This window comes from Salmo salar, chromosome 15 (genome assembly GCF_965601325.2).
Source record: "Salmo salar chromosome 15, fSalSal1, whole genome shotgun sequence".
NCBI lineage: Eukaryota > Metazoa > Chordata > Actinopteri > Salmoniformes > Salmonidae > Salmo > Salmo salar.
In genome coordinates this window covers 68,219,708-68,291,796 of record NC_138305.1, presented here as the reverse complement: position 1 = coordinate 68,291,796, position 72,089 = coordinate 68,219,708, and the positions used below count along the sequence as shown (strand labels likewise).

The 72,089-nt window shown below is 42.6% G+C and overlaps 1 protein-coding gene across 1 annotated transcript; it reads left to right on the top strand.

The window, feature by feature from the left end:
- The first annotated feature begins 20,240 nt into the window (after positions 1–20,240).
- Positions 20,241–65,452, top strand: LOC106571900 (fibulin-2). The gene is made up of 16 exons (XM_082961992.1): positions 20,241–20,355; positions 23,094–24,619; positions 48,138–48,252; positions 48,938–49,067; positions 52,222–52,441; positions 52,790–53,014; positions 54,122–54,226; positions 54,976–55,077; positions 57,340–57,474; positions 60,172–60,309; positions 61,353–61,496; positions 61,621–61,749; positions 62,572–62,697; positions 62,942–63,187; positions 63,296–63,419; positions 64,020–65,452. Exons 2-16 carry the CDS (start codon positions 23,221–23,223, stop codon positions 64,375–64,377), a joined length of 3,696 nt encoding a protein of 1,231 aa, XP_082818118.1. The 5' UTR covers positions 20,241–20,355; positions 23,094–23,220; the 3' UTR covers positions 64,378–65,452.
- The last annotated feature ends 6,637 nt before the right edge of the window (positions 65,453–72,089 follow it).

Genomic DNA, 72,089 nt, shown 5'->3' with positions numbered 1-72,089 from the left:
AAACACAACACGAACAACGCCAACACAAACGGCGTGGAAAAAATGCCAAGTGCCCAAAACAGGTGCACAGCCAGCCTACAATCTCACAGTAGTAAATCGCCAGCACATCCAATGAAAAAACACAACCTGACGCTAAAATAATCCCGCACAACACTGGGCGGGCTAACCAGGCTTAAATAACCAAAATCAAAAGACAAATGAGGAACAGGTGCAAACAATAAGACAAACCAAACGAAAAGGAAAAAAGGATCAGCGGCGGCTAGTAGGTCGGTGACGACGACCGCCGAGCTCCGCCCGAGCAGGCAGGGGAGCCACCTTCGGTGGGATTCGTGACAGGGAGAACTGTACCGATCAAGCAGAGCTGGGGTACAGTACCCTCTGGCACTTGACCAGACTTGAGTTCTAAGTCTTTGTTCAACTGAAGAAAAAATACTGGTCTTGGTATGGCTTGGAATGGTCTCCAGACAGTATAGCAAGAGTTGATAGAGGTATGGTGACACCTGAGGATGGTAAAACATATTTTTTAGTTTGCACTTAGAATCTTTCGGGGTATGTGTGGGCAGTGTTGGTACAGAAGTCTGGTACAGTGCAGCTGATGTAATGGCGTAGCAAGAGGAAAACAATACCTGAAAGTCATGCATGCAGTGTGTCTGTAGGCAAGGGACTGTCTCTCACATCTAGACAACAAAAGGGCCGAGTACCAGAATGACCTCATGCAAAGAAGGTCTGTAATGTGGGGCTGGTTCTTTGCCTTGGAGAGATCGGCCTATGATCTCCTCAGTCCCAGTCTGGTTGGCAGTGGTCACAACTAAACTGCCATGAACTATATTGAACAAAAATATAAATGCAAAATGTAAAGTGTTGGTCCCATTTTTTCATGAGCTGAAATAAAATCTCCCAGAAATGTTCAATACACACAAAAAGCCTATTTATCTCAAATGTTGTGCACAAATTTGTTTGCATCCCTGTTGGTGAGCATGTACCCTTTGCCAATATAATCCATCCACCTGGACAGGTGTGGCATATCAAGAAGCTGATTAAACAGCATGATCATTACACAGGCGCAACACTCTAAAATGTGCAGTTTTGTCACACAACACAATGTCGCAGTTTTTAGGGAGAGTACAATTGAAATACTGACTGCAGGAAAGTCCAACAGAGCTGTTGCCAGAGAATTTAATGTTATTTTTTCTACCATAAGCCTCCTTCTACCATAAGGGGGGAGGTCTCAAATGTCAAGAAAAAAACACTAAAACCTTTTTAGCACTGAGTTCCCTGTGTTTTGGGGTTTAACTTCTACAAATGGCATGGTTCCTAGTTTCTGTAAAATGTATGTAGGCTGGTCTTGTAAACTCTGAGAGGTTGTCTCTCACAGAGGCGAAGGAGAGTGGGTTGGGAGCACTGTGATTATATATTTTACATTAGATTTGTTTAAATAACATGCACCGCAGAAATTCTCAAATACAGCCTCAGGGCCACCCACCCTGATATTAGACTTATTGATACTGTAACTACATGATAGATTATTTTGCTCTTTCTGGCATTTGTAGCTGGAGGGCCTATAGGACTTTGGCAGTCCATGAGAGAAAAGACCAACCGGGCACTGTGGAGAGTCTTAATCAAATCCAATTGTTTCCCATATCCCACTATCACAACAGCTGCCCTGCACTTCTTCTCTGTGTCATTTCATCCTCCGGAATGGAAAAGATTATGAGGATACTCCTGACCTGCAAACCGATGTTTAATTAGCAGAATTTATTCAAATTAGGTTTAGGTTAGGGTTAAGGTTAAGGTAAGGTCAGTTTTAGATTTGGATTAGTAATTTTGCAGGTCAGCATTGTCTTTATAGTCTCTCCCTTCTGGAATGCCTTACTGGCCACTTCCTGGTGTTAACAGGGAATTGTCATTGGTCGTCTTGCTTTGTTTACCTTGAGAAGGCATTCCCAAGACAGGAGGTTATGAGAGAGGAAAAACTGACACTTTAGGGTCGCACACAATGATAGTTTGGGATTCAACTGGAGGGCCGAGGGCCATTCCTTAGTGGGTCAAAGGAAAATGTTAAAGGCTTTAGATGGGTCGCAAAACCAAATTGTTTTGGAGTGTCCTCTAGCTGTGAGACGCAGTAAAGTGTGTGCTGTAGGTAGACATCATTAAAGGTGTTACAATACTTTGAAATCAGGCCTTGCCTTAGGGAGGCATTCTGTGTGTTCCAGGAAAAACTAAAGAGGGGAAAGAGGTGGGACTACAGTAGCAGAGGTGATCACCAACCAACCAATGGCAATGGTCAATGGAAGAGTTCTAAAATATGCCAGAATTTTGGTCAGTATTTTTTTTTCTCTGTTTACATCTTGATTGGCTCAAAACCCCTGAACATGCTGTTATAATGTGGAGCTGGATTCTCTGGGTCAAATCAAATCAAATCAAATTGTTTTAGTCACATACAGATGGTTAGCAGATGTCATTGCGAGTGTAGCGAAATGCTTGTGCTTCTAGTTCCGATAGTGCAGCAATATCTAACATGTAATCTAACAATTCCACAACAACTAGCAAATACACACAAATCTAAGTAAAGGAATGGACTAAGAATATATACGTATAAATATACTGCTCAAAAAAATAAAGGGAACACTTAAACAACACATCCTAGATCTGAATGAAAGAAATAATCTTATTAAATACTTTTTTCTTTACATAGTTGAATGTGCTGACAACAAAATCACACAAAAATAATCAATGGAAATCCAATTTATCAACCCATGGAGGTCTGGATTTGGAGTCACACTCAAAATTAAAGTGGAAAACCACACTACAGGCTGATCCAACTTTGATGTAATGTCATTAAAACACGTCAAAATGAGGCTCAGTAGTGTGTGTGGCCTCCACGTGCCTGTATGACCTCCCTACAACGCCTGGGCATGCTCCTGATGAGGTGGCGGATGGTCTCCTGAGGGATCTCCTCCCAGACCTGGACTAAAGCATCCGCCAACTCCTGGACAGTCTGTGGTGCAACGTGGCGTTGGTGGATGGAGCGAGACATGATGTCCCAGATGTGCTCAATTGGATTCAGGTCTGGGGAACGGGCGGGCCAGTCCATAGCATCAATGCCTTCCTCTTGCAGGAACTGTTGACACACTCCAGCCACATGAGGTCTAGCATTGTCTTGCATTAGGAGGAACCCAGGGCCAACCGCACTAGCATATGGTCTCACAAGGGGTCTGAGGATCTCATCTCGGTACCTAATGGCAGTCAGGCTACCTCTGGCGAGCACATGGAGGGCTGTGCGGCCCCCCAAAGAAATGCCACCCCACACCATGACTGACCCACTGCCAAACCGGTTATGCTGGAGGATGTTGCAGGCAGCAGAACGTTCTCCACGGCGTCTCCAGACTCTGTCACGTCTGTCACGTGCTCAGTGTGAACCTGCTTTCATCTGTGAAGAGCACAGGGCGCCAGTGGCGAATTTGCCAATCTTGGTGTTCTCTGGCAAATGCCAAATGTCCTGCACGGTGTTGGGCTGTAAGCACAACCCCCACCTGTGGACGTCGGGCCCTCATACCACCCTCATGGAGTCTGTTTCAGACCGTTTGAGCAGACACATGCACATTTGTGGCCTGCTGGAGGTCATTTTGCAGGGCTCTGGCAGTGCTTCTCCTGCTCCTCCTTGCACAAAGGCGGAGGTAGCGGTCCTGCTGCTGGGTTGTTGCCCTCCTACGGCCTCCTCCACATCTCCTGATGTACTGGCCTGTCTCCTGGTAGCGCCTCCATGCTCTGGACACTACGCTGACAGACACAGCAAACCTTCTTGCAACAGCTCGCATTGATGTGCCATCCTGGATGAGCTGCACTACCTGAGCCACTTGTGTGGGTTGTAGACTCCGTCTCATGCTACCACTAGAGTGAAAGCACCGCCAGCATTCAAAAGTGACCAAAACATCAGCCAGGAAGCATAGGAACTGAGAAGTGGTCTGTGGTCCCCACCTGCAGAACCACTCCTTTATTGGGGGTGTCTTGCTAATTGCCTATAATTTCCAACTGTTGTCTATTCCATTTGCACAACAGCATGTGAAATTTATTGTCAATCAGTGTTGCTTCCTAAGTGGACAGTTTGATTTCACAGAAGTGTGATTGACTTGGAGTTACATTGTGTTGTTTAAGTGTTCCCTTTATTTTTTTGAGCAGTGTATATGGATGAGCAATGACAGAGCGGCATAGGCAAGATGCAATAGATGGTATAAAATACAGGATATACATATGAGATGATTAATGCAAGATATGTAAACATTATTAAAGTGGCATTATTAAAGTGACAAGTGATCCATTTATTAAAGTGGCCATTTTTTAATTCTGTGTGTAGGCAGCAGCCTATCTGTGTTCGAGATGGCTGTTTAACAGTCTGGTGGCCTTGAGATAGAAGCTGTTTTTCAGTCTCTCGGTCCCAGATTTGATGCACCTGTACTGACCTCGCCTTCTGGATGGTAGCGGGGTGAACAGTTAGTGGCTCGGGTGGTTGTTGTCCTTGATTATCTTTTTGGCCTTCCTGTGACATCGGGTGCTGTAGGTGTCCTGGAGGGCAGGTAGTTTGCCCCTGGTGATGCATTGTGCAGACCTCACCACCCTCTGGAGAGCCTTGCGGTTGTGGGTGTTGCAGTTGCCGTACCAGGCGGTAATATAGCTCGACAGGATGCTCTCAATTGTGCATCTGTAAAAGTTTGTGAGGGTTTTAGGTGACAAGACACATTTCTTCAGCCTCCTGAGGTTGAAGAGGCGCTGTTGCAGAAAGGTGGCTTTAGAGACCTGCATTCAAGGTTTTAAATAGGCTTTGTGACCTGGATTCAAGGTGTTAAATAGATTTAGAGAGCTGCATGCAAGGTGTTAAATCCCTTTACATATACTTAGTTCCATGCTTTAAATTCCCTCGCTATTTCCATGGAGCAGGCATTAAGTGGAAAGAGCTGAAAAGCTTTGTGTTTTGCAGCTCCATGCACTCCTAATCATGGACAATAGCGGATAATCTCACTAAAGCATTTCCATGTGTTCCCAGTCTAATGCATGACTTTTGTTCATTTAACATATTTAAAACCCAGGAGATGTATTTCTTCATCTGCATCAATATAGTAGTTCACATATGGGTATCAGATGTAAACACTTGACTGAAAAAGTATTGTGATTCATATTATATGCAATGTAGAATACAGGCCTACATTTGTGTGTCTCTATGTATCTTACCCAATATGTTTTCATTCTTTTCATGACATACAGTCAAATATATTCATTGTTACTTTTACGACTGGATGAAATACCACACTTTATATTTCCTTCACTTTTGAAAGAAATAGACTGACTAATATGGACAAAGTTCAAAGATTTAAACTTTGGTAAAACCAGTGGTGTAAAGTACTTAGGTAAAAATACCTACTTAAGTTTTGGGGTATCTGTATTTTACTTTACTGTTTATATTTTTGACAACTTTTAATTCTACTTCACTACATTCCTAAAGAAAATAATATACTTTCTACTCCATACATTTTCCCTGACACCCAAAGGTACTCATTAGCAGGACAGGAAAATGGTCCAATTCATGCACTTATCAAGAGAACACTTGGTCATCCCTACTGCTTCTGATCTGGCAGACTCACTAAATACAAATGCATCGTTTGTATGTCTGAGTTTTGGAGTGTACCCCTGGCTATCCACACCTTTTAAAACAAGACAATGGTGCTGTCTGCTTTGCTTAATATTTGGAATTTGAAATGATTTATACTTTTACTTTTGATACTTAAATTTCAGCAATTACATCTACTTTTGATACTTAAGTATATTTAGAACCAAATACTTTTTGACTTTTACTCAAGTAGTATTTTACTGGGTGACTCACTTTTACTTGAGTAACTTTCTATTAAGGTATCTTAACTTTTACTCAAGTATGACAATTGGGTACTTTTTCCACCACTGGTTAAAACTATAACACCCCGTAGGGCCTGGAAACTCTTTACAAGACACAGGTGTGCTCTCACTTTCATTATATTCACCCTTAATTTCCCATTGTGTGCCCCCTGCAGTGCCACAATGCTCTGTCTTTACTAGGGCTATATTAAAGACTTCCCTCCCTCACTTCATCATTGACCTCTCTCTGATAGGAAACACATTGGGCTGCAGCTAGGGAGGAGGGCTGGCTTTTAGAACAGAGGAACTCAAACTTTTTATTGACCAATACCCTACAGCTAAAGCCACATGTTGTGGCAGGTGGCCTAGCGGTTAGAGCGTTAGGCCATTAACTGAAAGGTTGCCAGTTTCAATCCCTGAGCTGATAAAGAGAAAAATCTGTTGATCTGCCCTTAAGCAACAACTCCCCGGGTACCCAATATGATAGCCCTCTGTACCTGTACATGCTGGCTCATGTTGACTCCAATGCTTCCCAGTTGTGTTAAGTTAGCAGGATGCCCTTTGGGTGGTGGACCATTCTTGATACACACGTGAAACCGTTGAGCGGGAAACACCCAGCAGCGTTGCAGTTCTTGACAACTGGAGGGTCGAGGGCACCTACTACCATACCACGTTCAAAAGGATATTTTGTCTTGCCCATTCACCCTCTGAATGGCACACATACACAATCCATGTCTCAAGGCTTACAAATCCTTTAACTTGTCTCCTCCCCTTCATCTACACTGATTTGAAGTGGATTTAACAAGTGACATCAATAAGGGATCATAGCTTTCACCTGGATTCACCTGGTCACTCTATGTTATGGAAAGACCAGGTGTTCTTAATGTTTTGTACACTCAGTGTAAGTTGCCCATTAGTATTATGATTTATGTTTCTATATCATTTACTTCTGTTAATGTTCATGATTTGTAATGTTTTATGGATACAGTTTCTATGCATGAGTCCAATTCTGCACACTCAATAGGGCCTACCCAGTAAGCAAATGACATTGAAAAGACGAAGTTAGGTTCATTTTAGGTGCTGAATGGAAGGTGAAAAGACATATTTTCCGGACGTGGAAAATACGTATTTACCAAATGTTGAAAATATGTATTTTCCTGACATTGAAAACAGGTTCATTTTCTGTTCTGAATTAAAGTTGAAAATACGTAATTTACAGACGTTGAAAATGTGTATTTTTGGTCATTGTTATTATTATTAAATCCATTTAATATAGGAAAGAGGAGCCAACTGACAATTGCAACGGAATATTCATTATTGTTCCCATCTGTCACATGCACTTATGTTAGCTTTTTCAAAAGCTTTAAAACTGTCAGCAATGATGTTCAAAGTAGTCTAACTGTTAGGAGTGTGTATTGGAGGCGAAGTCAGGTGCAGGAGAGCAGAGTGTAGTGAACAGGCGCACTTTTATTCTGGTCAAAATGACAGCACAAAAATAACATAAAATGTGCCCAAAACACGGAACATAGATAAAAAGTAATGCGCGTAACAATATCCACAATATCAAAATACACGTAACACAAACAATCCTACACAAAGACATGATGGGGAACAGAGGAATAAATACATATGAATTGATTGGGGAATGAAAACCAGGTGTGCAGGGAACAAGACAAAACAAATGGATACATGAAAAATGGAGCGGTGATGGCTAGAAAGCCAGTGACGTCGACCGCCGAACGCTGCACGAACAAGAAGAGGAGCCGACTTCGGCGGAAGTCGTGACACTAATGTACAGAATAAACCAACAGAACAGTTAAACTACAATAACATTCTCAGTAACGGTTACAGAAATAAAAATCTTGCTATGACTGTGATATGTTGTTGTTTATCTACTTTAGTTGAATGCACTGACTGTAAAATTGCTCTGGACTAGAACGTCTGCTGAATGACCAAAATGTAAATGTAAAACAAACACTTGCAAGGCTTACTGGTATTATTCTAATGAGCTTCGCCCCCAAACAAGTACAAATTTGGTCAGTCCGGACCAGACCAAATCTGAATGAATCATAGACGTCTAGGCTATGTTTCACAAGGTTCAACAGCACAATACAGTACAGCACAGTTCAGTACAGTAGAGCACAGTTGAGGACAGTAGAGTGCAGTTCAGTATGGCACAGTATAGGAGAGTAGAGTTTTATTCAGTAGAGTAGAGTACAGTAGAGGACAGTACAGTAGAGTTTATTTCAGTAGAGTACAGTAGAGTAGAATACCTGTACTATACTCTACTGTGCTGTACTGTACTTTACTGTACTGAACTATGCTTTACTTTTCTGGACCGGACCAAATATGAACCAACCATAGAAGCCTATGTTCGGGCCAAATCAAGGCTGGTCCAAATTGGATCAAAAATCGGACCAATAATCTACGTCTGTGGATGTTGAAATCAAGGCCTGTCCCGACCGCACCAAAAAAAAGAAAAAGAAAAGACTACCGCTCCAAAAAACGATGTACAAAAGACGTCGACGTCGGTTCAGGCCCTGGTGGTAGTGGCAATAGACACACAATGAGGTAATAATGGACAACACTAAGGATGAGGAAATAGACGACATCTTACAACCCTACACTATGTGACTATTGTAGACTTGCAGCTTGGGAATCCCTCTCCACCTGTTCAAACAGATGGGAGGTCAGCACACTGTGTCACGCAACAGGAAGATAACATTAATTAACACCTGCTGCACTCAAGGGGTCCCTAGTAGTACTAGACAATGATGTCTACTTCAATGAGAAGAATGTGGATGTACAGATATCTACAACCCGGCTCTGCCCTGTACGCGGTGAGAATAGAATGAACCAACTTTGGTCAGAAGAAAGAGATGTTATAAACTGGTAATAAACCACTCCAAAAGTTATTTGAGAAATGTGTAATGGTGGAAAGTGCTGGAGAGTTTCTGGAGGGACCCCTCAGTAAATGGGCCCCATTAGGTGGATTATTAAGAGGCAGGACTGCGGGCGGTAGGGTGGGTGAATTAGTATTGGCAGAAGTCACCATTCAGACATGCATGACTGGGAAATAACAACAGAGTGGGGTGCAATTACCTTTCCCGGATCAGCTCTGAGTCATATCAGGTTACCCTGCGCTGAGAGGCATTACCGCAGTCAGGTCACCCACTAGGAGCCTCAGACAAGCACTCATAGGCCAACTAATGTGGAGCAGCCTGCCTCTCTGGCCACTGCCTGTTACATGATGACGTCTTTCACAAGTCATGTGTCAAAGGTCGTGAACTTGCTTAGTGGTAAAACTGATCAATCTATATTATGAGGATGTCAAGATTATTTGGAGGATTTGGTTAAATCACACCCTGTTGATTTAGTAACTTTAAGTTCTGCTTCGTTTAATCATATCAAAATCTGTTGAATGTAGTTGAATGTAGAAACAAATATAATACTTTTTGGTATTAGAAATGTTCTGAAATATTGTATTCAAATATGCAAAGGAGGCGATATCTCATTAAATATGCACATATTTGCATATCACACAAATCCATTTTTTAGGACACTTCTTCCGAAGTCGGTTCCTCTCCTTGTTCAGGCAGTGATCGGCGGTCGACGTCACCGGTCTTCTAGCCATCACGATCCATTTTTCATTTTCCATTTGTTTTGTCTTGTTTTCCCACACACCTGGTTTTCATTCCATCATTACGTGTTGTGTATTTAACCCTCTGTTCCCCCCATGTCTTTGTGTGGTATTGTTTGTTTGTAAGTGCTTGTGCACATGTGTACTGGTGCGTGTCGGGTTTTGTACCCATGTCGATTATTTCTTTATGCCACTGGTTTTGGAATTAAACTGCTCCGGTTATTACATAGTTCTGCTCTCCTGCATTTGACTTCACTGCCACCAGTTACGCACCCCTTACAGGAGGAAGTCAGCCTATATATTTTGGTTTCATTTTGTTAAGACACTCCAGGACCAAACTTGTCCAGAGCAGATTGTGGATAAATACTTTTTGAAAATCTTTCTAACTGTAAAATACTAAAGACGTATGCATTTTTGGCGCATTTTTCAGAAGAAAAGTTTATCTAGAATACAAAATGTGCACCATAACAACAATTCCCTCTGAGCAAGTCTGGTTAATACATCTAAGGATAACCACGCAACATTTGGTGAATGTAGATCCTTCTGAAGCTGAAAAAAGTTGTTGGTGTGTGGGATGAGTCTGACTTTTGGGAAATTGCAGTTAAAGACAAGTACGCTGAATTTAGACTACCGAAGGCAAACGCCTATTTAGACCCAATCACTATCTCCAAGTAAGTTACTACATATTTTCCTGTTTGTAACACTCTCTATGAAATGTCCTTTTAAATTATGTGTAATTTAATGTAGTGAGCTTTGAGGGGATGGCTGCCGGAGGGGATGGCTGCCGTTTTATGTGCTCCTAACCAACTGTGCTATTTTGTTCGTTTTTTCGCGTTGTTTGTAACTTGTTTTTTAACTTATTTTGTACATAATGTTGCTGCTACCGTCACTTATGACCAAAATGAACTTCTGGACATCAGAACAGTGATTACTCACCTCGAGCTAGACAAAGATTTTTTATTTAACGAGACCGACGTGAAGGATATACTGCTTTCTCGGGAATGGGCCCAAATCCCCATCATTTGCGTGAAGAAAATATGGAGATAAAGGGGGCGGAGGTCGGGCTGCCTTCTGAGAATTGGTAGGTGAGTTAATAAACCCCCTCTACCATCAGTCCTATTAGCCAACGTGCAGTCATTGGATAACAAAATGGATGAGCTTGTGCATGAAATCTAATATTAAGGAAGTCTCGAGGTTTTGCTCCCCTGAGGTAGAGTATCTCATGATAAGCTGTAGACCACACTATTTACCAAGAGAGTTTTCATCTATATTTTTCGTAGCTGTCTATTTACCACCACAAACCGATGCTGGCACTAAAACAGCACTCAACGAGCTGTATAGGTCCATAAGCAAACAGGAAAATGCTCATCCAGAGGAGGCGTTCCTGGTGGCCGGGGACTTTAATGCAGGGAAACTTTAATCCGTTTTGCCTCATTTCTACCAGCATGTTAAATGTGCAAGCAGATGAAAAAAACACTAGACTCTACTCCACACACAGAGACGCATATACAGCTCTCCCTCGCTGTCCATTTGGCAAATCTGACCATAACTCTATCCTCCTGATTCCTGCTTACAAGCAAAAACTAAAGCAGAAGTACCAATGACTCGCTCAATATGGAAGTGGTCAGAGGACTCAGATGCTAAACTACAGAACTGTTTTTCTATCACAGACTGGAACAGGTTCTGGGATTCTTTCGATGGCATTGAGGAGTACACCACATCAGTTTCTGGCTTCATCAATAAGTGCATCGATGACATCGTCCCCACAGTGACCCCAACCAGAAGCCATGGATTACAGGCAACATCCGCACTGAGCTAAAGGGCAGAGTTTCCGCTTTCAAGGAACGGGACTCTAACCTGGACGCTTAAGAAATCTCACTATGCCCTCCGCCGAACCATCAAACAGGCAAAACGTCAATACAGAACTAAGATTGAATTGTACCACACCAGCTCCGATGCTCGTCGGATGTGGCAGGGCTTGCAAACTATTACGGACTACAAAGGGAAGCACAGCCACGAGCTGCCCAGTGACACAGCCTACCAGACGAGCTAAATAACTTCCATACTCGCTTCGAGGCAAGCAACACAAGCATACATGAGAGCATCAGCTGCTCCGTGATCACGCTCTCTGTAGCCGATGTGAGTAAAACCTTTAAACAGGTCAACATTCACAAGTCCGCAGGGCCAGACGAATTACCAGGACGTTTACTTGCATGCGCTGACCAACTGGCAAGTGTCTTCACTGACATTTTCAACCTGTCCCTGACTGAGTCTGTAATACCAACATGTTTCAAGCAGACCACCATAGTCCCTGTGCCCAAGTACACCAAGGTAACCTGCCTAAATGACTACCGACCCGTAGCACTCACGTCTGTAGCCATGAAGTGCTTTGAAAGGCTGGTCATGGCTCACATCAACACCATTATCCCAGAAACCCTAGACCCACTCCAATTTGCATACCGCCCCAACAGATCCACAGATGATCTCTATTGCACTCCACACTGCCCTTTCCCACCTGGACAAAAGGAACACCTACGTGAGAATGTTATTCATTGACTACAACTCAGCGTTCAACACCATAGTGTCCTCAAAGCTCATCAGTAAGCTAAGGACCCTGGGACTAAACACTTCCCTCTGCAACTGGATCCTGGACTACCTGGCCGTCCCCAGGTGGTAAGGGTAGGTAACAACACATCTGCCATGCTGATACTCAACCCTTAGTGGTGCGTGCTAGTGATGGGCATTCCGGCTCTTTTCAGTGAGCCGGCTCGTTCGGCTCAGCTCACCAAATAGAGCCGGCTATTTTGGCTCCAAACAGCTCTTTAAAAAATATATGTTTGCGACAGTTTACGATAGTTTAACTATGATTGGTGTTAAAACAATTCTAATTCTATTATTAAATGAAATCCTACTCTGCCTTAACCACAATGTATTTAAACATGCATTGGTTTGTTATGAAAAAGAATGCTATTAAACATTTTCATTTAAAGTATAACTTTTTAATGTATATAAACAAAGTGCTGTCACGTCCTGGCCAGTATAAGGGTTAATTCTTGTTGTAGTTTGGTCAGGACGTGGCAGAGGGTATTTGTTTTATGTGGTTCAGGGTGGTGTTTTTGTAGTAAGGGCATTTGATTTAGTATTCCGGGGTTTTTGGGCACTGTTTGAGATTCATGCATTCTATGTTTAGTCTAGGTAGTCTGTTTCTATGTTGAGTTAATTGGGGTGGACTTCCAATTGAAGGCAGCTGTGTGGTGTTGCCTTTGATTGGAAGTCCTATATTAGTTGGGTGTGTTTGTCTGTGTGTTTGTGGGAGATTGTTCTGAGTTTAGCCTTGTGCCTTGCCAGACTGTTTTGTTGTTCGTGAGTTCGTTTCGTGTTGTTGTTTTGGTGTTCACTTAGTTTGTAAATAAATACACAAGATGAGCATCCACATTCCTGCTGTGTTTTGGTCCTCCTTAACCAACGACAACCGTGACAAGTGCATATAAATCTAACCATTCAAAACAAAAAATGATCTGAACAGCATAATAGAATATTGCAACATATCAAAGAAAAATAAATAACAATTTGCAAAACTGCAGCATCCCACAAATTGAAATAAATGTAAAAAATGAGGATGCTATTACACATGTACATTTAAAGTAAAACGTTTTTTATGTTTATAAACAAAGTGCATATAAATGTAACCATTCAAAATGAATACAATCTGAACAGCATAATAATAGAATATTGCACCATATAAAAAAAAAATAACAATGTGCAAAACTGCAGCATCCCACTTAAAACATTAAACTGGTCCCTCTTTTCTCTCTCTTCTTTATTGCCATGTTATAACCAGCAGCACACAGCAATGCTGACCATATTTTGCTTTTATGAGAGAGATTTGCATTCAGAAATGCATGCTGCCTCACTTTTTAGGGGCTGATGCGATTTCTTCTCTCAATAATTATTTGTTCTGCCACTATGCAAAGTCTTCCTGTCATGACTTTAGTGAGCCGTGGGTAGACAAAGGCCTTGTTCTTCCAAATAAGATCGGACCTCCATTATGGCATCTGCTGAGAGATTCCTTCGTGCTGCATCCCCAGTTGCTCTCTCGTCAAACAGCATATAAACAGCAGATGTTTGTGGCACTACTGCTGGTGCTTCTGCTCCATTTGATTCCTCTTCTTCCTGTTGCCCTGGTGCCTGAGCCAGCTGACTGCTGGGGCTGTCCCTCCCTACTGCCGAGGTTATTCTTTGAAGAGCCTCATCAATCGCTCTGGCATCACTGAAGGCTAACTTCTTAAACCTGGGGTCAAGTGCAGCGGTTTCTGATAGCACGTGATTATATTCCATTCTGTGTAACTTTCTGTCCATTGATGTACATAGGGTGTCCATCAACTCTGTCACATGTCCTGTGGTTACATTTGCTTCTCTTTGGCGGCTGGCTGTGTTTCGCTGCAGACCCTTACACGGGAATATCATTTTTGAGGCTGTCACATAGCTGAAAAGAGAGAACAGTAACTTATTAGTTCAGGTTCATGTTTTGTCTACTGATACTACATTCTCATCTACTGCTCAGGCATCCCAATCTGTCATTGTGTAGACTTTAGGTTTTCATCGCTCCTGTGGAAGTATTCCACAGCTGCTTTCACTTTGTCCACAGTGGGCTTCATTACCTTCAGAGCATCTCTTACAATTAGGTTGATTGTGTGGGCAAGACATTGATGATGGGTCCATTTAAACACTTTCATGGCAAAAATGTTTGAGTTGTGTTAGCTGCATTGTCGCCAACACAACAGACCTCTTTCCATCTACTTGCTATTTTCAACAGTTCCTCTGCCAAGTTCTCTGAGATGTGTCTGTTGCTGAACTCAAAGCAGTCCAGAAGACAGCTAGACATCAACAAATCTTCAATGAAGTGACATGTAACCGACCTGTAAGAAGTGGTTACCCTTGATGTCCAGCAGTCAGTGGTAAGGCAACCTGCAGTAGCTTTGTTGTCTCTTTCCCGAACTGAAGCCTGTGTGCTCTCATACAGTTGTGGAGTAAGTGATTTTGAAAGGGTTTTACTGCTTGGAATTGTGTACATTGGATTTGGACTATTGCTATAATTTGTAAAACCTCTGTCCTCCACGATCGAAAATGGCTGGAAATTGGTGGCAATAATTTTAGCCAATGCAATATCAATTTGGCCTTGTTTTGCTACAGACATAGACTTTGGCATAAACTGGTCCATAGAAGACTGCGTTGCTGTGGGTCGCGGAGTAGGCCTACTTGACTGAGTGGATACATCTCCACGTGTGGAGGTGCTGGCTCCACCACTATCACTATCAGGCCTGCTAGTTTCTCTAAGCTCTGCTACAGCTAGCTTCACAGTTGGGTGTACAGTTCGCATATGCCGGTGTAGGTTGTGCGTAGAACTGGCTTTATATGAGATTTTGTTTTGGAAAATTCTACACTGTGCTCTAACATTGTCTACATTATTAAAATGCATCCAAATGCTACTTTGCTTCCCACTCATTTTCCAGCTGTTGTTTTCACAGCTGTCCTTCCTCTCTCTCCTCGGCTGCTAAGTGTGTGGCTGTGAGAGAGTTGGCTCGGCCCTCCCTCACGCTGTCAAGGTTGTGCGCTACTGGTACGAAGTCAGGTGCAGGAGAGCAGTGAGTTGTGATCAGGCGCACTTTATTTTGCAGAAGCACAAAAGACAGACGCAACTGCGTCCAAAATCCTCCAGCCACAGGTAAAAGTAAATAAGTGCGAAAACACTCACAAATATACAAATGCATGACAAATACATACAATGGGTCAAAATACAATACCCGGGTGAAAAACCAGTCTGGCGCGTCACACTAAACACGTAAGAAAACAATTTCACACAAAGACATGGGGGGGAACAGAGAAATACATGCATGCAGTGTGATTAGGGAATGTAAACCAGGTGTGCAGGGAACAAGACAAAACAAATGGAACAATGAAAAGGTGAAGCGGCGATGGCTAGAAAGCTGGTGACGTCGACCGCCGAATGCCGCCCGAACAAGGAGAGGAGACGACTTCGGCAGAAGTCGTGACACACGCATCTTTGGTTCATTGGTTGACACTGCATGTCCGATTGACAGGAACAACAGGTGAGGCTGTTAGTCTAAGCAGAATGAATGTGTGTGCTCTTGAGCATTTAGGCCTATATGATTTTATTTATTTTTTCATTCTTTGAATTAGTTAATTCTATTCATTTAAATCTTTTGATTATTCATATCTTAATTTTTTTATATTTTTCTAAATTGATTAGGATTTTCTAATATGCGAGCCGGCTCCCAACGTTCACCTACAACAGCCATCACTAGTGCGTGCTCAGTCCCCTAATGTACTCCCTGTTCACCCATGACTGCATGGCCAAGCACGACTCCAACACCATCATTAAGTTTGAGGACGACACAATAGTGGTAGGCCTAATCACTAACAACGATGGGACAGCCTATAGGGAGGAGGTCAGAGACCTGGTAGTGTGGTGCCAGGATAACAACCTCTCCTTCAATGTGTTTAAGACAAAGGAGATGATTGTGGACTACAGAATAAGGAGTACCGAGCATGCCCCCATTCTCATCGACAGGGCTGTAGTGGAGCAGGTTGAGAGCTTCAAGTTCCTTGGTGTCCACATCAACAACAAACTATCATGGTCCAAATACACCAAGACAGTAGTGAAGAGGGCACGACAACACCTATTCCCCCTCAGGAGACTGAAAAGATTTGGCATGGGTCATCAGATCCTTCTACAGCTGCACCATCGAGTGCATCCTGACTGGTTGCATCACCGTCTGATATGGCAACTACTTGGCCTCTGACCGCAAGGGGCCGTACGCAGAGGGTAGTGCGTCTGGCCTAGTATATCACTGTGGCCAAGCTTCCTGCCATCCAGGACCTCTATACCAGGCGGTGTCAGAGGAAGTCCCAAAAAATTGCCAAGGACACCAGCCACCATAGTCATAGACTGTCCTCTCTGCTACTGCACGCCAAGCGGTACCAGAGTACCAAGTCTAGGTCAAAAAGGCTTCTTAACAGCTTCTACCCCCAAGCCATAAGACTCTTGAACAGTTAATCAACTGGCTACCGAGACTATTTGCATTGTCCCCACCCCACCCCCCATTTTTACACTGCTGCTACTCTCTGTTTATTATCCATGCATAGTCACTTTGCCTCTACCTACATGTACATATTACCTCAATTACCTGGAGTAACTGAAGTTTTTTTCTTCTCCCTTTTATGTTTACTTTTTGAAAATACTAATATTAAAGAACCAAAATACCAACAAATCTCCAAATTGATAGGTAGATGCAGAAATGTCACATCAGCCTTTGGTGCCTGGCCTTAAAGACGTCCTCCAGCAATTTTTTTACTTTTACTTTTGAAAAGCGATATTCAATGTGTAAATACAGTAGTCCACACACTAAATGGTAAGAAAATATGTTTTAAGCCCAACTGAAAACTTCATGGAGTAAGGCATTCAAGGAGTTGGTCTGATGGGAAACTGTGATGTCATCGGCCTTCCCCTTAATTGAGGAACAATAGATGATCAATAAAGAACAAGAAAGGCCCAGCCCCCCACTTATGCTATGTCATGTGCCTTTTGTTAAGTCAATCAGGTGTTAAATGAGGTGAAACTGCACTGCGACTTTAAAACTCAATTTCCTCCCCTGGTGTGCCTTTCCATTTGTACCATTACAACAGCTCCTACTTCTCAAATCACTCCCTTTGTGTCTCAAGTCACAACTGACTCTATTCTCAATACAGTAGTGTACTAATTTTGACCAGAACTTAATTTAGGTCCCTGGTCAAAAGTAATGGACTATATGGGGGAAAGCAAGGTATTTCAGAGGCAGTCTGGAGCAAGGAGCAGAGGTACACCATGCAGGTTCTTCTGGGCATTTGTGAGCTGAACGGACCTTCACAGCCAGTTAGCTCATGGGCTCAGGTCATTAAAGAACCAGAGACGGCCTGTCTGCCAGGCACAGCACAGCCCAGGCTGAGATCACAGTCCTGCTCTGGACCAGAGGAAAATCTATGTGTTTGTCTCCGGTGCGGTCACTATTATAGTATGTAGTCAGTCACGATACACATGAACACACTGTGGGTTGATAGACTTGACCTGCACTGGACAATATCCATGGATGCTGGAAAGCGGACAGTGGGGGCAAATGTTTTATCCAGTTACAGAATAGCACTGAACAACACATGGATTAGACTTGTATGGATTTGTACAGATTTGTCTATAACACAGTTTCTTAATCCAGTGAAGCCTGACTAAGGGGATTTCTGAAAATGAAAAATCTTGCCATATTCATTTTGTCTCTATAACCTTACAGAAAAAACAGGCTTCTGCCAATTTGCTGCACCAAATTATGCAGAGTTTTGCATACTACAGCAGATCAGTAGTTTAGAGGAAGACGTATGATCTTCCGCTTGTTTTCATTTTTCAACAATGTGCGCACAAAAACAAATGCTGGAGCCATTGACTCATCCATGTCATCGATTTATCGTGGGGGTGTTCCTAAAACAAAGCCAACAATGGCACCATATCCCCTTGTGTCTGTCATTTAACCACGGCAAGGTGACTGGGAATATGGTTGCGTACAAACAGTCCAGTTGTGCCCGTAAGGCAATCAAACAGGCAAAATGTCAGTACAGAGACAAAGTGGAGTTGCAATTCAACGGCTCAGACACAAGATGTTTATTGCAGGGACTAAGGACAATCACGGATTATAAAGGGAAAACCAGCTACTTCGCGGACAGCCTAAACACTTTCTTTGCCCGCTTCGAGGAAAACACAGCGCCGCCAATGCGGGCCACCGTCGTTTCCCAGGACTGTGAGCTCTCGTTCTCTTTGGCCGAAGTAAGTAAGACATTTAAGCGTGTTAAGCAAGGGGCCCTGAGTTTGTACCTCGCCCTGTGCAACTGGGTCCTAGACTTCCTGACAGGCCACCCCTAGGTGGGGAAGGTAGGCAACAACACCTCCACTTTGCTGATCCACAACCCCACAAGGGTGCGTGCTTAGTCCCCTCATTTATTCCCTGTTCACCCATGACTGCGTGGCCACGCACATCTCCAAATCAATCATCAAGTTAGCATACAACACAACAGTGATAGGCGAGTCAGCCTACAGGGAGGAGGTGAGGGCCCTGGCGGAATGGTGCCAGGAAAATAACCTCTCCCTCAATGTCAACAAAATGAAGGGGCTGATCGTGGACTTTAGGAGACAGCAGATGGCGCATGCCCCCATCAATATCGACGGGGCTGCAGTGGAGAAGGTGAAAAGTTCCTTGGTGTACACATCCCTGCATTCTGAAATGGTCCATCCACACAGACAGTGTGGTGAAAAAGGCGCAAGAAGGCTTCAGGAGGCCGAATTCTTTTTGCTTGACCCCTAAGACCCTCAAAAACGTTTACAGATGCACCATTGAGAGCATCTGTTTTTATTTTTTATACATTTGCAAAAAATTCTAAAAACTTGTTTTCACACTGTCATATGGGGTATTGTGTACAGATTGCTGAGGATTTGTATTTATTTAATCCATTTTAGAATGAGGCTGTAACGTCACAAAATGTCAAAACAGTCAAGGGGTTTGAACACTTTCCGAACTCCGAATATTGCTTGTCCTAATATTTCTATACTTCTTAATTCCATTCTTTTAGATTTGTGTGTGTTGTTGTGTATTGTTAGATATTACTGCACTGTTGGAGCTAGGAACACAAGAATTTCGCTACACCCGTAATAACATCTGCCAAATATGTGTATGCGACCAATAACATTTGATTTGATTTAATCAATCTATTAATTCACTGAGTGGGCTTTTGTCTCTAGGACCATTCTCACTGATGACACCCATTACCCCTAACATAATATGGACTGGACGTGTGTGTGTGTGTGTGTGTGTGTGTGTGTGTGTGTGTGTGTGTGTGTGTGTGTGTGTGTGTGTGTGTGTGTGTGTGTGTGTGTGTGTGTGTGTGTGTGTGTGTGTGTGTGTGTCAGACAGTGATTGAGTTGGTGGTTGCTGACCTCTCTTTGGGGGTTATTTCAGAGGTTAGTCCACATCACAGGAGCTTACTCTCAGATAGACAGAGATTGGACAAAATCTCATTATTACTCCAGACAGCATGTTTGTCTATTTGAGGGAGAGCAGCTAACCAACTCCATTGAATCACAGTACCTGATGTCTTCAAACAGTTACACACAGACATAGGCTATCTTCATCTCTGGGCATGAAAGACCTGAAGAGCCACAGGGATCATGTGATATTTTCTTATTGAGTGAGAAGATTTGCTGGAGAGTTTGATTATTGTGTGTAGGCTTTTTAGCCTATCCTTTATCCTTTTCAAGGTATGGACATTAGATGGGCATAACATGGGTATAATAGTTAGAGTTATTCACCAGCACAACCTACTTTTGGGTGAATCATCTGGAATTACAATATACAACGTCACAATAATGACAATATAAATGGGGAAAATGACTGCATTCGTCAAATAAACCCAAGTGCAAAGACTAATATTGGAATGTGACAGCAAGCAGCCTATTTCAATAAAGTAAAACAGCAGCGAGATACACAGATTAAAACGATTTGAATTCGTTCAAACGTGAATCAGCAGCTTAATGAAATAGAGGCGCAAAAGTATTCCTGACCTCATAACTAATTTGCCGAAGTATTCAGAGGGCAAAGAAAGTTTTTGTTCCGCCCCTATCCTCTCTCAGTTTTCAGAGAGTGCTTGCACATCCCCCTTCTCTTCAGAATGCGCTCAGCTAACTTTGGGCCAGCATACAAGATACCGGTCGCACACTGACAAAACTGAGACTTAAGGTAAGGAAAAACTTTTCAATCACTGCCTCACTCACTGCCTTTGCACACTTGTTTGTGAGAATGTGTTTATGTGCTAACCTTATAAGAGACTGCATGTAACATGTAAAAATTATGGTTTTCCTTTGCAACATTTCTACCCATCAGTTATGTGCATGGCAGGTTATATTGACGTTTAATTCTCCACATAACTAAGAACATTTCAGCATTTTATTTATCCTCTATTAAATTATGCCTATTTCACTTTCACACTTAACGTTTATTGTTAAAACACAGAGAAAAAATGTGTTTAAGTCCCGTTTCCAATTTCAAATGATGGAGTATTCTCAGCCCTGAAGTCTATTGCTTATGTCCATTTGTATGTAATGACAAAACGTAAACAGTAATATTTGTAAAAGTTATTTGGCTCTATGTGAGTTTGTGTACCTTATCAACCCTCAGGCTACTGACTTAATTACATTCAAGTCATTATTCTCAGCCTAGCAGATAGACTGACATTATCTTGTAGGATATCTTTAAATCTTTACACCAGAAAATATAGTATTTCAAAACGCTAAGACCAACATTACTGTTGAGAACTTTTCCTGTAAAATCACATGACAACAATGTTTTCTGTATCCTGGCTCAAACTCCTGGATACTAGGAGAGATACATGAGCAAGCCATGTACACAAACGTTGTTTGGAAAACTTTGGACATTTTTTTAGCTGACAGAAAAAAAAATATATCATTCGTTTCATTTAAATAAATTAATCTTTCATTGGTCAGCAAAGATACAGCGGCTAGATGTGTCTTCCATTCACTTTATCTTCTTATCACAGATTCTGATAGTAGTTGTGAGTGACACATGTTTATACAATTAGTTTGATTTTCCCAGACCAACTTTCTTTTTCTTTTTTGAATCTCACTGTCAGCTGTGGCAGACATAGGAACTCTGAGCCTCAGCCTTCGATGTAGTACATCATGCCATGTCGTTGCATGCCATGTGCTGAATTCAACATCATTAAAACACCAAACCAGTGGGGCACATGCCAGTCAAGACTGTGAGACCTGTTAAAATGATTCCTTACCCGCTGCATACAAAGCCATCATTGATTGTCTAAGTGGTGCATTCGTCTGTGCTGCAGTCCTTCTCATTCTGTGGTCTGGTATGATGAAGTGAGAGAGACGTAGCCCCAGATGTGCGAGAAGTAGCCAGAACCAATGTTTTACTTCCAATTGGATGTCTAATGGGTCTCAAAAACGTATAATTTGAAGAAACGTTGAATTTGGAAGGGGGGATTGTAATATTTCATTTAGAAAACCTCTGCAGTTAGCTGTGACTGCCGTAACCCGTGCTTGGTTGACTTTGACACTGAGGGGTTGTGTTAGTGATAGAATCCTCACTGAAAGGAAGTGCATGGTCCCCTACATAATCATCACTGAAGGGCAAATTTGCGCCAAGATAATAGGATGCCTCAACACAGAGCAGCACACCATAACTCTATATATGTAGGTTGATAAACTCAACATTCTTATTAAAATATAGTCATGGAACCAGGACATCATATGGCAGGAGTATAGTATTTTAGAATATGTTGATATAGAAAACAGAGGGACTGTATGTAGATGCAGAGTTATGAGTTGCTGCTGGGAGTTTAAAGACGTGTCAGTGCAGGCTTCTCCATACAACCAAGGTACACATGAGCGTGAAGGGTGTCTATGGAGGAAAATATACCATGTCAACACTGGGTGACTTTTGCCCTCCCAAACTGCTCCACCATATGTTGGAATCCATGCACCAGCATGCTGTTTCTAAGCACTATGGGGGGAATGAGTCTGGGCTGTTGTGCTATGTGGGTGTCTTTTGAGTCTAACACTGTTCATATTCCTCAACTGATTTAAGCTCAGTGTTAAAGATTAGTCAAATGTTAGGAATAGATCTAATGTTTGTTTTATGCACATAATGCTTCACTTAGAACTGGAATGCATTTTGAAAATAACTTGTAGAATCGTACAACATATTTCTTTGATGGAAACGTTGCAGTGTTTCTTTGGACTGGATCAAGCACATGAACAGTTGAGAAAAACAGGAAAAGTGAAATAGAAAACACCTGGTTTTCAATATGTTCTCTGATTTGTAGTCACATCACTGACTTGGATCACACACGGGTTTAGAATTGGCTGAATATGGATCACTGCGAAGATTGTTCAGTCGAAGTACAGTAGTGTAAGAAATGCATCTTATTAAAACGTACAGAACATACTTCTTAGAAAGGACACATTTTGAATTGCAGATTTAGAAAATATCTGACACTAGCAACCACATTAAGCCCACTCTAGTGCATGAGCTTTGTCCTCTCTTATCTGTGTTATTCTGTGTGTAGGAGCTGTCAGGTACAGTACCTTTCTTTTCTAACTTTGGACGGTTTGTCTAGGGTTGTCCATATTTCCCCCTATCCCTATCCGGCGTTACCTGTAGCCACATTTCCATACCAATGTAATGCAAACCACAGTATGCATCCCGAGCAGTCCTGTGACCAGAGAATGGGCATGGAAAAACATACATTAGCCCAATGGTCAATTTTAGTCTAGGCCTAATGACAGTAATGGTAGCTAGTTTAAACAGTGGAGACTAGTGGGACCCAGTTCAATGACAAACAACTTGGTGATGGTCTTGGTGATGATCTTGTGGCTCTGTCACTACAGTAACTTAACATAACATAACAGTAATGTCATGTTATTTCTCTTTCATTCTCACAGGTTAAAGGAGGCCATTTGAAATCGAACCTTCAACATCATTCTCACTCCAGGTCGACTGCAGAAGACTGTGTTATCATCAAATTCAATTTTCAACAATTGTTCTTGGGCTCTGGGACTTTTATGAAAAATGAACCAAGAAAAAGTGATGCTGTTTCAATGTGTGCTCCTGTTGTGCCTGGGCACCTGTCTAAGCCAAAGGGACTGTACAGGCGTGGATTGTCCAGTGTTGGACAACTGTATTGAGGAGGTTTTGGAGAAAGGCGCTTGCTGTGCCACCTGCATTAAAATAGGATGCTCATGTGAAGGTTACCAGTACTATGACTGCATCCATGCAGGCTTCCGGAATGGGAAAGTTCCAGAGGGAGAATCTTACTTTGTGGATTTCGGAAGCACAGAATGTTCTTGTCCACAAGGAGGCGGGAGGATCGGGTGCCATTTCATCCCATGTCCCGAGATCCCTCCCAACTGCATCACTGTTGTGGAACCTGCGGATGGGTGTCCGCAGTGTGAGAGCATCGGTTGTGTCCAAGGCAACCAGAAGTATGAAGCGGGCCACTCCTTCCAGATGGACCCGTGTCAGGTGTGTCACTGTCCTAACGATGGCGGGAGCCTGATGTGTTCTCCTATCCCTGACTGCGACCCTCGTAACATTAAGAAGCCCATGTTAGCAACAACCAGACAGAACAACAACCCTCTGAGAGACCTCAGCAAACCGCATGACAATAAACAGACAAGCCCATTAGACCCATTCGCCCCCGGTAACACCCTACCTCTTTACAAAGAGGACCCACCTGTCCTGGATGAAGATGAGGATTATGACTACACACTGCCTGACCCCTCATCTACTATACCACAAGACCCGGTCCAGCCAACAGAATCGACCATAGTGTCACCATCCTATGCTGAGACAAGCTTTCCTACTTATGAGATCTTTAATGACCTGAGGCAGGAGCTGAGAGAGAGACTGGGAACATATGATCAGGAGAGAAGAGAGGAGGTGACCGTTACCGAGGATCCACATCACATGGACCAGACCACCTCAAAAGCCCAGGGGGAGTCAACAACATCAACAACAACAACAACTAAACAGGAAGTTACTTCAGAGAGCCACAGGCGTCAACAGGAAGTTGTTGACCGGGACAGCAGGCATCACAGAAATGGTGACATAGTGATGAAGAGTGACACTTCGAAGGACGTCACACAAACTGTCCGTAGTGACAAGGGAGTGAGACACACTGGCCGCCATGAACACAGAGACAACCAAAGCAGTCACCACCATGATGGCAGTCGTTCATCCCAAAGCTACGGGCAGCATCATGAGAAGCACCTTGAGGAGCATCTTGAGGAGCAGCGTGAGGAGCCCACAAAGCCCCAGAGTAAACTTGACCAGGAGTTTCTCGCAGTGAAGTTCAGCCCGACCAGCAGAGCTCCTGTCATGAGGGAGGAAGGAGACCAGCCAGCCAGGAGACAGTCCCAGGTCCTCTTCAACTACCAGGGCCCAAACAATCAGTCTCGAAACACTGAGGGTAAGTCAGCAATACATGGCCACTCTACCAGTCCACAGTCTAAAATAATAGTGTGCTGCTGATATTTTTGTATACATTTTTTATAATTACTGTACTTGTATTTAAGGACGGTAAATCTCCTACAATGTCTTCTGAGACCTAGTTAAAGGCACTAGGGCTATACATAAAAGCAGTTCTTTCATATGCATTTCTTTTGTTCATTAAAAGATAGGAACCACATTCATCCAATGTAATGGTTTATAAATGTGTGCCTGTGAAGACAGTAGCCCAGTGTTAGAACCTCAGATGATTTACTGTCCTCCTTCTCTTACATCCAATGTTAGGTCTTGAAATTCTTAATCAGTCTATTGTAGCTGCTAGCTGACACTGGTCCAGGAAAAACTAGGCTTCATGGAAAGCATATGGTCCCTAGACAGTGAGCCTTCCATTTTGCTACTCACAACAAAGGTTGGAGATTACTATGCTTGTACTTTTTAGAAAGTTCAAGTTCATTTTATCAAATAGAAATTCCTTAGAATAACCTCTCAATAAAGGACTACAATGGAGTCATCTGGAGAATTCAAGGATCGTTTCCATGTTTGCGTTAATTCAAACCCAAAGTGACAGATAGATACAGTAATGTGACATCTTCCTTGGGGCGTCTTCATCAGGTATTCCCTCTTCCCAGTAGCCTCCTGAACACCAAAAAAATATATATTTTTAACCTGTTAGGGCTAGGGGGCAGTATTGACACGGCTGGATAAAAAAACATACCCGATTTAATCTGGTTACCACTCCTACCCAGTAACTAGAATATGCATATACTTATTACATATGGATAGAAAACACCCTAAATTTTCTAAAACTGTTTGAATGGTGTCTGTGAGTATAACAGAACTCATTTGGCAGGCAAAACCCTGAGACATTTTCTGACAGGAAGTGGATACCTGATGTGTTGTATTACCTTTAAACCTATCCCATTGAAAAACACAGGGGCTGAGGAATATTTTGGCACTTCCTATTGCTTCCACTAGATGTCACCAGCCTTTACAAAGTGTTTTGAGTCTTCTGGAGGGAGATCTGACCGAACAAGAGCCATGGAACGATGATGGCCCATTAGACACCTGGCGCGCGAGTTCATGTTGGGTACCCTCGTTCCAATACGTTATAAAAGAGTATGCATTCGTCCACCTTGAATATTATTCATGTTCTGGTTAAAAAAGGCCCTAATGATTTATGCTATACAACGTTTGACATGTTTGAACGAACGTAAATATATTTTTTCCCCTCGTTCATGACGAGAAGTCCGGCTGGCTTAGATCATGTGCTAACAAGACGGACATTTTTGGACATAAATGATGAGCTTTTTTGAACAAAACTACATTCGTTATGGACCTGTGATACCTGGAAGTGACATCTGATGAAGAGAATCAAAGGTAATGGATTATTTACATAGTATTTTCGATTTTAGATCTCCCCAACATGACGTCTAGTCTGTATCGCAACGCGTATTTTTCTGGGTGCAGTGCTCAGATTATTGCAAAGTGTGATTTCCCAGTAAGGTTATTTTTAAATCTGGCAAGTTGATTGCGTTCAAGAGATGTAAATCTATAATTCTTTAAATGACAATATAATATTTTACCAATGTTTTCTAATTTTAATTATTTAATTTGTGACGCTGACTTGACTGCCGGTTATTGGAGGGAAACGATTTCCTCAACATCAATGCCATAGTAAAACGCTGTTTTTGGATATAAATATGAACTTGATAGAACTAAAAATGCATGCATTGTCTAATATAATGTCCTAGGAGTGTCATCTGATGGAGATTGTAAAAGGTTAGTGCATCATTTTAGCTGGTTTTATGGTTTTGGTGACCCTGTCTTTGAATTGACAAAACATTACACACAACTCTTGTAAATGTACTGTCCTAACATACTCTAAATTTATGCTTTCGCCGTAAAACCTTTTTGAAATCGTAAAACGTGGTTAGATTAAGGAGATGTTTATCTTTCAAAGGGTGTAAAATAGTTGTATGTTTGAAAAATTTGAATTTTGACATTTATTTGGATTCAAATTTGCCGCTCTTGAAATGCACCTGCTGTTGATGGAGTGGACCACGGGTGGCACGCTAGCGTCCCACCTAGCCCATAGAGGTTAAAATGTATATCAGATAGCTGCAGTGAAATGTGTTGTTTTACAGGGTCAGCCGTAGTAGTACAGTGCCCCTGGAGCAAATTAGGGTTAAGTGCCTAGTTCAAGGGCACATCAGCAAATTTTTACATAGTCACCTCAGGTATTCAAACCAGCGTCCTTCGGTTACTGGCCCAACGCTCTAACAGCTAGGCTACCTGCCACCCACTCAGTTTCTGTAGATTCTGTAGCAGTGTCCCTCACGTACAATCATCAGTAGGCTCAGCATTAGCAGCCCTCCCCAAGGCATAAATACTGTACATCAAGAGGAGCTTCTGAGATGGAGAACAGATGATGAAGAGACTAGCTAAATGTCTGGAGGATGGGTTAAGAGAGTACAGTATTCATAGAGCAGGGATCATCAACAAGATTGAGGCCAGCGGGCCACCAGTTGGGGACCCCTATTACGGAGAATACCTATTTCTGCTTTGAGATTGGGGTCGTTTGTGACACATATTCATAGGTAATACCTGTGATTGTGTATGACCTCCAAATGACCACTGTATGGGGCCTCTAATATGTTGCATCATCTTCTCATAAAATCTAGGTTTGCCACTGGAAGAAAAATTCCTCAATCAGTTCATGAGATTCCAATTGGGTTTACGGGTTTACCTTTCATAATATCTACAGTACTACTATGGATTACACATAATAGGATTTCAGTGTACTGCACTAAAACTGCACTAAAATGTGATAATCTCCTTCTGATATTATCACTGCCACAGCTACTGAAATACAGTACAAACTAGGTCAGAGCTATTGGAATTCAGACTCTTGCACTGTGGATTTTCCCAGCCTTGACTAGCCACCCTTCTTTACTATACTATAACTGTTGAGACCTGTTGGGATTTTTTTCTGCTTTCAGCACTTGGCCTCCATAGGAATGTATAGTGTATGTATTAGCTGTATGGGGTGTTTCATTGGGAGTTAGCATGAGAGATACCTATCACGTACATTCCATGCAGCAAGGATTCACGAGAGCGAGAAGATTGAAATATGCCAGGTCATTATTGGCATTGGTGTTTACCATTCACACGATTTGTTTATAAAGTCAACTTCTCCAGTATGCCTTGTAAGTGCCTATGAGTTAATATCTCCCAGCTTGCCTTGGATGCAGTGCGACACATATTTGTTTTGACAGATGCCCTCAGCTGTTTTCTACGCTGCATATCTGAATATTAGAGTATCATCCAAGAATGAAATGGTAGATTACTGTTGCTTCAGAGTAGGTTGACTGGGAGAGTCTAAGTTCATTCACATAAATGTCTGTCCAGCACACTCTGAGTATCTCTGTCCCATTCGGAGCAGCTCATTCCCAGGGGCAGTGGAGACAAAGATGACTAGCCTGGCTATTGTCCAGCCCCCTGGGTCAAGCTGACATTGTTAAGGGTCAGAAGTCATGGTCACTGGGTGAAGGGAAAGAGGGTCCAGCATGGTGACATCCTTAAGGACAGGAAGAGACTCAATCGATAAGGTCCCTGAGTTATGCCTGTTATCAACCCCCATTAGGGCAGCATGCCAGAGTCGTTCGGAGAGGAAAGGAGAAAACATGCACTGCAAAAACACAAAATATGTTCACTACACATAAAGAGGCCTGGTTTCTATTGGAAAGCGGTCCAAGGTAAATTATTTTTCTTTCTGTTAGAGTCGATAACTACCCTGCTCCATCTAGAGTCTGGGCTACGTCCCTCCCTCTACCAACTACACGGTATGGGGATTTCTAGGCACTCCGTGGTGGTCATGGTCGTGGTGGTGTAGGATGTCTTGGGGGGTTGTACTTGAAAAGGGCATAATATGGAAGTGATGAATGAGACCTCTGTTGTGGCCTGGTTTCCAGACGATACTCGTTGCTCCCTCATGAGCCGCTTTGATTACAATTCTCCCAATCCAACCAGTAATCACTGGAGCTCAGCTAGACTACACCTTCACACTCACTCCTCCTGCTCATTAGGGAACCCACTTACCCTACTCAACCAAGCTGAAGCCATTTTGGGATTGATTTGTTAAAAAGGCATGGGAAAATGTTAGATGTGTACAAAAGTTCAAGTCCATTTTGGACTTTCATGCAAAACTATCATTTTCAGTGGCCACTTTGCTGTAATTGTCACCCTCAGTATTTGTGTCAGAGATAGAGCAACACTGGCTCAGTATTCAGGTAGACTTCCATACACAATCATACACCCTAGCTTATGGCTATGATGGTGACCTCAGCATAAGACAATAATAAGGACACCCCCTCAATTGGATAAAAGGAACACTATTATTGTTGCTGTTATTATTATTACAGCACATTGGACTTTGCTATTATTACATTATTTATGGTCCAAGACATTTAGCCAATGATGACACCATACCAATTAATGAACAACGGACAATATATTGAAGTGTATACAGATTGGGGCTGCTTCCTTGTGGGGCTACAGCACATTGCATCCTTAAGGACTAAATATGTCAATTTAAATTGGAAGCTATTCCCCTAATATTTGTATTTTTTCTGTTTAGGATAGAAGGCCAGTCCGATATGGGCTACCACTCAATTCAGTTCATGTTGATGGCTGTCCCCCTCCGTTTACGCGTCAAAATGTATTTCAAAGGGAGGACTCGGCCTACAAGCCACGATTAAGTATTGTGAGATCTAGATTATAGACTGCATTTATTCCACATACCATATTCTTTTATGTACATAGTATAGAGCACTTAAATGCTTAATACATATTGAGGGTCAGGTTATGTTTAAGGTCATTTAATCCATTTTACTAATAATAATGAGGATAATGGATCAATAACTATTGCTCCTACAACCTTTCTATTTGACATTTCTTCAAATATGGTGGTCAGGCTTGCATATCTGTTGTTATATTTAGCCTACTTTTTAAGATTATATTTGATATTTTTCTTCATTATTCACGCTAACACATCAAGTCTACTAACTAAACTGTAAAGGTCTGAAAATGGTTACTTGTTTTATGTTTTACATTATTTATGTTTTAATGCCTTAAAGACCCAAAAATATGCTGCTTAAGGTCCTGCTTTTACTTACACATCCATGGGCTAAAGATAACAATTATATCATTAATATAACAGTCTCTCTTGGAATTTGAAAGGCCTAAATTGTCCTATCAAATGTTCCAGCTGTCTTGATATTCTAGCAAGAAACCATATTGATATAGCAATGCTCCAAGAATCACACTTGCTCCGTAAGGACGCACATAGAATGAAGAACCATTTTGTACCATTTTGTCTGCTTTTTCATCAGCCCCAAACACAACTAAAGGTATAATCATAATGATGCATAAGATACTCAAAATTATTATGTTACTTAGACTGATGCACATTAAAAAAATTATGCAACTGCATTTGAATCTGAGTTGAATAAATCACAATTAAAGAAGATATCGAAATTGGAAATGTTCTTAACTGCGTTAGAGCGTTCTCAACACTTTTTTTCAGATCAGGTAGCTATTACTCTTTCCAAAGTCAAGAGAGAATGTTGGTAAGACAGAGAGCAGAATTTGGAAATCCATCGAGTTAGACTCAACCATTACTTCCGTGGTAATCGTACCAATCTTTTACTGGCCAACAAGCTGTGCAGAAACTACTATCAGAACCCAAATGAATCAATAAAAGATTCTCCCGCTACTATAAAGAACTAAACACCTATGATTGTTAATTCACACCAAGCCAGACAAAGTCCTTTCTTAAAGAATTAAGAACTCCTCTTCTCTCAACAGAGGAAGCCGCCTTGCTGGAAGCCCAAATCTCACTCAATGAACTCAAAAGGGCATTGGATAGCATGAATAAAGGCAAATCACTTGGATGGGACAGTATTCCTCCTGAGGTCTATTTGAAATTTGATGGTCAAGAGATGATGGTCAAGAGCCGTGCATCCTCCGAAACACGACCCAGCCAAGTTGACACGGAAGTCAGCCGCAACAATGTGTCGGAGGAAAGAACAAACCCTCCCCTAACCCAGACGATGCTGAACCTGATGGTCATGCTGACAGAGCTCTAGAGTTCCTCTGTGGATATGGGAGAACCTTCCAGAAGGACAACCATCTCTGCAGCACTCCACCAATCAGGCCTTTATGGTAGAGTGGCCAGACGGAAGCCACTCCTCAGTAAAAGGCACAGGACAGCCCGCTTGGAGTTTGCCAAAAGGCACCTAAAGACTCTCAGACAATGAGAAACAAGATTCTCTGGTCTGATGAAATCAAGATTGAACTCTTTGGCCTGAATGCCAAGCGTCATGTCTGGAGGAAACCTGGTACCATCCTTAGGGTGAAACATGGTGGTGGCAGCATCATGCTGTGGGGATGTTTTTCAGGGACTGGGTGACTAGTAAGGATCGAGGCAATGATGAATGGAGCAAACTACAGAGATATCCTTGATGAAAACCTGCTCCAGAGCGCTCAGGACCTCAGACTGGGGCGAAGGTTCACCTTTCAACAGGACAACGACCCTAAGCACACAGCCAAGTCAATGCAGGACTGGCTTCGGGACAAGTCTCTGAATGTCCTTGAGTGACCCAGCTAGAGCCCGGACTTGAACCCGATCGAACATCTCTGGAGAGCCATGAAAATAGCTGTGCAGCAACGCTCCGCATCCAACCTGACAGAGATTGAGAGGATCTGCAGAGAGGAATGGGAGAAACTCCCCAAATACAAGTGTGCCAAGCTTTTAGCGTCATACCCAAGAAGACTCAATGCTGGATTCGCTGCCAAAGACACTTCAACAAAGTACTGAGTAAAGGGTCTGAATATTTATGCAAACGTAATATTTCAGTAGTTTTTTTATACATTTGCAAAAAAATCTAAAAACCTGTTTTTGCTTTGTCATTATAGGGTATTGTGTGTAGATTGATGAGGGAAAAAAATATTTTATCAATTTTCTAATAAGGCTGTAACGTAACAAAATATGTCAAAAGTCAAGGGTCTGAATACTTTCCAAAGGCACTATACATATTTTTTTGTTATTTTTACCCAATTGCTATTATACAGTCTTGTCCAATCACTGCAACTCCCGTACTGACTCGGGAGAGGCAAAGGTCGAGGGCCATGTGTCCTCCGAAACACGACCCTGCCAAGCCGCACTGCTTGCTTAACCCGGAAGCCAGCCGCACCAAAGTATCGGACTAAACACCGTACAACTGGCGACCGAAGTCAGCGTGCGTGCACCCAGCCCTCCACAAGGAGCTGCTAGAGCACGATGGGACAAGGATATCCCGGCCGGCCAAACCTGGACAATTGTGCACTGCCTCACGGGTCTCCCAGTTGCGGCCGGCTGCAACACAGCCTGGGATCGAATCCACATCTGTAGTGACACCTCAAGCACTGCGATGCAGTGTCTTAGACCGCTGTGCCACTCGGGAGGCTCCATTGCTAGAAACTTTAACAGAATGCTCAAATCAATTCAATTTGACCTCAGGAGATGGACTAACATCCCAGTTGCTTTAACCGGCAGAACAACTTTTGTCAAAATTAATATACTGCAACGGCTGAATTTCGGTAGTTCAATGCTTCCCATATCTCCCCCTTCTGGCTAACAAACTTACTAAGAGGGAAAGACGTAGGAGGACTATGCATACCAATTGTATTTCCAGGAACTAGCATTTCACCCCATCTTAAATTGGTTAAATTGAGTATACAGAGAAATATGGTGTATCCTATTATCCTGGAAGAGGTCGTCTTCACTGATATATGCCTTAAACAATGTAAACTACCCCTTGGTTTTATTATTGTTCACACAATTCCTATTTCGCGCATAATTGAAAAACGTTGTAACTGGAAATCAAAATGGCATACTCATACTCCATTACTTCACAATAATGCCTTGCGATCTGGAGGGTTGCAATAATGCCTTTTGCATCCAACCAATGGTCCAAATGAGGAATCCGTACCCTTGCCTATATCATGGACAGTAATGGTTTAAGAACATTCCAAGATTTGAAGGACACATACACATTACCAGGCAACTCCCTTTTTCTTATATTTACAACTATGCTGGCCTATGGAGTCCCTTGGGAAACCCAACTACTGAACCCAACAACCCATAGGTAAATCCATGGGATTTATGAAAACATTATCTGGGCTCCCGAAAGGACTGATCTCTATAATATATAAACAACTTTTGGAAAGCTCATATTATGAGCTAGCCATTAAAAAGGTATGGTCCACAGACCTTAGTGAATCTGAAAAACCCTTTAACTGGAACACAATATGGAGAAATATGAACTTTGCATTTCAATGCGAGCCATTAAACTATATATTTTAAGTTTGTTCACAGACTGTATTTAACACCAAGGAAATGTTTTACGATGAAATTAGCCCCAAATTGGCCCCAACTGTGTCTCCTAAATCAGGTAGGCACATTCCTTCATAGGATGTGGTAGTTCCCTGCAGTTAAATGCTTAGATGCAGGGGGTTGGACTGAGATATGTCGGGTTGAGGGGAATGGGATGGGGAGTTGGTGGTGTAGGCCCACCTCTTTTTGTTCTTTTTCTTTATATACCAATTTTACTATTACAAAATCCGGTTTGAACAATATGATCATTTCACTATGTATTTCTTACTTTTGTTTTTCTTTTGCGTGGCAGCCCACGTGTACATGTTATATAAACCGAATATATGATTTGAAATTGATATTGTACCTGTAAACCCCCCCAACAACCACAAATGTGGTAAAAAAAAAAGAGAATAAAAAAGAGCATCATGTACTGTCCCAAAACACATACTGTAGCATCTGGGAGTGAACTAGGCAGATATGTAATTTTGGTGAGGATAAAAGGAGTGGGAATTCCAGACCTGGTTGACTCTCTATCCAATCTAGGGGGATTTCCAGGTCATTTCCAGGAATTAAGGCATATCTCATTATTGCAACATATCCTTGCCATAAACCGGCAAACGGATCTGCAAAACCACTTATAATTAAAAATACTAAGACGACAAGGCCAAATGCAGAAACCAGATCGTCAACAAGATGTATAATAAGCATGAGATTGGTTATAAATTACAACTGAATAACAGCTGCAGTCAAGACCAATGACTTCCAGCTATTTCCAACCAACCATAAATCTGTTCTCATGGCTAAAGATTAGATGATATGCTTTATTATTCTTCATCGATGTGTTATGATTTGGCAGTAAAACATTTACAATGGGCCTAATAAGATTAGAGGTTTACCTGCGTGACCACAGATGGACAGCTCCCTGAAATGCAACCCTCGAGTGTGTGTGCACACGCTTTATATTTAATAAAGTTATTGCAGTATAATTATGAAATATACATGTAATCTTCAGTATTGCAATAAAAAGGGGGCACTGTTAGCATAAAGGCAATAATGAAAAGGAAACACTCTAATACTGTACCTTTTGGAGAAAAAAAACGTTCTCTTTCTATATAGTAACATTAGACTGTTTTAACTGCAGCTTGCAAATCCAACCACGAGCAATTGGACAATTTTTGTCCCATGGTATTTGGGTGTTATGTTGTCCACAAAATGCAAAATCTGTATTTGGATGGATTTGTAAAGGCATGGTAGTGGATCATTTCCTGCCTGTTGGCTTGTGACGTCCGGCTGTGATATATTACCCATAGAACACCAACAAGAAATGGCTCCTCAAGTTAGAGTAAATTATAGGTCTGGTGAGGGTGTGCTGCATATCTTACCATTACTCTATATGTAGGGAAATAATCACATTCAACAGCTCTATCTATTTTAGTCTGTTTCAAAATAATCAAAATCAAATTAGTTGTATTTATTTACATTTTTCACATAAATATTTTACATAATTGTGAGTAAAGCATCCCCAACCAGACCCTAAACCAGACTCCTTATATAACATTGGTTGCAAACCTGTCAATTCGAACCTTATGGGGCTCCTTCAGATCACCAGAGCCAATCAGGCACACTTCGGTGTGTCTCTGTGCCGCATACTGGTCTGGTCATCCATCCAACCACATGGAAATGCAATGGGATTGGAGGTTAGAGAGGGAAACCATCAAAGACAGTGTAGTCTGGATGGCCCTTAGGTCTCCTGTCCACAAACCACAGCCAGTCAAGAGTTCAGACTCCAGAGAGACGGATGGATCACACATGTCCTGCTCTCTGTTCTACTATCACTATCAGTCTCACTGTCAGGGAGATTAGGATAAATAGCTGTCGATTCACTGTCTTCTTCAACATGCTTCAGCTGTCCATGAAAATGAAGTCATATGGGGGGAAGCCCCTCTTCCCTGTTATGTCATGGACAGCTGCTGATGGACAGGCCAAGCAGTGCAACTAGGACACAGTGATGTATTTTATTTACAAGATGGAGTCATCTCTGACTGTGATGGCAGATGTCAAAGGTGTAAAAATCATGGCTCCAATGTATCTGCTTAGCTTATGTAACATGTTGGCTTATTCGCTCACACATGTGCATACGATCATCCCAATATAGTTTACCTGGATGGAGCATGTTCACGTGTACCAACCATCTCTGAGCGAGAAAGAGAGCCTCCATTCATTCCTTTTGTGTGACTGTGGACACCCCACCTGTACTGTAAGTCAGTGGCATTCCTGGAAAGAGAAAGATGGAATGATCCATTCGTTATCATTAACACCAAGGTGAACTGTATGGCCGCGACGGCCACCGATTTATGGTACGAGGAGGGGAGCTGCTCTCCCCTTGTCTTTTGCTCCTCTCAGAGGATGATGTCATTGGTGTTGGATGTGGGCGATAGTGCCGTGTGTGGTTGATGTCACCGTAACTTACAGTTTTTGACAATTGCTTACACATGATTTCTGAATCTATGGCTCCTTTTCTCTAGACTCTACACACAAAACCCCAAACCACACACACAAAATGCAAGATGTCACACATCTCTTGAAAAACCAAACACTTCATTGAAAACTATTTTAACTCTTCTCAAAATGGTGTTTTTGCATCTAAACTCTACACACAAACCATCAAATGATGTGACCAAGGTAAAACACTACTATCTCGTGTCTTTTGCATGTTCAGTGTGCAGTGGAGGCCACGGCAGTTTGTCATAACACTCACTCGTACAAGTACACTACTGTTTAAAAGTTTGGGGTCACTTAGAAATGTCCGTGTTTTTGAAAGAAAATCTAAGAAACCAAGAAAGCCAACCTGAAGCTTATTTATAGTGCTCAAGCTCTGATTTCTAAGTGAATAAATTAGCCATAAGTGTTTTCACACATGAGCACTGGGTGTAGGTAATCGGTAAATGAGTGTGGCATTTTGAATAGCAGTGTTTTCCAAACGAAACACAAGACCTGTTACTTTTGAGTATTGTTTCTAATGTAGAGAACTGTGTTTTGCAAAAAGTGTGTTTAACAATTGCAAACTGAGTGTAAAGCAGATAATGTGCTTGCAGTTTTGCAGACTTGGTCTGAAGATTAGGTACATGAGTTAATGGTTTCACTGAGTGTGCCTCAAGGACCACTTTCAGTGTGTAAGAGATTGTAAAAAAAACAAACTGTAAAGGTTAACAGACAGATGTAATGACAGGCCAAGAAAAGAGAGATGTACCTCGAACCACCTATCAAGCCCACCTCCACAACTCTCCTCCTAACATGATGAATCCGCCATGGGGGTGATTACACACCTGAATGGAACACATTTGCTTTAGTTCCTTGATTAGAAGGCTTGTCAGAGGGATGCGGGATATTCACAGGCTGAGCTTAGACATGGTTCAGTTACTCCAGGTAATTATTTCAAAACCATCATTGTAAAGTGGCTGTTTCAGTATCAATGTTTGACCTTTATCTGAACAGTCCCTTTTCAGAGCCTTTTTGATGTTACTCAAAGGGCTCAATTCAATCAAACCCGCACTGTGGTATTTTCACAGTAGCTCTTTTCCCCATGGTCAAATAAAAACATAGAATGGTCTTGGGTTCTGTAAAAACTTGCTATTATTACCAGGTATACTCTCCACACTGGTAGATGCTTCCAGATTGACGAATAAGAGGAATGTGTTTGTAAATAAAGACAGTGCACAAACATTGCTTTGGCAGGTTTAACTGAATTCAAGTCAAACTGCTGTTAATATCTTACCTTATTGATGAGCACATGGGACCATTCTGTTCTGTGTTTCATGATGACTGAAGTGATCCCACCTGGAGAGAAAATGAATAGGATGCAAATGAAATGGATGACTGATGAAGTTCTCTGTCTTCTAATAATAACAAATTCAAGCAGGTTCAAAGAACCTTGTCATATGGTGTGACTGGGGACAGATATTTATGACTCAAAGAGGCTTTGCATCCTCTAAGGTTTCATATCTTCTCATTTCTAAACCTATAAATTATGCACTGCTGTGCAGCGCATTCTCCGCTGGAAATGAACGGCTTACTGCTCACATGAAAAGGCATGTCAAGGAGAGAGGACCATAAGGACTAAAACAAAGGAAAGTAAATCACTAAGAAAAGGTATGGTGAATAAAAAGAGAGAATTGAAGAGGAGTTAATGTAAGCTCCTTCAGCAGATGAATATTTTTGTTGATAAATGTTTTTTTCTTGCTTATGTGTTATACTATGCAAATTTGTCATTATTTCTCCTTCCTGCCTGTTTCTTTAATTAGACTGGTGTTTTAGTTGATTGTGTAGACTTGTGAAGTTTTCACGTCTGTGTGGAGTTTAATCATGTGGAAATGGATAAAAATCTCCACTTGGCACCTTTTCCCCTACCTCCTCCAGCTGCTCATTCTGTTAAATCAAATGTTACATTTGAATCAGCCTACATAATAATTCACAAATTAGTTTAAAAGATATAGAAATGTGTTTTTTCCAGTCTGCTGGTTTTGAAACAGGGCAGCTGGAAGGCCCACAAACATAAAACAGTTTTAGAACAATGTCCCAGTTTTGTGTTTCACAAGGGTAAACCACTTAATGCCAATTGCCTTCAATGATATTGTGACAGTCTTACAGTTTTCTGCAATTGTTTACACACGTTTGCTGAATCTTTGGGCCATTTCCCGAAAACTCTAAACACAAAACACAAAACCATAAACACCAAATGCAAAACTCTACAAATCTCTAGCAAAAGCAAACACTGCATTCAAAACTGTTTTATCTCTTTCCAAAATGTTTTTTTTTGCATCAAAATGACACACGCGTCATATGAATAGATCTGTCTACCAACCAACAACACACTGATGTGCTCAACACAAAACACTACTATAAATATCCCATCAGTAGGTTTATGCTTTTGCCTTTTCAGTATTACACTGTAGCCGGTTGTAAAAGATTGTTACAGTAATGTATACCTACTCAAATATACATAAATAAACACACACAAATGCAATACAGTAACAAAAACATTGACATTTATTTCCAAAATGCAGTATTTTTTAACACTTGTGTTTTGTATGTAACACTTTCCATACCCAACAGGAGAGAACCAGGAAAACATTCAGTAAGATAAAGGGTTTTCTGTACAAAAATAAAAATGAAAGGGGCTCATTCTTTCAAAACTCTAAACACAAAAAGACAAAAACACAAGCAAAATGTAAGAAAAAAGACATTAGGCTGCATCCTGCCTCCTATTTTGGTCTGGCCACAGCACCTCATCTACATCACAAGCCATGTTCTCCCTGGCTAAACAGCGGGGAAAGAATCTTCTGGTGTGACGGATCCAGCCGCCGAAAGCCCCCACATCAACTTCACCACATGCATCCTCCATTGTCTGGAGAAGAGGCATGCGTGCGAGGGTATGGCGGTCATACACTTTCCATCGCTATGCCGAAAGAAACTCTTCAATTGGGTTTAGGAATGGGGAATATGGTCGGAGGTATAGAACAATAAATTGTGGGTGGTCGATAAACCAGATGTGGACCATTGCAGCCCGGTGGAAACTCACGTTGTCCCAGATGGCTACATACCTGGGCTGCTCTGGTCCACCCCTCTGCTCGGTTGGAATGAGGATGTCATGTAGTGTGTCCAGGAATGTGATGAGAATGGCGGTGTTGTAGGGACCAAGGTTGGCATGGTGATGGAGGACGCACTGCTGGTTAACGGCTGCTCACACAGTAATATTCCCTCCACGCTGTCCAGGGACATTCGCAATGGCACGATGGCCAATAATGTTCCGTCACCGTCCCCTTCTTTTGGCTAGGTTGAAGCCAGCCTCATCAATGTAAATATAAACGTGCTGAATTGCAGCGGCATCCAGCTCCAAGACTCTCTGAAACAGACAGCAAGACAATATGTGACATAGACCTAGAGCAGTCAATATGGTGAGGCACTTTACACTGGATTACAGTACTGTAATGTGTCTATACTGTGCTGATATGATAGTAAATTCACAGTATAGTACTTACTTGCACATATTCATAGCGCTGTTCTTTAACCCTCTCTAAGTTTCGCTCAAATGGCACCATGTAGACATGTTTCATCCGGATTCGGTTGCGCTGTAATACACGGTCCAATGTAGACAAGCCCACTTGGTGAATGTTATTGAATATTGTGTTGTCTGCAATTATGTGGTTCTGGATTTCTCATAGTCTAATGATATTGTTTGCCACCACTATGTTCACAATAGCGGTCTCCTGTTCTGGTGTGAATAGCCGGTGTCTTCCACCATGGCCTGGTCGTCTCTCAGTTCTGCAGAAGATCCACAAATATGATATGATTGGTTACAGTAAGCTAAAATAATCTATTTTCTTTCAATATGAATTGACATTACTGTAACATTGGCCAACAATCCCTGAGTAACATAGGCCTACTGATATGTCGGACTGCAGTATACTACAGTATACATACATAAAGAGCATAGTGTAGATGGTAGGTAACTTACAGGTTCTCATTTCTGAATTTACAGATGATAGATGCAACCGTGTAGCGGCTCGGGTTGGGCTGAACTCTCTGCCCAGCCTCCCTCATACTCAATCCATGGTTGAGCACATGGTCAACCAATGTGGCCCTGATCTCATCTGAGGCAACTGTCCTTCCTCATCCTCTTCCTCCTCTTGCTCTCTAATTCTGCCCACCCAACCCCCTGCATCATTGGGCAAGTGCTGTCTCAAATTCCTGCCGCATCTTCTTGATGAAATGGCATCACTGCTAAAAGGTCAGCTTCACTGTCAAATTCCAAGGAAAGCGTTCCCAACACTCATTTTTTGATTGTGAAAATATGGGCCTATTACACCCAGCCACCAAGCAGATTGTGGCCAGTAAAAGAGGAAATGGACATTTGAGTGTCTTACGCTTACATCTTAGGAAGTGAACAGGGTGGAGCTGTGTTGACTAATGAAAAATGTTATTTTGACACAACGATCCTGATGAAATGTGGTATGATTCAGTTGTCAGTTGTCTGACGTTTTTGATTAAAAACAAGTTTTTGTGGAAATCAACCAGACAAAACATTTGACCGTTTTGGAGATTTCAAACAGATTGCAACAGAAGGGGAAAACTTTCATTCCCACTGAAAGGTGACTTCCAAGCTGTGTGGCTCAGCAGAGCTTTCAAAGATGTTAAAAAATAGTAAATATTAGTGTGTTTAAGGCAAACACTTGCAGCCCACATTTTGATATTAGAGGAAGTAGGCCTAATACAAAATATAATCAGTTGTTTTTAAGAATGTAAAACCATTTTTTAAAGTAATCCAGTCACATTACAGTTACTTCATTTCTGTAATCTGATTACGTAATTCCAGTTAAATGTAATCCGTTAATACCCAACCCTGGTTGACCCATGATAATATAAAATATTTCAAAAGAGAGACATGGTCCAAGATGGCTGCAGTTGGCAGCAGAGGATCCTAGTTGGTCTGGAGCAGCAACAGAACACGCAGCTGCCCTAATCTGTTATAAAATAACACCTAGGTAGGTACAGTTGAAGTCAGAAGTTTACATACACTTAGGTTGGAGTCATTAAAACTAGTTTTTCAACCACTCCACAAATTTCTTGTTAACAAACTATAGTTTAGGCAAGTCGGTTAGGACATCCTCTTTGTGCATGACACAAGTAATTTTTCCAACAATTCTTTACAGACAGATTATTTCACTGTATCACAATTCCAGTGGGTCAGAAGTTTACATACACTAAATTGACTGTGCCTTTAAACAGCTTGGAAAATTCCAGAAAATGATGTCATGGCTTTAGAAGCTTCTGATAGACTAATTGACATCATTTGAGTCAATTGGAGGTGTACCTGTGGATGTATTTCGATACCTACCTTCAAACTCAGTGCCTCTTTGCTTGATATCATGGGGAAATCTAAAGGAATCAGCCAAGACCTCAGAAAAAAAAATTGTAGACCTCCACAGGTCTGGTTCATCCTTGGGAGCAATTTCCAAATGCCTGAAGGTACCACTGTACATCTGTACAAACAATAGTACGCAAGTGTAAACACAATGGGACCACGCAGCCATCATACCGGTTAGGAAGGAGACGCGTTCTGTCTCCTAGAGATGAACGTATTTTGGTGCGAAAAGTGCAAGTCAATCTAAGAACAACAGCAAAGGACCTTGTAAAGATGCTGGAGGAAACAGGTACAAAAGTATCTATATCCACAGTAAAACGAGTCCTATATTGACATAACCTGAATGGCCGCTCAGCAAGGAAGAAGCCACTGCTCCAAAACCGCCATAAAAAAGCCAGACTACGGTTTGCAACTGCACATGGGGACAAAGATCGTACTTTTTGGAGAAATGTCCTCTGGTCTGATGAAACAAAAATAGAACTGTTTGGCCATAATGACCATCATTATGTTTGGAGGAAAAAGGGGGAGGCTTGCAAGCCAAAGAACACCATCCCAACCGTGAAGCACGGAGGGTGGCAGCATCATGTTATAGGGGTGCTTTGTTGCAGGAGGGACTGGTGCACTTCACAAAATAGATTGCATCATGAGGCAGGAAATTATGTGGATATATTGAAGCAACATCTCAAGACATCAGTCAGGAAGTTAACGCTTGGTCGCAAATGGGTCTTCCAAATGGACAATGACCCCAAGCATACTTCCAAAGTTGTGGCAAAATAGCTTAAGGACAACAAAGTCAAGGAATTGGAGTGGCCATCACAAAGCCCTGACCTCAATCCTATAGAAAATTTGTGGGCAGAACTGAAAAAGCGTGTGTGAGCAAGGAGGCCTACAAACCTGACTCAGTTACACCAGTTCTGTCAGGAAGAATGTGCCACAATTCACCGAACTTATTGTGGGAAGCTTGGGGAAGGCTACCCAAAAGGTTTGACCCAAGTTAAACAATTAAAAGGTAATGCTACCAAATATTAATTGAGTGTATGTAAACTTTTGACCCACTGGGAATGTGATGAAAGAAATAAAAGCTGAAATAAATCATTCTCTCTACTATTATTCTGACAATTCACATTCTTAAAATAAAGTGGTGATCCTAACTGACCTAAGTCAGGGAATGTTTACTGGGATTAAATGTCAAGAATTGTGAAAAACTGAGTTTAAATGTATTTGGCTAAGATGTATGTAAACTTCCGACTTCAACTGTATATTACCAATAGGCAGCAGTCATAATACATTTCACAGGCAATAATATTGCACACGACACATACTAAAGGACAATACTTAACACTGAAACAATAAAAACATATAAATATGAAAGTTTATTAGAAACATTAAAAAACATATATGAAACGGGATAAACCAAATAAGGAGAGGTGCAGGTGTGCAACCTGCGGCTAGAAGGTGAATTTGACCAGTGCGTGCACCTCACAAAGATAATTCACAGAGGAGGTGAGTAGATTAGAACAGGTTGCCAGTAGAACAAAATAAATAATAAAGCTCAGGGATGGACTGAAATTTACAGAATGGTTACTTGGAGGAAAATGGGGGAGGGCCATGCTTTTTCAATTTCAGTGAATGGGAGGATATCATATTTTTTTATTTCTATATTTCTCAGTGTTTTAATCTAGTCCAGGGGGGTAATGCAATTTGTAATTGATTACATTTCAATATTTCTCAAGTGTTTCAGAATTAGTTGCTTATTAGGCTATATATCCATGTGTGCCAGATGCTGCCCCTCACCTCTGATTCTTCACTAGGCACGCAATATCTAGTGTGTCTATAGGCTATTTAGTGTGGTCTCAATCAAATGATCCATAGGCTATAGGCTATAGACTATGAAATGCATGCTCAGAGAAGCACACAGCTGCTGGGATGGTGTAAATACAACTAGGCTGTATACACACTGTAATGGATACACACTGCAATGGATATCCCAACCCTCATTCCAGCCTGCTCTGCTCTTGCTGATCAACAACGTTTTGTGTGCTGCCTAACCAATGGCTGTGCTGTGTAGACCTGCGTTGGCAGTTCAGGAGAGTCAAAGGCTTCTTCAGATTTGTTTTTTGATTAGGCCTTGTCAAGATTTTTTGGAGTGATTAGGCGTAGTCAAACATATATTGCGCGCCGACTAGCCTATGTTCTGTTCAGTTTGAGAAGGAGAGCTCGAAGAAGGATGTCAGGCGGTTAACTTTGATAGCATACAACTACTATAGTTTATTTGATTAAAAACAATCTGTTTCCTTCCGAGTGGCGCAGTAAGGCAGTGCTAGAGGCGTCAATACAGATCCGGGTTCTATTCCGGACTGTGTTTCAGCTAGGAAACCCATGAGGCGGAGCACATGGGGGTGGGTTTGGCCGGTTGGGGTGTCCTTGTCCTTGTCCATCGCGCTCTATGACTCCTTGTGATGTCCGGGCGCATGCACACTGACTTTGGTCGCCAGCTGTACGGTGTTTCCTCCGACACATTGGTGCGGCTGGCTTCGGGGTTAAGCGAGCAGTGTGTCAAGAAGCAGTGCGGCTTGGCGGGGTCGTGTTTCGGAGGACGCATGTCTCTTGACCTTCGCCTCTCCCGAGTCAGTACGGGAGTGCAGCGATGGAACAAGCCTGCAACTACCAATTGGATATCACAAAATTAGGGGTAAAAAGTACCCCCCCCCCCAAAAAATATATACATTATATGTTTCTTGCCCATTATGTATTTATCAGAGTTATTGACCTCACAATAAGCCAGATTTGAGTCATTTACGCTTGTGGTGCTGAAACTGGTACAGCAGCCGCTGCAGAATCAATCGGAAATGACAGCTCATGGTGTTGAAAGTAGGCAAATTCGAGTAGGCATAATTAATTTATATCGTCTTCATTATTTTAAGATTTTGAAGAAAATAAAACGGATCTGATTAAAAAAGTGATCTGGTACATGGGAAAGACGTGACTCCGATGTATATGGGAATATCATTGTTTAGTTTCTTTGACATTCAGAGGCTGAGCAATACAACCTTCTATAGCCTGGGAGACAAAACATTGTCTTTTCTTGGGAAGTAATCTGATTCTGTCACTATCAATTTATTAAGCTGTTCCCTTTCTGTACAATAGAAGATGTTTAAACCCAGACAGATTTTAGGGAAACACTTGTGACCTTCTCTCTTTAGGTTAAATCACGGAAGAAGAGTAGCAAGTAGTTAAAGCTTAAATCTTTCTGCGTCGGTAGGCCTACTCTGTCTGGGGTGGAAAAGGCAGGCCTAACTTTTGAAAGTACAGTGCTCAGATGCCTAATGGCGTCAAGATGTAATTATTTGCAAACAGGGACAGTTTCGTTGCAAACAAGACACTGATTTGGCCTGTAATGTCGGTAATTTGTGTGGTATTAAAAGATATTCTGCTAATATGTAATATTTTCTCAGACATGCAAATACGATGCGAGATTCATGCAATCATTTTACTTTAAAGGAGATCTTTCCATCCCTACTATTGTCAACGGTGGTCTGCGAACCGACAACCTTCTGGCTCGCAGCCCTGTGCACAATCAAAGTTCCCGTGATGCCATTTAATGCTTACAGGACGAATAACAGTTTCTAAAACTCTGCTATCCACTTTGTTTTAATTATTATTTTGGGTATAGGGGAGGGTCACTTGTTTTGTTTTTCAAGCGTTCGGGGAGGGTTTAGGTAAATATATATTTAGCTGAAAGGAGGGCCATCCCTTTTAATATCAGAGAGGTCCATTTTCTCTGTGTAACCCTTATTATAAATAACGTATACTCCCTAATGAGTGTGTTCCTGCCTGACTATATTGTTGACGCAAGCCAGATCTGGATAGGTATTTTACATATCAGCTAAGCATATGATATGTTATAGCAATATGGGGCCTGAAGGCACAGCCCACTGGGCACAAACTGGTTGGATCAACGTTGTTCCAATGTAATTTGTGTGGCTCAGAAAATGAAATAATCTCCAAAATATCGCTATTTTTAAAACAAGCCATAGAAAGTTGGTTGCAATTTCAGTTTAATCCGCCAGAAGACAGAACAAATATTACAACAAATATTATGGTTAAACATAAATATACTAATTGATAAAAAACTATATATTTTTTATAAAAAACTATTGTATAATATTTGTAAATTATATCATAAATAGGACTGATGGAGTTATGTCACACATGCAACTAACAAAAATATATGGAAATGTCTGCTCTACTCAAAATTACAACCAACTAACTGCAGCATTACCACAAAAATGGAAGAGGCCAGTGGAAGTAAGGAACTTGTCTGTCGGCCCTGCATTAAAGACCAAAATTGGTTAAAGAAAATTATGATAAATGAAAAAGTATACCAGTTTCATTTAAGTACCAAAAAATTGACTGCTGTTCCATATAGAGTGCAAAATAGTTAGGAAGAGATTTTCGATGTACCGATTCCATGGCACATGGTTTATAAACTTTTCAATTTAAAATATGATGCAAAATTCTTTCAACTAAAATAATGTTATATATATGTGGGATATCCCAGCTCTGAAGATTTTGCTGCGAAAAGACAGAATCATTAGATCATTTGGTTTGGTACTGTCCATTATGTACTTTGTTTTTGGTCACAGGTTCAGGAATGTCTGAAGAATTGCAACATTTACCTGGAGCTAGCTCTGCAAATAGCACTGCTGGGTGATTTAAAAAGTCATAGTCAATCGATCAATAATACAATAATACTCTTAGCAAAAATGTTTATCTGTAATATACAATCTGTAGAAATTATGAGAATAGAAAGGTTCAGAACTTTTGTGAAACATCACAGCACAGTTAAAAAATATATGGCAAATAGAAATCAAACTGGATGGTCTTCAGAGACAGATGAGGATAGGTGCAGGATGGGACTAAAAACAAACAAAAGATAACTATCGTAGAATATACTGTGTCCATAAAATGTATATAGTATGTATAAGATGGAAGTAGAAGCCTACGTGATGTTGTCCATTAGTTTACTTCAATTAGAAGAGGGTGGTAGGGTAAAGAAATAAATACAAAGTATAATATTGAGATCTCTATCTCAACCAAAAATCTAAGTTAAAGAATAGGAATAAATCAAATCAAACATTAAATTAACTTTAAATGAAGTTTGAGTTGATTTAGGTCTATTCTTTAACTTAGATTTTTGGTTGAGATGGAGATGTGAATCCAACATATCAATTATTAATTTGTAGAGAAACTGGAATTAAAGTCAGACTAAATCAGTGGTACTGATGGAACAATCCAAGCAGAAGATACATCTCCTTCAAATGTTGATATTTGGTTGCGTTGACAACTAAATACAATTCAATATCACTTTTGCAATGCAGTAAATAAAATAACCTATTAACTTGTCGACAAGTTAACAAATGATATGTTGGATTCACGTCTCCAACTAAAACAAAAGTTAAAGAATAGGATTAAGAAAGTGGCTCAGATGAAACTATCCAAGCATTGGATACATCTCCTTTAAGTTTTAATATTTGGTTGCATTGTCAATTCGATAATACAGTAAATAGCCTAAAGTTAAGGCTATCTTACAAACTAATGTAACCGTTTTTATTCAACATTAAAATTAGTAACAGATCCACGGCCACATTTTGAGCTTACTGTAACTATAAAAGTATTATTATGTAATGATGGAAAGTGTGTATGTTCAAGATAGCATGCAAAGGTCGCTGGTCTGTGGGTTCTTCACAATATAAATATCTGTGCAGAAGCTCAAACAACATTGATCACTTACACTGTGTACTTTCAATGTAATCTCAACTGTAATCAAGGTCATTTGGTTATGCTATTGGATGAAGCACATTAAGTTTTTTTTACATTTATTTCTTATTTAACCTTTATTTAACTAGGCAAGTCAGTTAAGAACAAATTCTTATTTACAATGACGGCCTAGGAACAGTGGGTTAACTGCTTTGTTCAGGGGCAGAACAAGTTCTTATATAAATTCAAAATATCTGACATTGTATTCCCATTTGCTCTTTGTTGTGCTTTTAAATGGTTTAAAGTGCACTGAAAACACATTTAGATGACAACTAAGCCAACAGTCAGACATTGTTTTTCCATTGAAATTTGGTTGTGCTTTTAGATGATTGAAAGCATAGTGATAACACATTGGGAATTCAACAAACTTCAGGCTGTCTTTTTGAGTGGGTGAATAAAGGTTGAAATCTCATTGATCAACGTCTCAACCAAAGATTACCCACATATCCATGTTGAAATGACATGGTGTGCCCAGTGGGACACCTTGGTTAGAAAACATGTTACATTAGCAACACAATTTGTAGCAAACAATGAGTTTGTGTGGGAGAAATGTCCTGAAAGAGGCACATCATAGATTCGCCTAATTATACCAACCAGAGAAATACAGTATTGTAGGCTACAGGCCTACCTTTTCAGCAGGCATGGCTACACTCGGAAACATATCTTTATCCTGGAGGGTTAGGTTCAGTCTGTCCAAAGAACTACAATACAGCACAGGATGCACCAATGAAAGTTGGAATCGATGATCTGGAGTCATCATAGTCATGACCGCTGAGGAGGCCAAGCATATTTTAACTCTAAATGAGATGCTATGTTTTTTCCTCTGTCTGTTCCTAGTGATGTATGGGGGTGATAACGTGTTGCCTGAGCACTGATTAGCCTTCAAGCTAAAATGTAGGATGTATTGGCTCTGAAGTGTACTTTATAGAGTCTAAGGTTTCACAGTGCTCCCTGCCAGGGAAACACACAGAGGTGGAAAATAATAACATAATTTGTTCCTCATTCTGATGAATGTGAATTCAGTCTGTTCACCAAAAACACATTCAGACAAAGTCAACAACTCTTAAAATACATTGTGGAACAGTAAAAGTCAAGCTGGGATGCAGACACACTCAATAAATTTGCTAGGATTTATTCTATTTTGATATTGCATAGACTACAATCTTACACATTAAAACCTGACTTCCATGAAGGACTGAGTGAGATCTATAGCGTGAATGATACAGTCTGAGAGTCTGAGATTGCCCTGTCCAATGGTGATCTCTTTTTTTTCATTTCATGTGTTCCCTCTGAAACACTGTCTGTCTGTCTGTGTTTCTGTAGTTTCTTCCAAGGAGTTGGTGGAGATCTGTTGTGAGACTGGGGAGAAGTGGGCCTCAGCCAATGGCCACTGCAAAAACATGGAGCTCCCCAGAGAGGACAGACACTCCATCTGTCGGTAAGCCCATGGAGACACACTAGACACAAGTACTAGGATGCCCAATTTTTGTGTAGTAATTCCTCATTGGTAGGGACCTGAGTTTTCCTGGTCATGCTCAGGGTCCTACTTAGCTACAGAATGTCTTATAAATGTCAGCTTTACTGCTTTCACTATGCCAATGAGGGATGGCCTGTCTGCCAAGTTTGTTTCTGCTTCAGCTGATGGCAAGGCAACTATGCATTAGTTTAGTTCATTCTAATTTGTGTACATTTTAGCCTACTTAAAACATGATCATCTTATAAATGTATTCTTACAGTATGTGATTTCGCTTTCTGGGCCCATGTCATTATTGTATAGCATGATTCAATGAAAGTTGTCGTTGATGTTTTGAATAAGAAGTGAATGATATGACTTTCTATCTACAATTTGATCACAAATGCCAATATCAAAACCAAACATTTTACAGACCCTCTCATAATCTTTCGAAAATTATATTACATTGCACAGCATAATACTGTTAATGTTTGCTATAATACACTTCCAATTTGGTTGTAGAATAATTCCAGACGATGCTGGTTTTGGCTAAAGGTAGGCAAAGATAGCGAATCTACTACTAGTATAAAACCACAGTTAGGCATCGGCACAGTCAAAACACTGCCTCACATTCTAACATCCCTCCTGTGTTTCTCTCTTTCTCTGCCAGGACGGCTCAGAGACAGTGCTGTCTGGGCTCTCTGAAGGAGAGTCACTGTTTCTCTGGTATGAATGCAGCCAGAGAAGGAACTGTGTGTGAGGTGGACAACAATGACCAGTGTGGAGCTGACTCCTACAAGGTAAAGGTGCTTCCCATGGTTCTGTTGATTGGTTGTTGCATGGTGATGCTACACCAGAGTTGTGGGTTTGATTCCCACATAGGCCACATTACATATAGTGAGTGAAGTTCTGTTGTACTTGCCAAAACCAACTCCTTGAAAAAGATGCACCGCTGTGCACACAACTCCTACTTCTGTTTTAACACTGAATATATGTGCTTGGATTTGAATTAAATCCTTTGTTAAATGTCCATATATTCTTATGTGACCCTGTTTCCTGAACTGTTAAGAGAGCTAATTGAATTTGCAGGGTAAGTCCCCAGAATGATTTAAGGTCAAACATAGCCTACCTGGAATGAATTTAAATCAAACCAACTATCTCTACAAGACATTAATAGCCACAGTTTCATCGATTAAATGTACATTACAGAGACAAGTTTAAAGAAAACCTCCCTGCAGATTTCGACAGGCCCTAGTTATTGCCATTGAAGACCACACCAATCAGGAGGACCGTTTAAAATCCCTCTGTGATTCAATTACCTCTTATTCAATTTAGACAACTAACAGAGGGAGGACCATGTTTGTGGTCAAGGTTCCCACAACTTCATGGTTCACAGTCATGAAACGAGGTCGCAGTACCAGCAGGAGATGTCTCATGACGTTTTCAGCATCCTCTAGATCAATAGCTTGGACTCGCTGGTATTTTGAAAACAGCAACAATATTTAATATTTCTGGGAAAATTTAGCAAGGTCTGTTATGGCCATCAGTGAGAGTCCAGGCATTGTTATGTAGTGTGGAGTTGAAGTGGACTAGCCCATATTTCCAGAACCATTCATCTGCCATCATACCTCTGTTCCAGGAAGTACCCAGATATTAGATATTTTTGTCAGATGTTACTATGGAATACTGAAGTATAATTACAAGCATTTCATAAGTGTCAAAGGCTTTTATTGACAATTACATGAAGTTGATGCAAAGAGTCAATATTTGCAGTGTTGACCCTTCTTTTTCAAGACCTCTGCAATCCGCCCTGGCATGCTGTCAATAAACTTCTGGGCCACATCCTGACTGATGGCTGCCCATTATTGCATAATCAATGCTTGGAGTTTGTCAGAATTTGTGGGTTTTTGTTTGTCCACCCACCTCTTGAGGATTGACCACACGTTCTCAATGGAATTAAGGTCTGGGGAATTTCCTGGCCATTGACCCAAAATATCGATGTTTTGTTCCCCGAGCCACTTAGTTATCACTTTTTCCTTATGGCAAGGTGCTCCATCATGCTGGAAAAGGCATTGTTTGTCATCAAACTGTTCCTGGATGGTTGGGAGAAGTTGCTCTCGGAGGATGTGTTGGTACCATTCTTTATTCATGGCTGTGTTCTTAGGCAAAATTGTGAGTGAGCCCACTCCCTTGGCTGAGAAGCAACCCCACACATTAATGGTCTCAGGATGCTTTACTGTTGGCATGACACAGGACTGATGGTAGAGCTCACCTTGTCTTCTCCGGACAAGCTTTTTTCCGGATGCCCCAAACAATCGGAAAGGGAATTCATCAGAGAAAATGACTTTACCCCAGTCCTCAGCAGTCCAATCCCTGTACCTTTTGCAGAATATCAGTCTGTCCCTGATGTTTTTCCTGCAAAGAAGTGGCTTCTTTGCTGCCCTTCTTGACACCAGGCCATCCTCCAAAAGTCTTCACCTCACTGTGTTTGCAGATGCACTCACACCTGCCTGCTGCCATTGTCACGACTTCCACCGAATGTGGCTCCTCTCCCTGTTCGTGCGGTGCTCGGCGATCGTCGTCGCTGGCCTACTAGCTGCCACTGATCCATTTTTCCTTTTCATTTGTGTCTGTTTGTTTTGTTTACACCTGTGTCCTATTAGTTCATTTTGGTGGGTTTATTAACCTCCGCTGCCTGCTATTCTTTGTGCGGGATTATTTGCGGTTGTTGCTCTGCTAGGGTGCGTGTTTGCGCCACAGGGTTTTTTTTCCTCACGGTCGTGTTGTACCGTTTGTAGTGTATTTAGGTGTAGAGGTTTCTCCTCCGTGTGTTACGTTTATTTCCCTGTGTGTGGCGACTTTGTTGGGTGTGTTTCCCCACCTGTTGTTGTCGATTTTGGGATGTTCAATAAACGATTGTGCTTCTGGAAATTTCTTGCTCTCCTGCTCCTGACTCCTGCACCTATCTCTTCTTAGGAGGCACCTAACAGCCATTCCTGAGCAAGCTCTGTACTGGTGGTGCTGAATCAACTTTAGGAGACGGTCCTGGCGCTTACTGGACATTTTTGGGCGCCCTGAAGCCTTCTTCACAACATTTGAACCGCTCTCCTTGAAGTTCTTGATGATCCGACAAATGGTTGATTTAGGTGCAATCTTACTGGCAGCAATATCCTTGCCTGTGAAGCCCTATTTTGTGCAAACCAATGATGACGGCACGTGTTTCCTTGCAGGTAACCATGGTTACCATGGCAAGGAAACCCTCCTTTTGAAGCTTCCAGTCTGTTATTCGAAATCAATCAGCATGACAGAGTGATCTCCAGCCTTGTCCTCGTCAACACTCACACCAGTGTTAACGAGAGAATCACTGACATGATGTCAGCTGGTGCTTTTGTGGCAGGGCTGAAATGCAGTGGAAATGTTTTTTGGGCATTCAGTTAATTTGCATGGCAAAGAGGGACTTTGCAATTAATTGCAATTCATCTGATCACTCTTCATAACATTCTGGAGTATATGCAAATTGCCATCATACAAACTGAGGCAGCAGACTTTGTGAAAATTAATATTTGTGTAATTCTCAAAACTTTTGGCCATGACTGTATACTCAAGGCCTTGGTGTAATGTTATATATTGTCTTCACCGCCCCACCATGGGCTCTACATAACTCAAGTCGTATAACACTTCTGCACAGCCACACTATATCCCAATGGTTACTATTTCAGTTTTATGTTTCACTCTCCCCCATGTAGCTTGAACGATATCCTGCTGAGACGGAATATAGAGTGTTGAAATAATTGAGAGAGGTGGGGATAGATGTGAAAGAGGAACTTTGAGCTCCGCGTTTTATATGAAACCCCTTAAACATAGCATACAGTATATTGTTTGACCGTACAGTCTTCTTCCAATCAGGCACAATGGATATGGTACATGTCGATGTTGAATCTGTCCACCCTATAGGAGTGTTGCAGCTGCTGCTCTCTGGGGCTGAGGTTCCGTAGCGAGGGCTACCGCTGTGAGGCTCACCAGTACCTGGGTTACCCCTGCAGCCACGTCTTCCTCACCTGCTGTGAGGGAGAGGGGGGGGGGGCAGGGGAGGAGGAAAAGGGAGGAGAGGGAGATGGCTTGGACAACCTCAAAGAAAGGCCCGCACTGGACCCCACTGCAGTGCCAATAAGAGGTAAAGTCGTGCAGACACGCACGCACACACTACACACACCACTGCACTGTCAAGGGGTAGTGTAACACACCAGTGTACTGCCAAAGAATATCATAAACAAGAGCCTCTTTACCTCTCCTACTAAAGAGAGGCTTTGTAGTGGACTCTTCCCACTTTGTGCACCACACTACCCTGCCTGAGTGAGGGCAGGTTATTACTATACTATACACTCTTTTATAAGGAATAAAGTTCCTGTTCTCTATTCTCTTGTATCCAACTGCCTTGGTTCATCTGCTCTACTTGACTCTATTATACTGTACAACATAGAGGTAAGGCTATTAGTGACAGTCCTCTCTCCTTGTCCTGTAGTGTCAGACACCCCGTTCCCTAAAGAGGCCTTCTCCATCGGGGAAGAGGAGGAGCAAGAGAGGGAGAACACGGTGGAGGGCCCTCCAGAGATGGAGGATGTAGATGAGTGTCAGGTGTACCAGAGCACACTGTGCCACCACAGGTGTATCAACACCCCCGGGTCCTTCAGGTGTGCCTGCTACCCTGGCTATGTGCTGCAGCAGGATGCGGCCAGCTGTTTACCAGGTAAAATAAAACTTCTCGTAGGTTATTAGAGTGTGTCAGACCATGCACCTTACAGTACTCCACTATACTGTATGTGCAAGATCACTTCGCTAATAGCCTGGGTGTCTGACTGTTTCGGCATTGAATAACGGCACACAGTTGCCTTAATTGGCAAGACGACGGCAAGTTGGATAAAGTGGAAACAGATTGGCAACCCTGAAGTATAGAACAGTTATGTAAATGTCAGTCCATAAAACCACTGAAAGAGGACTGATTCCTGAGTGTATTATCTTTGTGCCAGGTAGTACATTGTGCCAAAGCAAACAGTATGATTGACGGAATTCCGTGTTTTCAGATTCCTGCTAGTCTCTATCTGTCTATATTTATCCACACTTTGACAGTATATGATTTTCCTGCTCTAACTGGAAAGAGTACTGTCTGATTGAATGATCATTGTTATCGAGATAGAACATTCAGAATCACTTCCTGATCTCGTAGAGGTGCTCACCTAATAGCTAGTAGGCTAATGCTCACCATCATCTGATCACGTTTAGATTGTAGAGACTGATCTTGGAGATTAAGCTTTTTTACTGAAATAGATAGATGTTGTAGCTGTATATCATTAACGTCTCATACTGTTTCGATAAAGCCTCTTGTCACAGCTATTACAACAGTAGCCTACATACATTTAGATGAGTAAAGAAAGTATTTCCAGGTATTTCCAACCTACTGTACTGTAGGATACTGTAAGTGTATTAGACCTTTAATGGGGCTTTCACCAGCACAAGCCTGTCGCCACAGGAATCTGATGTGAGACCTATTTTACAGAAAATTACAGTGAGTCTGCAGGTTGAGTCCCACTAATAAAAACACAGGTTTGTCTGCAGGCCATGCCTTTTCCTATCGTACCCCAACTCTCTCTCTCTCTCTCTCTCTCTCTCTCTCTCTCTCTCTCTCGCTGAGGGAACTTTTATCTGTGCTCTGTGGCTGTCTAGTCTCATATCTGTGGATGAATTGAAGGCATTTCACAGATTTCTCCTTATCCAGATAGATAGGATGACTTGGCGGTTTGTTGGTTATGCCGTTTAATTAATCTTTTCCGTGATGAGTTTATTCCTGTTTTCACAGAGACGGTGGATGAAGAGAACAGACTGAGAGAGGATGACAGGCCAGAAGTTGGGTCTACCTCCACCGTACCCCCCACCACTACAACCCCTGTCAACCCCTGTGAGGGTGAGTACAACCTCACTGTAGGCCAGGGTGGTGCCTTCTACTGTAAACCTGGCAGACCACAATGTTTTCATATCTTAAAATCTGTTATTAGTCTTGATAGGAGAAACCAGACGCAGGTCTGGAATCAGTGTGTGAAAGTAGTCCCATTAGCAATAGAGGAACCATTAGGGCACAGCCTATTAGGTAAGAAACAGAAATGTAAATCATTAGTCAGCCATCCGGTCCCTTAAGAGACCCCAAGGCCCAGAAGGTTTTTAGTTATGCACCCTTCTAGTGTGATTCATGTCACATTCCTTCACGTGACAGTTTTTTCCTCAATACCATTCAATACCATTCCATTAGTTCCGTTGCAGCTATTACCATGAGCCCTTCTCAATTAAGGTGCCACCAACCTTTAAATGTCACATACAAGTATTCCAATTGCATCAAAGGCCATGAAGCTCTTGTGTGTATTGAGAAGTCTCCAGCCATCCCTGTGTAGTCCAGCATATTATATCTAGCGTGGGTCTCCTCAGGGTGTGTGTTTGCCTCCATAACTCCAGGGTGGGGTCCGGTCCCAGCGGCCGCAGGAGGAAATACAATACAAACAGGTCAGGGGTCAAAGTGGAAACAGGAAATGAGTGAACAGGGATACAGTAAATCACACAGAGGTTATCTAACACACATGCAAGGCCAGGGACCTGCCCACTCTGACTTATGTCACCCTGACTACAGTGTGTTTTGGTGTGATGTTGTGCCCCTCTGAGCAGGAAATAGCCACTGTATGCAACAGTGCTCCTCAGTGGCCGGAAGGCCTCACTGCTCCTGTTTCCCAGGGTTCTCTCTGATGGCTGACGGGCAATCCTGTGAAGGTAAGGGACTCGCACGCACACACACAGAGCACTAATCCCCTTTTCTCATAATGACACTAGAGGAGACGCTCAGCTGCAGATAAACAGAACCTCATATTCAGAAGCAGGCTCCACTATGGGATTTAATTCGTTTCTATCTATGTGATCTCACACTGTTCCTACACTACTACACGTCACACACGTCTACCGGTTGAGATCTCCCTGACCAAATCAAATCAACACACAATATGGGATTGTATGGTTCAGTGGCGGTCGGTGATGTTTAAGATGAGGGAGGACGATTTTTCTTTTCACGAGCATGGCCTTATTTCTATTACAGCATATTGGATGACTGTCATTCATATTCCATTCACCCAGTTCATTGTAACAGCGTTAGGTTTAGGCTACTGCATGATACTCAAATTCTCCCTATACCCATCATGAGGTTGCTACAACCTAGCCTATGAATGAACGTTTACAATGTAGATGCACACAGGTCGAGAGAAAGATTTGAGGTGACAGACAGTTACACGTTCAATACCGCCTTGCACACTCTTGCCTGCATCTAGCTGATCTAGGGTGTAATCATTAGTCCAACAGTTGCAAATGAGAGTTTCTATTGGACAAATTTGTTTATCCCCGTTTCGTTCCATTTAAGAAATGTTTTCCAACAGTATCGGCGGAATGAATACACCCCTGATCACGCGTAAACACAGTTCACTTTCACAGTAGCCACGTAACGTGAACTGTGTTTACCCGCGATCAGTGGTGTATTCCTTCTCACATCTATGCACTCTCCTCCTCTCACATTTTCCCTTCTCTTGTGGACTTCAATGTACAATACATCAGCTGTATGTGACCAGGCAAAAAAAACTTTCCAAGCCAAACCATATCATAATCGCTACACACAGCCCACATCGTTGTCACCATATTAGCTAAAGTAACATCATAGTCAACATAGCTAATATAACTAATGCCTTAGTAAACCTACAGAAATCATGCATTAACGTTACAGTGTACAGTCAGTAAGCAGTTTAGCACATACACCGGCGGACCCCGGTGGCAATGAATTAGTAAAACCAAAAGCTTACCTTGACATGGAAGAGTTCCAGTGTTGTGTTGGATAGTCATAGTCAGATAGCTAACATAGCATCCCTCTGTTTGAGCAGGGTGTTTGAGCAGGCTAAACTAGTTCGCTGCATTTTCAAGTTAAGTAAGTGAAACTGAAAAACAATGACAGTCTCTCTCTCTCTATCTCTCTTTCTTGCTTCTCTTTCATTTTGGAAGAAATGTATTTGTTCAAAACTGTTCATCTATTGTCTTTCTCTCTCTTTGAGTCAACTACTCACCACTTTTTATGCACTGCACTGCAGTGCTAGCTAGCTGTAGCTTATGCTTTCAGGACTAAATTCATTTTCTGATCCTTTATTTTGGGTGGACAACAGTTCATGCTGCAAGAGCTTTGATAGGTTGGAGGACGTCCTCCAGAAGTTGTCATAATTACTGTGGAAGTCTATGGAAGGGAAGAACCATGAGCCTCCTAGGTTTTGTATTGAAGTCAATGTACGCAGAGGAGGACAGAAGCTAGCTGTCCTCCAGCTACACCATAGTGCTACTTGTAGACCTTCATTGCAAGACAGTTTGTTTTTATCAATTAGTTGGTGATGTACATTTATTCACTATAGTTTTATGTTTTATGATTTTTATGAAATTCACTGAGGAATATGGTCCTCCCCTTACTCCTCTGAGGAGCCCTCTCTGGTGTGGTTGTGTGGTTGTGTGGTTGTATGGCTGTATGGTTGTGTAGTTGTATGGTTGTATGGTTCTTACGATGAAGCCATCTCTTCTTGCAGACCTAGACTTCCTGCTTGGTGGCGGTGGACTGTTCTGTTGTGACCTGGTGAATGGTGGTGCAGTGTGTTGACAGATCTCTCATTGTGTGAGACTTATACCCAGTGGCCGTGCCCCCAATCCCTCCTCTCTGTGGAGGCCAAGGCCAGGGCCATGCAGGCTGCTTAATCTATCTGGGACTGGCACTGTGTTGCACTGAGAATTACACATGACCAGAGGTGACTATAGGGGTTATTCTAATGTGCTTACTTTCTCTCTCTCTCTCTCTCTCTCTCTCTCTCTCTCTCTCTCTCTCTCTCTCTCTCTCTCTCTCTCCTGCCCCTATTCTGTCTTTCCACCTTTATATCCCCCTCTCCCATTTGCACTCCTCTCTCTTGCCATCTCTCTCTCTCTGTATCTTCCTCTTTCCCCCCTCACTCTCTTTCCACACAGATATCAATGAGTGTTTGATGTCCACCCATACCTGTCAGATGAATGAGCATTGTGTGAACACGGCTGGGAGTTTTGTGTGTCAACGTCAGATCACCTGTCCTCTGGGTTACCAGATCAGCAACGATGTCTGCGAAGGTACTGTAGCTGCAATCTATAGCAACGCCCAAAGCATTCACTCTCCAGTAGGCACATGTGTAACTTGTAGCAACACAACAACTGTGCATTAACTTGACCTTTCACAATGTGAGGAAAGCACATTGTTTAGTTTTACAATCACAGTTGCCACCCTTGGGAGTGAATACGAATCAAAGGTTTGGGAGCTGCCTATCAGATCTGTAACCATTCGTCATGTAAGCTACAGTGCAGTTATAACACAATTTCGCAACTGACCACACAAACAAGTCATTTCGATGCTGAATATGATTACAAACTAGATAATAGCATTATGCTGTAGTTTCGGGTTTTGCTCTGTCTCTGTACGAAGAACTCATTTGACTTGTGTTTATGTTGGTTGTGCCCACTGCTCCAATGTCAAAGGAAACCTCAGAGCGTTCTTCATTATTTCCATAACCCACACTTGGCAGAGTATGCTAACGCCGGGCTCTTACACACAGCCAGTGTGCTCTGAGATAGATCTGTGAGATGAGCGGGTTGATAAAGTCCTGTTGGTGATCACTGAAGGATGAGTCTCAATGGGCTCTGGTAGAGGCTTCAATGTAAATTAAACTCACGCAGCGGTGAACCAAATGAGCATTTAAACAGGGCTCATAACGGCTGCCACTTCAGACGGCTCGTTGGAGTGAGGTGTGTTTCTACTCCCCTTTGAATTCCCTGCCCATTACCTCTTACACATCGACCAATCTCGCTCTCATCGACTGACGTCCACAACCCCTCCCGCATCTTAGAGAGAGCAGCTTCCTCAAACCAGGAGCAAAGTTCTCTCCTCATTGCTTACTCCAGGAGTTGATTGCCATCCCCAATTTCTTAGCCAATAATTGCAATCCCTGCTTGAGGGAGAGTGAACTCCCTGGTCTCTGTGAGCTCATCGAGCCAGTTCCCTCCTTGATTTGTTGTGAGCCAATTACCTTCCTACAGTATTGCTTTGACTGCGACTGAACACCCTGCCAATCTCTCACACGTTTATCCCTAGTCTCTGTCTCAGTGTGTCTGGGTCTGTCAGACCTGTGCTAGCCTTACCAGGCATGTCTCAGGGCCAGGATGGTGTTAATAAGCTAGTTAAGCCCTGCCCTACCCAGGGGACATACTGGGGCTTTAGCGTGGTACATACTGTATAATTTCCCTACAGGGATCATGGAGCCTCACGCACGCATACAGTACATGCGGTTTCACGCACAGAGTAGGACACACACTTGGTTGCTTGCTGCATGCACACGCATGCACACCCAGTTGGTCAAATATTTGTTTGTTTAGTATTCTTGTGAGGGCTTCTGTTCCCCACAAGTATAGTTAAATACATCCACACACACACACACACACACACACACACACACACACACACACACACACACACACACACACACACACACACACACACACACACACACACACACACACACACACACACACACACACACACACACACACACACACAAAATTGGCTCTTTAAGTCCTGTTTATGACAGATGTGATTTCCCTACAGTGATGAGGCTCTGTACAGCAGCAGATATGTCAGCATTGACAGCTGGGGAATCCCAGTGTAGACAGGTGGAGGAGCTACAGCACAGAGCTGGGTGGGTGGAAATGGGTGCTCCCTTTTATATTTGAAGTAGAAATTGTGCACCAATGTTGCATTTTAAAAAGCCTGTAATATTAAATGAAGTGGCCTTTAATGTAGACCACATGGATAATTGACTTGCTAAAGGGCCAAAATGCAGCATTTTGACATGTCAACCCTGTGTCACCTCTACGAAGATTTTGACCTACTTAACCCCAACATCATTCACCATCATTGTAAAGCCCTAGTTATTTTGTTGCTTTGACAGTCATTTCTGAAGATTATTATTTATTTCATGTGGTTAGTCATTCATTTACATCTGTCCCTCATTTTAAGGTGAACCCTGCTACGTGAACTGAATTTTTTACTTCAAAAGAAACATTGAACATTTAATAGTCAAATCATAGTGTAAAAGCAAGTGAGTTAGTCCTACTCTTCTTGGCCATTCCTGGTGTTTTGTGGTGGAAAGCTGAGCAGGTCGAGCACAACACGTCAACCCTGTTATCAATAGATAGACATGCTAGAAATGTTTTAACAATTTCATTTGTTTTGTGAAGCTTGCATTTAATTGCCACTCCCTGTTGCACACAACAAGCTTCCATTTCCCCTGTCACAAGAGGATTTATGTCTGATTAAGATGAAATCGTCAACCCTGAGAACGCTAGAGAACAGTCAGACTAATGCACAGCACTACTGTCTGATGGGCTGACTCAATGGAGACAATTCATCATGTATCAATAATAGGCTCTACCTGCTGTAGAACTACTGCAATGAGGATGATTGATAGTGGGATCACTCCTTAGATCCTCTCTGAAGTTGGAGAACAAACCATTTTATTGTTGAGGCGAAGAAGAGTTGTTTGGATAGATCTATGTGGAATGATTTATCTGGCAATCTATCTCAAAGCCACAGTGACACCCAGTGGTTACAGTAGACATGACACTCTAACAGGCTTGCAACGTATGAGTAGTTTTGCTTCTCTTCTAAGCAACTCAATGGATTACAAACTGACATTAGCTCACCAACCAAAAATGTGTAATGTATTAGGTTTTATTTCTAACCTACATCCTGTTTATAATCACTGTCTCTGTCCACAGATATTGACGAGTGTGTTCAGGGGACTCAGAACTGTGGGCCAGGCTTTGAGTGTGTGAACAGTGAGGGTTCGTTCAGGTGTAACGCCAAACCTCACTGCTCCATGGGCTTCACACAGGACGCACATGGGAATTGCATCGGTAAGAGGGGCTGTCCGCACTGACTGGGTGGGCTAGGCCTGGGCAGACCTGGGCCACTGTTAACAAGTGTAATAGTATGAACATAACTATAGTAGTGTGTCAAAATGAACATAATGGTTTACCCAGTCCTGATCAGGTAAAGAGTGGCTAAATGCCACACAAGTATTAAACCAACACCCAGAAGACCAGACCAGGTACAGAGGGGTTAAATGCCACACAGGTAGTGAGGTTTAAACCAACACCCAGAAGACCAGACCAGGTACAGAGGGGTTAAATGCCACACAGGTAGTGAGGTTTAAACCAACACCCAGAAGACCAGACCAGGTACAGAGGGGTTAAATGCCACACAGGTAGTGAGGTTTAAACCAACACCCAGAAGACCAGACCAGGTACAGAGGGGTTAAATGCCACACAGGTAGTGAGGTTTAAACCAACACCCAGCAGACCAGACCAGGTACAGAGGGGTTAAATGCCACACAGGTAGTGAGGTTTAAACCAACACCCAGCAGACCAGACCAGGTACAGAGGGGTTAAATGCCACACAGGCAGGGGATTAGAGGGGAGCACAGCAGACTGCAGCCGGGCGGATGAAAGCCAACCCTCCTCCTCCAGTCAGTGCATTCTGATGCTGAGGAATGAGCCCGAGGGACAGGAACTGGGGCATGTCTAGGCAATTCTGAACCACTGTAAAACATTGTAAAATGCACAGTTAGAAGATTAGAAATTAGAGTTACACACACACACACACACACACACACACACACACACACACACACACCAAATTTATCCCAAGGAATGGAAGTGTATGCTGCGTCTGCCTCTGAGCAACACAGTTTAACTAAATGGCTGCCACTCTCTCTCACTCTCTTTGTCCCCTCTTTCGCCCTGTCCTCCGGTTTTCCCCTGTTCTTCCTTTTCCATCCTCCCTTCTCAAACTGTCCCTCCACACACCCACATCCCCTGTTCCCTCCCCCCCATGTGACTGACCCTCTCTCTTCCCTCCGTGTTCATCTTCCCTCCATCACTCTCTCTGCATCCATCAGACATAGATGAATGTGGTGTAGTAGGCCAGCCCTGCAGTCGTGGCTTTAACTGTATCAACACAGTGGGATCCTACAGCTGCCAGATGAAGATCATCATGTGTAACCGTGGTTACCACGCAAGCCCTGACGGAGCCAGGTGCATAGGTAAGAGGTGGAGTAGTATACAGATCTGTGGTTTTCATTTTCATGGTTACCACCAACAAGATCTCTCCTCTCTTCGTCTCGCCTCTCTTCCTCGCGTCCTCTCTCCCTCACTTCCTGTGTCCAGATGTGGATGAGTGTCAGAGCGCTCTGCATCGCTGTGGTGAGGGACAGATCTGCCACAACCTGCCCGGCTCCTACCGCTGTGACTGCAAGACGGGCTACCAGTACGACATGTTCAGGAAGATGTGTGTGGGTAGGTACTGTGTGGCTTACTGACCTCAAGCAAAGAAGTTGACACTTTTCACTTGCTTATTGAAATGAACTCTTTGTCAGAATAGTTCTGGATCATTTTGGTAGGCTGCTTGCAATATGGAGTCAAATGTTCAGATGCTGTTCTGTCTCTATCGCTCTTTCTTAAATTGAGAAGTAATATATAGTCCTCTCTCTCCGAGCCCCCCCACCTCACCTTCATACCATTCCTGTACCATACCGGGGTATATGGTATGTGTAAAATAACACAAAAACACAAAAAATGTATTTAGGCAGCAGAGAGGGGATTGATTGTCTCTGCTGTAACCAAGAAGCTTGATCTTGCAAGCTAGCCACTTAGCTAGTAAGTTAGCAAACCAAATGCATAACTGGAGCCCTGAGCTGGAGATACAATATTAGATAGTTAACTTGTAGCTTTTTTACGGTACGTATATGGTATTCCGCCCAAGCCTATTTTGTTCCTCGCCTGGTCTTCTCTGTATTGTGTCAGAGTTGCTGCAGTTAGTCTCCCAGGCAGCCAGTCAGCCTCTGCAGAGAACAGTGTGCTGATTCACTGGGTTGTGACTTTAATAATAATGGACTCCAGTGGGATGTTTAGACTATCAGCAGGCAGCTGGCCCCTCCACTTCATACCCCTATTCACACACACATACACACACTAAGGAGGTGTACAAAAACATATACATGCGTTTTGTAAACACACTTTCTCTCTCACACCCACATTCTCTCTCTCTCTCTCTCTCTCTCTCTCTCTCTCTCTCTCTCTCTCTCACACACACACACAATCTCCCTCCACTCTCGTCAGATGTGAATGAGTGTTGGCGCTACCCCGGCCGCCTGTGTGCCCAAACCTGTGAGAACACCCTGGGATCCTATCAGTGCTCCTGCACCGCCGGCTTCAGCTTATCCAGTGATGGCAAGAACTGTGAAGGTGAGTGTGCGTGTGTCCTGTTACACCCCCAGCAGGACAGAGAAGGCTTTTGTTCCCCCCGTCACACCTCTAGAGGACTGTGAGATTGGACTGATAGTCTAAAGCCAGTAGTGGCTGTTGGCGGAGAGACATAGAGCCTTAAACATATTGCATTCTGTGACATCATGGACATCATGACATTGTTTCATGAGTTACTTTGAAATGCTACAGCGACGGTTTTATTCCATCTTTGAATGTCTTACAGATGTGAATGAGTGTCTAAGCAACCCCTGCAGTCAGGAGTGTGCCAACATCTATGGCTCCTACCAGTGTTACTGCAGACAAGGCTACTACCTGAGAGAAGATGGACACACCTGTGATGACATTGACGAGTGTGCTCAGAGCATTGGCCACCTGTGTTCCTTTAAGTGTGTGAACGTCCCAGGGAGCTACCAGTGTGCCTGCCCTGACTACGGCTACACAATGTCTCCCAGTGGACGCGCCTGCAGAGGTGAGGAAACAGTGATAGACACATGCCATACACCTAATACATACACACATTACATACACCTAATACATACACACATTACCTCTGAGCTGACTATGGTTTGGGTTACAGACATAGACGAGTGTACTATCGGGGCCCATAACTGCTCCTTGGCTGAGACCTGCTACAACATCCAGGGAGGCTTCCGCTGTCTGTCCTTCGACTGTCCACAGAACTACCGCAAATCCTCTGACACGTAAGTTACTGTATCTCAACTCATCCGTTATCCCAGCAGTTGAATTTAAGAATTTTGTTGTTGTCGGAAAAGTTCAAACAAAAAAATGGGCATTTTCAACAGCGTTTTCATGTTGCCCTCTGGGGCTGGTCAACTGTGTTCTCTTGATTTTTCTCAAAGCTCAAAGTTCTTTTGAGGTCTTTCTCCAATCTGGTGCAGTGTACACGGGAGGGAACAATGTTTCCCTTGAGGGTAATGTGTCAGGCTGGGTAATCTGATCTAAGCTGTGAAACAGAAAGCCCACCTGGGACAGAGGCCATGATACATCAGCTAGGAGTAGGAAGATCTGTCTGGAATCACATTATTGAGTTTATGGCTTCATCTCTCTTCTATTTCTCTTTGGTCTTATTTTGAAATGACCTGGACAAACAGACATGTTTTGCCTATAAGATTCTGACCCTTTGACCGCTATTATTTGATGTTTTGATTTCATGACTCTGGCTCTCTGACTCGTGTTTTTACTATACTCATTCTGTAAATTTGACATGTTTTTATTTATTAATATTGTTTTTCATTATAGTGATTATGTGTGATTCTGACTCTCATTGGCTGGTCCTCTAGCCGCTGTGAACGGCTGAGCTGCCCCAACTTCCTGGACTGTCAGAACTCTCCCCTGCGGATCACCTACTACCACCTGAGCTTCCAGACCAACATAGTCATCCCCGCCCAGATCTTCCGCATTGGCCCCTCCCCTGCCTACTCCGGGGACAATGTCATCATCAGCATCACCCAGGGCAATGAGGAGAACTACTTTAGCACGCGGAAGCTGAATGCCTACACAGGCGCAGTGTACCTGCACAGGCAGGTCCATGAGCCCCGGGACTTCCTGATCGACGTGGAGATGAAGCTGTGGAGACAGGGCACCTTCACTACGTTCCTGGCCAGGCTCTACGTCTTCATCACAGCCAACTCACTCTAACAGACTGGCCCCCAGCCTCCCCCTCCTCCTACCCACCCCCCTAATGGACAGCCAGTTCCCCTCTGACCCCCTACCCATCAATGGACAGTATGAATTTTGACAATAAGTCAGTCAACTTCAATAATTATACCAGTTGCCCAATTTTATAACACACTGATGATTAGGGTTGCAAAATTCCTGGAACTTTCTATAAATTCCCTGGTGTTCCCGAAATCCTGAATGGAAGATTCCCGGAATCAGGATTTCTAACCAGGATTTCTGGAAAACCAGGGAATTTATAGAAAGTTCCAGGGATTTTGGAACCCTACTGGTAATAACAAAAGTCGTTTTGCACTTTAAAAAGAAATATGTTTGAACTTAAAAAAAGAAGTGACCTGGCTGCCTTGGAATTGGTTATGTCCACTCAGTAGGTGAAGATGAGTTGACAAAACGTAAAATGAGTGACATTAGTTGATTTACCTTGAAATCTAAAGTCAGCGAGCTAGAGGTAACACTAGTTTTTACAGCCTAGAGCAGGGGTAGGCAACTAGATTCAGCCACAGGCCGATTTTTGTCGGAGCTGATGGTTGGGGTGCCGGAACATAATTATTGCCATTTGTACACTGCAAATTGACCACAACTAAGCCCAAAAAGAGATTGTATTTGAAAATAACAATAATTTCATACCTTGATTACACTGATACATGATCACATGTCTATTTTTTTTCGTGGAAATACTTGGGAATACATTTCCTAATTGTATTTTGTTACTAAATCACTTGCGGGCCGGTTTTGGCTTGCGGGCCGGATGTTGCTGACCCCTCGTCTAGAGTGTCTTTAACCCACTAAGACAAGTTACAGTATCAGTGCCTCACTCCAAATTATCATTTGATCTTTTATCTCCCTTATGCTGCTGTTCCCTTCTATCCTCTTGAAGAATGTTGTACCACTATGCTAATTTAATATCACAGTATATTATGACTTGTATTTGTACCTCTGTATTATTCAGACACATTATGCCTGGATGTATCATATTTCTGCTGGTTTTGTAAGCTGCAAATTATTGTATTTTTTAACTAAAACTACACAAACTGTTTGATGTTCCGTGTCTATATAACCTATAACAGTATCCATATATGGTGAACAGATTCAAATGAAATACCAGGCAAATTTTTGGACACATAAAATCCTTAAAACTTATGAAAAGCAATCAATTCAATTTACTTAAAAGTAAACCAAGTTACTGCTACTCCTATCAATGTTCACAAAGTACAAGTGATTCCAGACAAGAATTTTCAACTTGTGTTAGACTTGGGTGAAGTGATTACGATATGTCAGAACATGTCACACTGCAAATATACATGCCTTTTTACATACCTTTTTCACACCTTCCTAGTGAGATCACCACAGTGAGAGAGGCCTTCATTTACACTATCTACCCACAATATAAAGACACATGTTTTACAATGACTAATAAAAACAAGCTAATATCATAGTATGAAATGCCTGTAATAAAAACATGTAATGATCTTATCGTATAATAATATAATGAATCACTATATGACGCAGATGTTTTTTCTCCCACTTCCTCTCTGATTTTGTAGCACTTTTTGAAAGAGTAACATCTCCATCTACAGGACATAGTGTATTCTACACAGTCTGTTGTCATACACCAGTGATGCATGGCTGGAATTCAATCAAACTCCCAATGGAAATGTTTAGTGTCTGTTGACAAACTGCTGCCCACATACACTACCTGGGACAATAGTAGGTTTTCACAGAATCCAAAATTCATTCTGTGATTTTGTTTGAATGTGGCACAGAGCTACTGTGTTAATACCACAATGCAGGTTTGATTCGATTGAGCCCATAGCTACTGAAATGTTTGCCACTTGCCAGTGGAATCTTGTTTTTTATATTCGGATTATTTTGGTTTTATCTGAAGGTCAGATAGAGTACAGAATGTGGGACTATAATTAGAATCTCAGAATGGAAACTTTTTTTAAATGGAGTGTATAAAAAATATTAGATGCCCTCCCTGTTTTTTTATGAGCTTCAGTTTGCACTAAGGTCATCTGCTCCTCTAGCCCTGGGCTCTGAGGACCTCCCTTACCATTGTAAACACGGAAAGGGTGTGAGTGGCTCCTTGGCAACTGTATTAATGTATATTGCACATCCAAAGAGAGACGTTTGCCAGTTATCTGCTCATTAGAATGAGTTATATTTCCAAAGGTCATTTCAACAAAAGAATCTAAATTTCATTTTGTTTTCCACTCTCCCTGGTCTAATTTTAGTCCTGAGGCCTTCTCTTGGCTCGGAGAGAAAATGTGATAGCAATTATGAGGCATATGCTTCATAGCTAAACTGTGTCTTCCACACAGGGGAGATCCTGAGCTATAGTGAGGTAAGATAACTAGCACTGTGCATATCTGTGTCGTTTTGTAGCCTAGTACACAGAACAAAACCTACTGACAAATATCAACATACACAAACAGTCATGTACATATATGATGACTATGCTATCATACTGACATTCTTTCTCTTATAAAGGTGTTCAACACAAGATGGCTCCCGAGTGGCGCAGTGGTCTAAGGCACTGCATCTCAGTGCTTGAGGCGTCACTGGAGAAGGTTTGAATCCAGGCTGTATTACAACCGGCTGTGATTGGGAGTCACATAGGGCGGTGCACAATTGGCCCAGCATCGTCTGGGTTTGGCCGGTGTAGGCTGTCATTCTAAATAAGAATTTGTTCTTAACTGACTTGCCTAGTTAAATAAAGGTAAAAAAAAAAAAATAAGTGGCCAGCAGTTTTAGCTATAGTGACCAACCCTACAGTACACTACATGGGTGTATTGGGCGGCTCTCCCCTCCGCATTCACTAGAGTCAAGCCCAAGCACTTCCTGCCATTGAGGTGCCATCCGACACGTACTTATGAGTGCACTGGCCTTGATCGATGGTCCTTTTCCACAATTAGCTTTATCTGCTCCTCTAGATTGGCTTGTGTTGTGTTTCAGGGACACAGTGAATCACACATCCCAGAGAGGGGAAGTTGGTTTCAAAGGACAGTCTCAGGAAGTTATGAAACGAAGGGAGAGGGACAAGAGAAAGTTCTAGGATAGATAATGTGGAGACATTAAGCCAATGAAAATTATACCAGGTCAGAAGGCAAGTAGTGTTTTGGGATTTGTGTTTCAGGGGAAGCCTTGACAGTGTTTACATTTAAACAAGGCAGCATCAAATGAATGTTAATGAGACTGTTTGAAATTCCATTTGTTTGGAATGAACCTGTCGGAATCTTTAGCCTTATATACTATAACCCCAAATTACTCATTCATGCCCCCTCCTCTCCCCTGTAACTATTCCCCAGGTCGTTGCTGTAAATGAGAATGTGTTCTCAGTCAACTCACCTGGTCAAATAAGGGTTAAATAAAAATGTAAAAACCAAACACATTCCTTATACTAATCAGACGCCACCTCAGCATCCTTGTCCTAACATGACGATAAGCAGAAATATGATGACAAATCGAATGTGATTCTTTCAGAAGCTTAGGCCTACCTCCCAAGTGTAGAGAGATCTCTCTTGGGTGAATTGGATCAAGTAAATGCAGATAGCTTGTTTTCTCATACTGTACAGAAGCACTGTGTCAAGCTGTAGGTACAAATGCAGATTGAGGATGTTTATTGGTTTATACTGTACTATACATAACTATCACTATCATTATCACTATCTATGGTCTGTGAGGAGGGGATATGTAGGGGGAGGGGGGTTGTTGCAGACATGGTTGTCTTTGATAGCTCAGGTGGTCACCACCTGAGGGGGGAAAGAGTGTTAATGGGCATTCTCAGCTCCAGACAAGCACAGGCTAGTGCACCCTCTCCTCTGGCTGTCTTACACTGAGGGAAGTATGCATCATTAGAGACACTGGAGTTCCTAACTACACAGAGTTCTGGTGCTTAGGCCGACTCCGTCACTAGCACAGTTGTCTCACTCACTCACTCACTCACTCACAGACAGACAGACAGACAGACAGACAGACAGACAGACAGACAGACAGACAGACAGACAGACAGACAGACAGACAGACAGACAGACAGACAGACAGACAGACAGACAGACAGACAGACAGACAGACAGACAGACAGACAGACAGACAGACAGACAGACAGACAGACAGACAGACAGACAGTGAGAGAAAGAGAGATTTGCTTGCATGAGGGAAGGTATGTGAGAGTACCTGTCACACCGGGGCTCCTGTGTGTGCTGTTTCTTGGTTGGGTTCCAGTCCGATAACTTTATATCTACCCCTCTCTCTGATCACAAAGGACTGGACTGTGTCAAATAACAAATAGGGTAATAGCTCTGCTTACCCTTCTGGTGGGCCAAATGCTATTCATTGTCATAGTTCTTACATCTCTATCCAAACTTGGCAGATCTGGGACAGGGGGTAGAAGTGCTGAGCGGTTAGTGCTTTTAAGGATGATAACTTTTTAAAAACATACAATTAATTATGAAATAATGACATAAAAATAATTTTAGAGCTTTTAAATAGAAATTCCAAAGCCCAAAATAGTGATCAATTAATTGCCAAAACATTGAAAACATCCCATTGTCTCTGTCAGGTCCAAATGAACAGAAAGTGGAAATTACTAGGAAATAATAAAATATTTTAGTTGTGTATATCATTTTTAATTCCTTAAATTCATCATCTCATCTCTGCTCAGGCAGTAGCAGCCAGCAAGCCAGACAACCATCCAACATTATCTCTGTGCTCCCCACACCGTACCGTCTTTGAGTCATCCTATTTAGCTAGGCTAGTAGCTAGCTGGCAGAGCTCTGACAAAATCATTTTACTAGTTCTTTAAAGTACATAAGGCATAGTTTCAAGACTGCTTATTACCAATTACTAAAACTATCAATTGGGTAGCGCTACCTCACAAACTGTCTCGATCCCTCTGGTCATTGGGTTGTGTACATTCCTCTCATGTGTCTGTGTATAGGCTATACTTCTCTGTCCAATCCAGGAAGAACAGGAGTAATGGATTATGGTCATTGTAGTGAATTAGCACATTTCTGCACTAAACTACAGTCGTGGCCAAAGGTTTTGAGAATGACACAAATATTAATTTCCACAAAGTTTGCTGCTTCAGTGTCTTTAAATATTTTTGTCAGATGTTACTATGGAATACTGAAGTATAATTACAGGCATTTCATAAGTGGCAAAGGCTTTTATTGACAATTACATGAAGTTGATGCAAAGAGTCAATATTTGCAGTGTTGACCCTTCTTTTTCAAGACCTCTGCAATCCACCATGGCATGCTGTCAATTAAAAGCAGTGCTCTCAAACAACTACCCACAAGTGACAAACAAAACACACACCTATTTATAGGACTCCCAATCAGAGGCAACTAGAAACACCTGCCTCCAATTGAGAGTCCAGCACCCAACCTACACACAGAAAAACTACCCTAGAACATACACATAGAAATACAAACATAGACCAGTGACCAAAAAACCCCGTAATACATAAATAAACTACCCTCTGCCACGTCCTGACCAAACTACAATAACAAAATATCCTCTATACTGGTCAGGACGTGACAGTACCCCCCCCCCCCCCCCCCCCCCCCAAAGGTGCAGACCCCGGATGCACCTACACAAAACACAGAAAACCCCCAAAACAAACAGAAAAATCCCCCTAAACTAAAGGGAGGGAAGGGAGGGTGGCTGCCATCAACGACGGCACTGTGCTACACCCCCCCTCCCCAACCCACCTATATTGGAGGCGGATCAGGTGCGGGACATGGACCCCGCTCCACCCTCGGCGTCGCCCACTTAGGTGGCGCCCCTGGCTGCGTCGGAGGACCGGTGGGTGACCCTGGCTGCGCCCGGCTGGCGGGCGACACTTGCTGCGCTCGCCTGGCTGATGACCCTGGCGGCTCCGGCCTGGCTGGCGGCTCTGGCGGCTCCAGACTGGCTGGCGGCTCTGGCGGCTCCAGACTGGCTGGCGGCTCCAGACTGGCTGGCGGCTCTGGCGGCTCCAGACTGGCTGGCGGCTCTGGCGGCTCCAGACTGGCTGGCGGCTCTGGCGGCTCCAGACTGGCTGGCGGCTCTGGCGGCTCCAGACTGGCTGGTGGCTCTAGACTGGCTGGCGGCTCCAGACTGGCTGGCGGATCTGGCGGCTCCAGACTGGCTGGCGGCTCAAGACTGGCTGGCGGCTCTGGCGGCTCCAGACTGGCTGGCGGCTCTGGTGGCTCCAGACTGGCTGGCGGCTCTGGCGGCTCCAGACTGGCTAGGCTGGGCTGACGCACTAGAAGCCTGGTGCGTGGGGCTGGTACAGGATGTGCCAGTCTGGGCACACGCACCTCAGGGCTAGTGCGGGGAGGGGGAACAGGCCGAGTCGGACTGGGTTGACGCACTAGAAGCCTGATGCGTGGGGCTGGTACTGGACGTGCCAGCCTGGAGACACGCACCTCAAGGCTAGTGCGTGTAGCGGGAAACACTGGACCGTAGAGGCGCACTGGCGGTCTCGAGCGCAGGGCTGGCATCACCCCTACTGGCTGGATGTCCACTTTCCCCTGGCACATGCGGGGCGAGGGTACTGCGCGTACCGGCCTGAAAATACCCGGCCTCGCCACAGCACCCATCACCCCAAAATGAGAACACCACGGAAAAACAATAAACAAACTAACGACAGGAACAGAGGAGCAGGCTCAACAAAAGCAGTGCTCTCAAACAACTACCCACAAGTGACAAACAAAACACACACCTATTTATAGGACTCCCAATCAGAGGCAACTAGAAACACCTGCCTCCAATTGAGAGACCAGCACCCAACCTACACATAGAAAAACTACCCTAGAACATACACATAGAAATACAAACATAGACCAGTGACCAAAAAGCCCCGTAATACATAAATAAACTACCCTCTGCCACGTCCTGACCAAACTACAATAACAAAATATCCTCTATACTGGCCAGGACGTGACACTGATGGCAGCCCATTCTTGCATAATCAATGCTTGGAGTTTGTCAGAATTTGTGGGTTTTTGTTTGTCCACCCGCCTCTTGAGGATTGACCACAAGTTCTCAATGGAATTAAGGTCTGGGGAGTTTCCTGGCCATGGACCCAAAATATCGATGTTTTGTTCCCCGAACCACTTAGGTATCACTTTTGCCTTATGGCAAGGTGCTCCATCATGCTGGAAAAGGCATTGTTCATCACCAAACTGTTCCTGGATGGTGGGAGAAGTTGGAGGATGTGTTGGTACCATTCTTTATTCATGGCTGTGTTCTTAGGCAAAATTATGAGTGAGCCCACTCCCTTGGCTGAGAAGCAACCCCACACATTAATGGTCTCAGGATGCTTTACTGTTGGCATGACACAGGACTGATGGTAGCGCTCACCTTGTCTTCTCCAGACAAGCTTTTTTTCCGGATGCCCCAAAGAATCGGAAAGGGGATTCATCAGAGAAAATGACTTTACCCCAGTCCTCAGCAGTCCAATCCCTGTACCTTTTGCAGAATATCAGTCTGTCCCTGATGTTTTTCCTAGAGAGAAGTGGCTTCTTTGCTGCCCTTCTTGACACCAGGCCATCCTCCAAAAGTCTTTGCCTCACTGTGCGTGCAGATGCACTCACACCTGCCTGCTGCCATTCCTGAGCAAGGCCTGTACTGGTGGTGCCCCGATCCCGCAGCTGAATCAACTTTAGGAGACGGTCCTGGCGCTT

Coding starts and splice junctions, on each gene's coding strand:
- LOC106571900 (XM_082961992.1), top strand. CDS start 23,221: ATGAACCAAGAAAAAGTGATGCTGTTTCAATGTGTGCTCCTGTTGTGC. Junction 57,475..60,171: donor CAGCAACGATGTCTGCGAAG/GTACTGTAGCTG, acceptor CTCTGTCCACAG/ATATTGACGAGTGTGTTCAG. Junction 62,698..62,941: donor TGATGGCAAGAACTGTGAAG/GTGAGTGTGCGT, acceptor AATGTCTTACAG/ATGTGAATGAGTGTCTAAGC.